Consider the following 72,089-nt stretch of genomic DNA (forward strand, 5'->3'; position numbering starts at 1 on the left):
AAATTAATCGATTGTACAAAAATTTTTAAGCCTCGGTTTTTGAAACAAAATAAATATTTTAAAAAATAAAAAAAAAATTCGGGCAAAACCCGGGCAGCGATTGGATCGCTGCCCGGGGGGGGGCAGCGCACGGCGCTGCCCAGCGCTGCGCTAGCGCTGCCCAGGGCAGCGATCGTCGCTGCCCTAGGGGCAGCCGGGCTGCCCGGCCCGAGCCCTTTGGGGCGCGGGCAGCCCGGGAACGTCCCGGGCGGCCCGCGAAAAATTAATTTTTAATTTTAAAATTAAATTTTAATATGTTAAAATTCTATTTTTGGTCCGATCGAAAATCGTTTTTGATTGGTCCACGAGGCATCGGATCGAATTGTTCGAGTCCAAAAATTTTAAAATTGATTTTTGGATAAATTTGAATTTTTGGAAAATTTAAATATTTTATCCATTAAATTGAATTTTGAAATTAATTATTTTTTGTACAATTGATGATAAGATATGATCTTATGGATATATTGAGTAAAATATGATTTTATGTATAAAATTGGATTTTATAGATAAAATATGATTTTATTTGATAGAAAGATAAAATATGATTTTGTATGTAAAATAAGATTTTATATATGGAATATGATTTTATCCTTTTAAATTTAAATTGCCAATGCATGTTATCCAATAAATTAATTTTGAATTAAATGTTATTGGATAAGGATGATCGATTGCCATGACCAATTTTGTAGGTGTATGTTAGGAATTTACATTTGTTTTTATTGTTGTTGGATTTATTAATGGGCCTGGTTTATGGCCCAATATGAATTGTCATATGTAATAAAAGTGGGCTTGGTTTATGGCCCATTCCCACCCCTTAAAATGTATCCCCTACTTGTCATTGTTATTTATTGTAAATACATTAGATTTAGTGGGAGATCAAGATTTGAAGATGGAGGTGGGCCCAGCAGATAATAAAGACAGAAGAAATGTAAATTGGAAGCACAATGTAATAGGATTGCATTGCATACTGCATATTACCTAGGATTGGACTAAGACTCGTGATTGGCAACCACGGGTCGATTAGAAATGGAATCGATCATCCTATATAATATGTGATATTATTGTTGTATGCATGTTTTAGACAAAATTGTGTGAATCCGACAAGCATACAAAATTTTAAAAAATGATGAGACAAATTTTTGTAATTAAAAATCCCTCATTTTAAATATGATTTAAAATTGATATCAAGATAAATAAAGGAAATTTAAATTTGTTTAAATGTTCCTACCTTCCATCAACGATCAATGTATGAGATGCTACCCGCGGATACGGTCCGGCTCATATTATTGGGGGGCCCGTTCGTCGGAAAGCTGTACATTGGATCGACACATGTTGTAAGTTGGGTGGAACTCCCATGGGATCGGCTCATATTATTGGGGGATCCACATGGCGACCGTCCATCACAACTTAATATTGATGGGTCATCTTGACATGTCACAATAAACGGCGTCATATTATTGGGCCCTTATTGGACATGAGGTAAAAACGTGGAGGTTGCTTTGGAAGCGATTGGGCTCTACCTTTTGAAAATTATGGTTGGCTGATCTTATTCGGGACCATAGTTTGTCAATTGGACTCCATGTTCTCACTAAGAAAAACAGTTTTCCGTTTTCACTAGAGGGTAGTGAAATCGTTAAAATAGTGGGAGTGAGATTCATAAAATAAATTTCGCCTATTTTATGTCTTAGTAAATTAATTAAACAATCACTGATATTTGTATGTTTCTTTTCAGTATTTCATAAAGATGAATTCACGTAATCCACTTTTCTCGATCCCCGAACAAAATAAATTGACTGGCGCAAACTATACGGAATGGTTCCGTAAGTTGAAGATTGTCTTGACTTCGGAGAAGATGCTCTACGTGTTAGAAAAATCTCCTCCGAAGGAAGCACCAGCTGACATAAGTCCGGAAGAGTTAGCCAAACTTGATACATGGTGGGACCATGATATCAAGGCCAAATGCTATATGCAAGCCTCGATGTCTGATGAACTCCAGAGGCGATTTGAGGACACCGTGAATGCTGCTGACATTCACGTACAACTCAAGGAACTTTTTGGGGCTCAATCGAGGGCTGAAAGGTTCGCTACTGTAAAGGAGCTAATGACGTGTCGCATGCGTGAAGGGACTTCGGTCCGTGATCATGGGGTACGAGTGATTTGGCTCATACAGAAGTTGGTAACCCTTGATTTGGTGTTGGAGCATGAACTCAACGTGGACTTACTACTTCTATCTCTTCCTTCTTCGTTTGACGGATTTGTGGTGAATTTCAATATGAACAAGATAGAGTCCTCCCTTGAAGAGATGGTCAATATGCTTGTGACATATGAATCCACTTTAAAGAAGGATAAACCGGCTTTCTTGGTGGGCTCCTCTTCTTCTGCTAAGAAGGGGCCAAGTACAAAGGGTAAGAAACGTTCTGCCCCACCCAAGAAAATCAAACCCGAGAAGAAGTACAAGACAAAGGCTTCAAACATGGAAAAATCCAAGGATGTTTGCCATTACTGCAAGAAGCCCGGTCATTGGAAGCGTAACTGCAAGGAATATCTAGAGCAGTTGCGAACTGCGAAGGGTATGTTCTATATTGAAATAAATGTTTCACTTAATACTACTTCTTGGGTATTGGATACCGGATGTGGATCTCACATTTGCAATGATTTGCAGGTGATGACAAGAAGTCGCAGGCTTAGAATGGGTGAGACCCAGCTGAGGCTCGGAAATGGTTCCAAAGTTGAAGCTAAAGTTGTGGGAGATATTTATTTAATTTTGCAGAATGGTTTTAAGTTACTTTTGAGAGATGTTTTATTTGTTCCGAATTTGATTAAAAACATTATTTCTGTTTCTATGCTTGATAGAGATGGTTATTCTTGCAATTTTGTGAATGAGATTTGCAATATTTACAAGAATGAATGTTTGATTGGAAATGGACAACTTGAAAATGATCTATATAACTTAAAACTAAAAGACGTTCCAATAAATTATGTTGATAAACCGGCAACAACAAACAAAAGGAAAATCGATAGCCAAAACCCGACAAACCTTTGGCATGCTAGGCTAGGTCATATTTCCTCAAGGAGGATGAACAAGCTAGTGGGAGAGGGCATGTTTGATATGTCTGATATTAACTCTCTACCTACTTGTGAATCCTGCCTGAAAGGAAAAATGACTAAATCTCCTTTTAAGGGGAAACATGAGCGTAGTCAAAATCTGTTGGATTTGATCCATACAGATGTTTGTGGTCCATTTAGAGTTGGTACTCAATATGGCCACACCTACTTCATTACCTTTACTGATGATTATTCTAGGTATGAGTATTTATATTTAATGAAATATAAGTCTGAAGCATTTGAAAAGTTCAAAGAATTCAAGGCTGAAGTAGAAAACAAGCTAGGTAAAAGTATTAAAGCACTTCGATCGGATCGAGGTGGAGAATACTTAAGTACCGAGTTTTTGGACTATCTGAAAGAGAATGAGATTCTCTCTCAGTGGACTCCTCCTATGACACCACAGCTGAATGGTGTATCGGAGCGTCGTAATCGAACTTTGTTGGACATGGTTCGATCCATGATGAGCTTCACTGAGCTTCCACCTTCGTTTTGGGGCTATGCGCTTGAAACGGCGGTATTGTTGTTGAACAACGTCCACACTAAAGCAGTGGACAAAACACCATACGAGTTATAGAATGGCAAAGCTCCTAAGTATTCGTACTTGAGGATTTGGGGATGTCCTGCTTACGTGAAGCAGACAGTGGGAGATAAGTTGGATAGTCGATCCACCTTATGTTATTTTGTAAGGTATCCGAAGAATTCAATCGGATATTATTTCTATTATCCTGCTGAAACAAAGGTGTTTATTTCAAGGAATGCCACCTTCTTGGAGAAGGAGTTCTTATTGGATAAGAAAGGCGAGATGATGGAACTCGAAGAAATTTGAGAAGAACCCGAAATACAAAATAACGATCCTACACCTCAGGAACCATTGATAGACACGCCTGTACCTAGAAGATCCGAGAGGACTTCTAGACCTCCTATTCGATATGGTCTTCTTCTTGAAGGGGATCAAGATGAACCCGATGTTGGATGTGATCCAAGAAACTTCAAGGAAGCAATTTCTGATGCGGATTCAAATTTATGGCTTGAAGCTATGCAGTCGGAAATAGATTCGATGCATACAAACCAAGTTTGGTCTTTAGTAGATCCTCCCGATGGAATTGTTCCAATAGGGTGTAAATGGATCTACAAGAGAAAGCTTGGGCCTGATGGTAAGGTATTGACCTACAAGGCGCGATTGGTGGCGAAAGGTTATACTCAAAGACAAGGAGTTGACTATGATGAAACCTTTTCACCAGTTGCAATGTCCAAGTCCATAAGAATCCTTATTGCCATAGCTGCTTGGTATGACTATGAGATATGACAAATGGATGTGAAGACTGCTTTTCTTAATGGAGACATTAAGGAAGAAATCTATATGACGCAGCCTGAGGGATACACATCTATGGGAAGCGAGCATAAGGTATGCAAGCTTCAGAGATCAATCTATGGTCTAACACAAGCATCAAGAAGTTGGAACCAGAAATTTGATGAAACAATAAAGGATTTTGGTTTCATCAAGAACCCGGAGGAACCATGCGTGTACAAGAAAGTAGTTAAGGATGTTGTGACATTCTTAGTACTTTATGTTGATGACATCCTACTCATTGGGAATGACGTAGGGATGTTGCAGTCAACAAAGATATGGTTATCAGGTAGATTCTCGATGAAGGATTTGGGAGAGACATCCTATATTCTAGGGATACAGATCTATAGAGATAGATCTAAGAGAATGATAAGACTCACTCAATCAACCTACATCGACACCATATTGAAACGGTTTTCAATGGATGGGTCCAAGAGAGGACATCTACCCATGTGTCATGGAGTTTCTCTATCCAAGTCTATGTGTCCCAAAACTGATGAAGAGATAGAGAAAATGACACATGTACCATATGCGTCAGCCATAGGTAGTATCATGTATGGGATGATATCTACCAGACCGGATGTAGCATTTGCTCTGAGTGTCACGAGCAGATATCAAGCTAATCCCGGTCAAATGCATTGGAAAGCCGTGAAGGACATTCTTAAGTACTTACGAAGGACTAAGAATATGTTCATGGTATATGGAGGAAGAGAACTAAAATTGGAAGGCTATACCGACTCTAGCTTCCAAAGTGACGTGGATGACTCGAAGTCAACCTCTGGATTTGTGTTCATGCTCAATGGCGGTGTTGTCTCTTGGAAGAGTTCCAAGCAGGACACCACAGCGGATTCCACCACTGAGGCAGAATACATTGCAGCATCAGCTGCTGCTAAAGAGGCCGTTTGGATGAGGAATTTCGTCCAAGAGTTGGGCGTTATTCCGGAAGTTGTTGGTCCAGTCCCGGTGTACTGTGACAACATGGGTGTCGTTGCTCAGGCAAAGGAACCAAGGTCTCATCAAAGATCCAAACACGTACTGAGGAAATACCACATCATCCGGGAGATTGTGGAAAGAGGAGACATCACTGTCGAAAGAGTGACATCTGCAGACAATATCGCTGATCCACTTACTAAGCCCTTGCCAGGACCATTATTTGACAAACATCGCGAAGCAATGGGTCTATGTAGTATGACTAGTTGGCTTTAGGGCAAGTGGGAGATTGAAAGAGTAGGTGCCCGGTGAGCCAACTTGTGGCTAAGGGCTTTGATGACTCTTTGTATAAACAATCTTTTGTTTAATGTAATTTACACTTTTATTAATGGCAATGACTTTATCTTTCTTCATATTGTTATATTGTGATATACTATTGTTGTTTTGATAAAGACCTTGAATATACTATAGTGTATGTAAGATGTGGTAGAACATGGAGATGTCTATCATGAAACACATCTTATAGTCACTGTATATTCTAAACTGTTCCTAGTCGATTGAGCCGTCCGATAATAAAAATAAGGATCGCTCGAGTTTGAGACTAGCATTTGCGATGCAGAGTACCACGTTTCATTGGTAAGGAACATAGAGATGTTCGAAGCATGCAAATGGATATTCATACGATGAATGATCGAACTACCCTATCCGGACATTCCAAGTGGTTATCACTTGTCGAGTGGATAAAGTCCGCGGTTTTGGTTATACACCATTAGTCCTTACTACTTGAAACATCATTGAGGCTCTATATGCTAGTACTGTGCTTTGACTCATTTACCGACTCTATTGGGGTCATCAGGTGTCGGGATTGGGTACAGTTACAACACATATAGGAGTCGATGCTTTGTTGTCAAGGATTCACCACATACTTGCGAGTGTGGATATCCTATGCGATCTGAGAAGATATTTGTAACGCCCAGAAATTCGTCACGTAAATCCGCATGCATAACTAGGGGATTTAATAACTTTAAAATAATGTGAAAATGTGTTAAATTCTTTTATGAGTTATTATGTGAATTATGTGATTTATTTGCATGTTTTAAATATTGTTTCGGCATTTAAATCGGTATGATGTGATTTATGAATTTATTTGAGAAAGCTTATTTTATGATCGCGTAGGCGGGACCGTGGACGGACGAGATGTTTGTTTTCACCCAAAATATTTTATGAGATTTTTAGGAGCCTTAAAATATTATTTTAAGGTATAATTTGAAGAAAATTATGGTATTTATATATATGTATATTTGTGTGTCCATTTTTATCCAAAATAAGTAATTTTAATGACTTTTAATAACTTTTAAAAATCCCCTATTTTTATATTTCGGGATTTAAGTTAAATATCAGATTTAATTATTTTGTATTTAAGAGTTTTAAGTTTATTTTATTTTATTATATAATTAGTTAATATCTTAAGCTTGTTATATTAAAGATTTAACCGATTTAACCTAAATTATTCTCCCTAAAACTCTATCCCTATCTCACGCCAAAACTCTCTTAGCCGCCTCCATAAATCTTCAGAAAATTTTCCATCGTCAAGAACGCATCAACACAATTTTCTTGAAGTTTTTCGGCAAGGATTTTCAAGCCGTTCGTTCCGGCGAGCCCGATACGCGTTGATTTCTTTGTTTTGGTCCAAATCTTCAACAAGGCACGTTTGATTCCCTTCTTGAACACCATTTAAATTATATTACACTGATTTTATGCATACAAGATCTGATATTTCATATGTTTGTGATTTAGAAATTGAAACATTTAAGTTCATGCATGAAACTCACGTTTTTGCACTTATTGGTTCGGTTTATGCAAGTTTCTGGACGTGGGCTGGTTCGAACTGCTGCCTTATGGTTCTTGGGTCTAGGAGGGTCTCTTAGGGTCAAAATGGCTGGGTGGTTCGACCATATAAGTGGCTAGATAAAGCTGGAAGTATGCTGGTGCAGAAGGTGGTTGAGAAGAAAAATCTGGACAGATTTGGGTTCTGTAGAAGATGGGTTCGATTGGGCAATGCATTGGCTTGGCTTGGACCAGGGCTGGGTCAGGTACTTGCCCCTGGATCTTGGGAATATTTTGGTGCCGGTGCTCCGGCCATTGGTGGCCGGAGTTTGTCGTAATATGCCAAATACTAGAACTGCTACAGGATAGAGAGCAGTTTGAGCGGTTTTAGGAAAATAATTCGTACGGACTGTAGGACTCGAGTTATGGGCTGGTTTCAGCTTGGTTAGAACCCCAAGACCTTGGGAAAGGTTGGGTCAGTTGGGCTCTGGCCAGTGATGGCCGGAGCTGGGCGGCCAAAGCCCGAAAATGGCCGAGGTGTGCTGCTGCCACGTGAAGAGAGTTGAAGGAAGTGGGGTGTTACAAATATGTGACGCCCGGGGCTGAAGAGGCAGGGAGTGATCGCCGGTGCCAAGAGGTTGCACGGACAATGAGCGGCTCTTGGTAGGCTTCTAGGCGGAGGGAGACATGAATGAACCGATCCCGTGCCGGAATGAGAGGGATTCTGAGACTGTGTAGGTATGGGACTACATGGTTGAGGAGAGTTTAAAAGATTTCATATGTGCTACTCATATCAAGAAGGTGCATCTTCTTTTCGGAAGCTCATCACATAAGAACTTCAAAGTTAAGCGTGCTTGACTTGGGGAAATTATAGGATGGGTGACCCCCTGGGAAGTTTCTCAGGGTGCGTGTGAGTGAGGACAAAAGCACGCTGAAAAGACCCGTCTTGATATAGTGAGGCGTTACAAATGGTATCAGAGCCGACCTCTCTTAGTACGGTATGGTTCGGGGACGAACCAAGCGGAAGCTGGTGGGCATGTGACGCCCGGGGCTGAAGAGGCAGGGAGTGATCGCCGGTGCCAAGAGGTTGCACGGACAATGAGCGGCTCTTGGTTGGCTTCTAGGCGGAGGGAGACATGAATGAACCGATCCCGTGCCGGAATGAGAGGGATTCTGAGACTGTGTAGGTATGGGACTACATGGTTGAGGAGAGTTTAAAAGATTTCATATGTGCTACTCATATCAAGAAGGTGCATCTTCTTTTCGGAAGCTCATCACATAAGAACTTCAAAGTTAAGCGTGCTTGACTTGGGGAAATTATAGGATGGGTGACCCCTGGGAAGTTTCTCAGGGTGCGTGTGAGTGAGGACAAAAGCACGCTGAAAAGACCCGTCTTGATACAGTGGGTCGTTACAATATTAGTGTGACGAATCTCTGGCCAGAGTACATGATGTGTTTTAAGAAATGGTTTCTTAGTAACACATGCGATGTCACTATTTGATATTCAAGATGTATTGCATAGTTATCGAATCTCGAACGACTCTCGATTTACCAATGGTTGTTGATTCGATCGGGATATTTGGATGAAGGGACCGTACTGTACGCTAACCAAAATCTATTGGTTCTTGCAGGCACTATCAGTGATACCTAGGGAATCATGGGGCGATGTTGCTAGGCGCTCTTACCATGATTCGATGGGCAAGTCGGAAATTGTTGTTCCGAGTCACAAGGAGTTGTGAGCCCACGGCTAGTTGTATCCCTTAACCATTGAGGGTCACACAGAGTAATGGATTTTTAATCCCCGTTGAGATAGTTAAATTTAAAGAGTTAAATTTAATGAACAAAGAAGTTGGACTTCTTATTTAAGAGTAGAGGAGTAAGATTTCCTAAAATGACATAAGGATGGGCATTTTTGAAAATCACTGAATTCGGAAAAATTTATCTTGAATTTAAAAGGTGCAGAAATGGTTTCTGTACACATTGGTGAAATCGGTTTATCAATCGAAGTCATGATGAATTTTATATTAATTTCTGAACATGCGGGCTTTGCTTGTCGGACTTGAACTTATGACTAATGGGCCCTAAGCTGTTAGCGGCCTACATTATAAATAAGTTATTGCAGTACAGAAATTAGACACAACAGGTCACAAATTTTCGAAAAACCTAGTATTTTTCTCTGACAGTGGCCGCCCCCCTCCCCTCTGCTCGGAAAAATCCAGTCTGTGAATTTTGAATTACAGTCTGGTTTAACGGATCAAATTCGTTAATTCTCTTCGTAGAAACTTCTGATAGATTTTCTAGTGCAATCTATCAGAGGGATTAATTATCCGTTCGTGGACCTGATTGAAGAACAGTTCGTCCATCAGTTCCAGGGATATACAACAAGAGCAGAGCAATCTGTTGGTGTCCATAATCTCGCTTCGAGATTGGAGGTAAAAATTTATAATTGTTATTTAATTTTTACACACACAATTTAATCGTTAAGTTTTGATACCCATTATGGAATCGTTCCATATAAAATTTTTAAACTTCCGCTGCACCGGGTATCAATTCTGATTGATCTGATCGCCGCGTTCTCCAACACTTTCCATCTGTATTCATTTTATACCCAAGTTTGGATTCATCAAACTTCACATCCCTGGTGTTGAAGCAATTTGGACCTCTTCATTCCAGGTTCCAAACCTTATAACCCTTCACACCATCCGGATACCCAATGAATATAAATCTGACTACCCTTGCTTCTAACTTGTCCTGTTTCAGATGAGCATATGCAAGACATCCGAATACCCTCAAGTTTGAGTAGTCTGCAGGTGTTCCACTCCACTTTTCCATTGGTGTCTTGAAACCAATCGCACTGGATGGACACCTATTGACCAAATAGCACGCAGTAGATAATGCTTCTCCCCAGAAGGACTTAGGTAGAGAAGCATTGATCAATATTCATCTGACCCTTTCCAGAAGAGTTCTGTTCATTCTCTCTGCCAGGCCATTTTGCCGTGGCGTTCCTGCCACTGTTCTGTGTCTGGTAATGCCTTTCTCCTTGCATACCTTGACAAACTTATCTGATAAGTATTCCAGCCCGTTATCTGTTCTCAGGTGTTTAACTCTTCGATCATTCTTGTTCTCAACTGCCAGCAGCCATTCTCTAAACTTGCCATATGCTTTATCCTTAGTCTTTAAGATGAATATTCATACTCTCCTTGAGTAATCATCTATCAAAGACATGAAGTATCTGCCTCCACCATGAGTTTCTGTCCGAGAAGGACCCCATAGATTTGAATGAATGTAGGCCAATGGTTGCTCAGTTGTGTGACTTCCTTGACCAAACAATACTCTTTTTGATTTCCCAAGAGCACAACAATCACACAGCTCAAGTGATTCGATCTTATCTCCACCTAACAGACCCTGTTTAGACAGCTCATGTAATCCCTTCTCACTTACATGTCCAAGCCTCAGATGACATAGTTTGGTTCTGTCTTGCTGTTCCTGAATACTTGTTGTACTTCTAATAATCGTTTCACCTTGTAGTACATACATGAGGTTCCTCTTGACAGCCTTCATAACTACCAGAGATCCTTTAGACACTGAGATACTGTCTGCTCCTGATTTGAATGAATATCCCTGAGCATCAAGTGTTCCCAATGATATCAAGTTTCTCTTCAACTCGGGCACATACCTCACCTTGGTGAGTACTCTGTCGATCCCATCATGCATCCTTATTCTGATATTTCCAGAGCCCTTTATTCTGCATGATTGATTATTCCCCAACAGTACCATGCCCTGATCCGATTCCTCCAATTTTTCAAACCAAGATCTTATAGGACACATGTGAAAGGAGCATCATGAATCCAATATCCATTCGTGGTTCTGATCACCTTTAGAAACCACCAATACTTCTGCTGAGTCATATCCATCTGTAGTTACGGCCAGAGTACCATCATCCTTGGGTTTTTCATGTTACTTCCCTTTCCTTTACGGACAATCTCTTCGCAGATGTCCAACCTTATGACAAGCATAACACTTCATATTACCCAAATTTCTGTTCTGGTATCTTCCTTGACTCTTTGATCTGGACTTTGGCCTGTATTTTCCATTGGATGTCCTCTTATCACTTCTGCCCCTCGCCGTAAGACCTTCTCCATGTGATTCAGTGTTTGTGTTCGATTTTTTCTGAAGTTCCTTGGATTGAATAGCAGACATAACTTCTTCCAATGTTATCGTCTGTTCTCTTCCATATAGCAAAGCATCCCTAAAATTTTCATATGCTTTAGGAAGAGCATTCAGAAGTATCAAAGCCCGATCTTCATCCTCAAGCTTTACTTCAATATTCTCCAAGTCATCCAATATCTTGGTGAATTCTTCGATCTGGTCTTCAAGGTTCTTCTTATCCTTGATCACAAAGGAATACAATCTCTGTTTCATATACAGACGGTTAGCCAGGGATTTCGTCATGTATAAATTTTCGAGTTTAAGCCACACTGCCGCTGCAGATTCTTCTCTGGCCACCTCCCGAAGAGGTCTATCACCGAGACAGAGAATAATTGCACTGTGTGCTTTCTCGAGTAATTCATCCTTGTTCTTTATCTCATCAGACATCTCCTCCTTCTTTTTAAGAGCTTCCACCAATCCTTGTTGTATCAGGATTGCCCGCATCTTAATTCTCCAGAGCGAGAAATCGTTCTTGCCCGTAAACTTCTCAATATCATACTTCATTGATCCCACCATCTTTGCTTAGTTTCCCACAGACGACGCCACTTGTTGGGAATCAATCCGAAATTTGGTTATCGAGAATTCACCAAGCAAACGAAGCACACAGATAAGAACAATAATCCCAGAAAGTAGATAAAACCAACGCACACAGATCAATCAACCAACTCACGTGAAAGCGATTAAACGACGCAAGTATTTACGTGGTTCGGCAATGAATTTGCCTACGTCCACGGGAGAGCAACACAACACTTTTATTAATCACCAACAGAAACAACCAAGCTCAAGAACAGAGCTTATTACAGAGATGGACTCAGAAAAACTATCAAGCTAGATACAGACACGATTCAAGCTATTGATACTTGAATCTTCCCGTCACAATCTACGCTTAGTTTTCTCCTCCGAAATCTCTCCTTGTTCTATCTCAATATATTCTGAAGAATTTTGATTTTCTATTATTCTCGTTGCGGCCATCTTCTATCTGCTTATATAGAGAATTACACCGACTTTCATCTTGGGTTTTAGGTCAACAGTAACTTACGACCCAATTATAAAGTCAACATGGTCCAGCCCGATAAGCCTTCATTAATCAGTCTGATCTGCCCTCGTATTTCGATCTGCCTGCAAGCGTATAGCTTTCTCGGACACTTCATCTGACTTCTAACCAACTCACAATACTCGAGCAATCTATCTGCATGAACTCATCCGAAGACTCATCTGACCATCACTTCGATCTGATCCCAGTATTTGATCTGGCCATGAACTCATCAGATCACCGAGCTCATCTGATCTGTACTATTCGATCTGATCTCTTCTCTATACCCATTCAATTTGATAGAAGCATACTTCAACATAGGATGATGCTACAAATACACGGGAGGTTATACGTTGGGTTACACATTGCACTTGAAATTACATAACTATCTTTGATGTATTAAAGAAAGAGATTTTTCAAATAAAGTGGATGGATAATTTTGTAATTTCATGTGTATTGTGTAACCCAACGTGTAACTCAATGTGTACATGTAGCATTTCCCTTTTATATATTACATTATGTAACATGAGCAATAAAAATATAATATTAGATATAAGATAATTATTTTAGTCTACGGTCTTACTTGTTAAAGAAAAAAAACATATATAGCTAACAACACATTTGCATGCTATGGTACTAATACTATAATGGGATGCAAGCTGGTCTTAGTTTCATCAACATATATTAGAGCGGGAGCCACAGAAAATTCCAGTTTGGAAGTTGTAGATTGCATTAATATATGAACATAACAACGAAGCATCCTTTTTGTACAGTGCAACGTGATTCACGTTGTCAAATACTAATTAAACGGCGAAAGCGACACTACATACCGCGCTTTCTAATTTTGCAACTCATATTATTAGTAACAGCTCATTCACCTTATATAAATATAAATCTTTACTGAACTCATCACTCAAGAATTCCACAAAAACCAAAAACACCACAAGAATATGTACAATTTCTAAAAATCTATATGATGGCCATTTATGCTCACTAAAATCCCAGGAAAAATATGTTCACCTTCGACGCATCATCAAAGCAGAAGGAGAGAAGATTCAATGATGAACAAATACGAACTTTAGAAGCGGTGTTCGAGTCAGAGACCAAGTTGGAGCCCGGAAAGAAGATGAAACTGGCTAGACAATTGGGATTGCATCCCCGACAGATCGCGATATGGTTTCAAAACAAGAGAGCGCGATGGAAATCGAAGACCATCGAGAAAGATTATACACTCTTATTAGCTGATTACGAAAATTTATCTTCCCAGTTCGAGGCTTTAAAGAAAGAGCAGCAGTCCCTGCTTTTCCAGGTACTATATATATACATTCTATTTTTGAAATCCAATGAGACGTAACGGTAGTATATATATTTCTTGAACAGCTGCAGAAGCTGAAGAATGAGACGGTGGGAAAGTCTGGAGAGAATTCATATCAGACTCAAATTCAAGAAACGGCAACAAAGAACACCAGCGTCGAATTTCTGGGGAAAAATATTAATCCAAGTAAATATATGGAGGGTATTGTATCAGATGATAATCATAGCAGCAGCGTGGAAAAGGTTGGTTCACTGGGTTTTTTGGAAGAAAAGGAAGCTTATGATCACGAGTTTCTGAATTCTGCAATGTCTGAGGTACTGGATGTTTCCTCTGAATCACCTCTGGAAGATTTTTGCGGTCTCGAGTCTGATGATATGATGAATCAAGTAACTGATCCATGGTGGTTCTTGTGACAAAATCAAGTTGCATATGTGGAAGATGATTAATTGTGAATTGGAATAAGCAGATTCTGCTACTTGGTGTATATATACAGTGGCGTGATGGCCACGAATTTTCTTGATCAGTGCACAGAAAAATTATGATTTATTTTCTCTTTGTTTGTTTTTTTTCTTTAAAAGAGTATTCTGTGATTTTAGTTTCTGGATTCTATTATAACAGCATTGTCGCAATAGAGGATAAAAATGGGGTAATGATGGGGAAAATGATTCGGCCTAAAAAGCTCCCTTCTTTTGGTTTTTGAGGTGAAGCATATATATATATACAAATGGAGAAGGGAGACGAAGGGATGATGAAACCACTCGCTACCTCTCTCCTTAATTATTGCATTTTCAACGAAAACTTCAAAATCCCAACATTACATTGCACATTCAATTATAGAGAAAAAACACATTTTAAGATAAAATCTTTCGATCTATGCATATTTTCGACATCTTGGAAGTATTAATTTGGTCGATTACTTCGTCAGGAGATTCCTGATCATTGTGCCTAGATGGTAGATATCAAGGGTTATCCTTGTCATGTTAAAGTTATTATACCCTCTTATATTTATTTATTTATTTATTTTTATGAGATGAGAACCCCGGCCGTTGTTTTTCGATGTCCATTAAGTAAATTTACGAAGTAATGCAATAACTTATAAATCACGCTAACCAAATAAACCGACTAGAAAAACTCTATGCGACATTTCACCTACTTCACAAATTTAAACACTACTTAACTCCTTGATACCCTCTTATTGCCTTGATGCTATCAACCAACCTAGCGTTGCTAAATGGATATCCGCCTGCATAAATGACGAATCACGGATCCAACAAAATTAGGTGTCGTACTATATAAGTCTAATAGTATTTCCAAAATTAAAGGTTTTGATTGGAATGAAAGTACAGTTTCATACATTTATCATTATTTTATTAGAAAGTTAATTTTTGAAAAGGAGGAAAAGTTTTTAATATATAAGAACTAATCATGAATTAAATTTGTGGGACATATTTTTTATACAACTCGACCTATTAAAAGTATTAATTTTGTGTTATTATATTTTATTATATGTATAGATCGGATCGATCAATGTTATAAATAATAAATCCGATGAATAGTCTTACAAAAGAACCTACTAAAAAAACACGCACAAAAAAAACAAAAACAAAAACACGTACATAGTTAATTTACGTCCATCCATCTATGTATGTAATCAGGTTATGTACAAGTTATATTTGGTATCGTTTGGTTTGAAGGATGAGATAAATAATATATGAATAAGTAATATAATGCATTAAAAAATAAATAAGAAATGATACTCAATACAGTAATGGATTTGATTGATAGATTATAATATATATGATTTGATTGATTAAATTTTATATTAAAATGATAAATTACTATCTTGTCCTTTTAACAATAAATAAAATATAAAATAATATTATTTATAAGGAGAAATATAGTAATTTAAATTCAATGATTTGATTGATGTAAGATAAATTATTAATGATTTGATTGATATAAAATTAATAATTAATAGATGTATAAATAATATGACGAGAAAAATGCGAGATTGAAGGTGATAATTTATACATTGATTAATAATATGTATATACATGATGATTATACACTGTATATGAAAATTGTGGCCAAATACAGGTGGTCTCCTGCGGTCCCGTTTGCTTAGAATCATCATATGAAAAGGTTACCCAATGCGTCTACACATCTGCCATTTTGTACGAGGGTTCCCATGTAGCAGGATTGGTATTCCGATGGCGACTGACTTATTCAGAGGTATTTTTCTTCACCAGCTCCTAAGATTTGCTTCGGTACTCAAATCCCAAAAATGCACTTAATGTTTTCATATTTGCCCATTTCTGGCAGAGGCTCTCAACTGATTTCTACATCACCGACCTAAAGTCTGGCATCAGAGCTCTTGTGAAAGCTGGCCCCTGATTCTAACATTATTCCTTTAATCTGTGAGAGTACACTAGTTCAAACAACAAGAAAACGCAGAGATCTGTCCTCCGGCTGGATGTATCAGGATTAATGTAGATGCAAGTTTCCAGGAAAGATCCAATTGTTGTGGTGTTGGGGGCATGCTTCGTAATCACGAGGGCCTGGCATTGGTTGCTTTTGGAAGTATATTCCCGATGCCAAATTCCATTGTTATTGGTGAGCTGTTGGCAATAAGAGAAGGTGTTAAAATTGCTCTTGATAGAGGTTTTCGCCGGATTTGTGTTTTCTCTAATTCATTGCTAGCCGTAGAAGCAGTTACAGATCCTAGCAGTGACTTGGCTTACGCTGGACTTCTTGCTCTGGAAATCATTTCGTTCTGTCCAGCTTTTGATAGTGTTTCTTTTTCCAATGCTAAGACATCTTTTCTTTGGGTGCCTGGGAATTTCCCTTTTTTGCTGCAAAGTCTTGTAACGAATGATCTCTCATTAATAATATTACAAGTCTTCCCGTCAAAAAAAAAAAAGCCTCCCATTTTTTTCTAGCTTTTTTCTTCCTGTGAAATACGAGCAGTGTGCGGTACTAGTGCGACTTAAATCTAGGAACTAGTTCTTTAAAAGTTTTTCGTCAATGGGATGGATTGGCTGTCTGACTACGATTTACTTACATTTGATAGATATGTGAAAGAAGGCAACACAGTGAGTGCGACTGGAATACTGGGCAGAAACAATCATCTTCCCATGATCGAACAACACCCACAGGAAATATTCTCCACAGGATGTCTATGGCCGAAACTGCTTCTTCCCATGGATGTTAAAGGGCTCATAATCGGAATCCCGAAAACACGGCATGTTCTCAAGGAAGGAGTAACTGACAGGCAGACAGGATATCAAGTTTTCCAATGACCATTTTTTAAGTTCTTTCCTATGTAACTGTATAGAAACCTGTTTTATTTTCTTGAAGAACTAGCTAACACCCAACCTCCTATTTATCAAATATCATTTTTTGTGTTGCAATTTGAAGTTTGATGCCTTCAGTTTCTCCCAAGAAAAATGGAAAAAGAAAATTTAAGCAGAGACTAATTAAAGATAAGACTCTTTTATGTTTAGCAATTTTTTGGCAAACAACCAATGACTAGAGTTTAAGAAAATAACATAATTAATCAGTGATTGTATGATGGATACATGGTGTCTAAAATTTTCCCGAGAAGAAAGAAAAAATGGTCCATGCAGGTTCAACACAAAACAGCTCGAAATAATTATAATTCCTTGTAGTAAGACAGCAGTAACATAAATTCAAATGCCATCTCCTCGCGAAACCAAATGCATAGCATGTCTACTTGATTTTCTTCTTTGGCCTCAACTGCATGGTAAAATGAAACCTTTATCAAGCAGAATATTCTACCAATTCAATTGATATCTATCTAATCTAATTAAGAAAAAAGTAAAAAAATTATTATGGAATATAAATGAATCCGAACTTGCCTGGTTGCTGTGTCCACATTTCTTTTTTCTGCAATTAACAGCACGAGGGTGCAAACGAGCATAACATCTGAAACAAATAATAGCATGAATCTCCAGTTAAAAGTTCAAGACATGCCGAAAACTGAAATGCTCGCCCGCCACTTTTTCACATCAAGGCACCAAATACTCAATAGCACACAATGACTTATCCTAATTTCAAGCTCAAATACCAATTTTATAATTTTTAAATTCTATTCTATTATATACAATAAATGATGACATTTAAATAATATTTCTAAACAGAGAACTGACTGCAACAATTGTATCACTGCCTATAACTCGTCAATTATTTGAGTTTTTTTAGTATTCAACTTAAATGGGGGTAGGTAGAGGTAAAGTGAAATTCAAGGCACTATTCCATTTTGGATAACAAATTATATATTTGTTTACCATAAAATTTTATGGCTCTTGTTGAGTGATATGTCATAAAATATTCTCCAGGTATGTACTCTAGAGTATTATCAATCATTAATTTCAGAATGAGTTTGGAACAGTAGCGACCAATTTTTATGATTTTTCAGATATGAGTTTGCTTTCACAATGCTAAATGATGGTTAGGAACTTCATTGTTGTGTCTTGCGTGACTTAATGTACCGAATCACATTTCATTATCTACCCAAGAAACAAAATATTATCAAATTAACGCATCATACAAATTAAACAATTAATTCAACATCATCAATGATGTGGGTACCTTACATTACAAAATTTCCATTGCATTTGCTACGAATTTATCCATATTTAAGCACAGATTATCTAAAAAATGTTAACTTTAAACCAGAACACATGAAGAAAATGAAGAACACATTCATAATCTTACTTGCGGCAAATCATCTTGTCCTGGTTGTATTTCCTAGCCAAAGCCATCAACGACGGTTCGATAATACCCCCACGGAGCCTCAAAACCAGATGCAATGTCGATTCTGACAAAAACGAAAATTTTCAATCCAGCAACGAATCGTATAGCAAGTAAAAATTCCAATAAAAGCAATTGACAGACAAAGATAACCACCTTTCTGAATATTGTAATCAGCAAGTGTGCGGCCATCTTCCAGCTGCTTTCCGGCAAAAATTAACCTCTGCTGATCCGGAGGAATCCCTAAATACGATCGGCAACCAATAAAAAATCACGAAAAGCGAAAATCCTTGGGTTTACATAGGTGATTGAAAGAAAGAGCGATCAGTACCTTCCTTGTCCTGAATTTTAGCCTTCACATTATCGATGGTGTCACTCGATTCAACCTCGAGCGTGATGGTCTTCCCGGTTAGGGTCTTCACGAAGATCTGCATTCTTTCAGCTGAGCCACCGCCGCTGAAAGGATTTTTATCGATGAATGCATAGGAATTACGAGATTTATCATTTATATACGCGGGCTCAGATTTAGGGTTTTTAGTATTGGGCTTCCATAACTTGAATTTGTTAGTGGGCTTTGTAACAAGAGGCTTCCTTCAACTTGTTTGTTTTGGGCTTTATTATTATGATTGTATCTGTCACATCTCAAATGGTATATATATATATATTTTCCCATTTAATTTAATAACCTTGGTATTTTGTGATTTCCAAATTAGCTGATTATAAATTAAATATTCATTATTTTAAAATGAATATAGGATTGAAAATAATATATATTTAATTAATTAAGATTCATGCCTGTTTTCTTGATGTGGTATATTATATATAAATTACTTTAACAAAAAATTATGAGAAATAATTAATAAAAAATCAAAATAATATGAAGAGAAAAAAAAAAAAAAAAAGAGGAGAGAAACGATTCGGTGATCAGTGGTCAAAGTTGGGAGCATATATTTACACGATCAATTCAAAAAAATCATATAAATATTACTAATCTTTATTCAGATCAAGTGGATGAAGGTTCTTTTTATTCCCATGTCCATTTTCGAGTTTTAACCAACCGCAAATTTTCATTCTTCAACTTTTAAGTGGGAAAAAGTGCGTAGCCCAAGGCTTTTAAAGCTATGTTAAATCTTGTCAACAAAGTTTAGTCTACTAAACTAGATCTCAATTATTTTGTTTTTACTCTTAATGGGTTAAGCCTTTCTTTAATTTTTACTCTCTAATTGAGAATACATAAATGCAATCAAATACTATGTTTTTGACCATTTTACCCTAGTTCCTACAATAATTAGACTAACGTGCTATATTGCGTTAGTCTGAGTTTATTCAATACACATCGAAGCAAAACGACTCTGGATTCTCAATATCATAGAAAAATAATTAGACCAACCAAACACCGGCAATGACCGTCTCATTCAGTGGAACAGGGTATGCACAAATTGAATGTTCACGGATTCGATCGATTACTTACTAATGTTTAAGTATGATTTTCTCAGGTCTCAACTATTGCATTTTTACTCAGTGCACACTTAAGAGTAAAGAGTAGTGGCTACAAGCTTCGATCAACCAAAAAAAGTAATGATAATTAGACCAACCAACCTAACACTCTCCAATAATGATGGATTAACTGGGTACTAAATCAAAGTTGACCTACGTTGTTTTATTTGATGACTTCCTAGTCAGCAGTACGTAAATATATCCGCCTAATATTTTATTGCCTATGCATCTACCGTTAAACATATTAGTGAATTAAGACATTTTATTTGAAGATGAATTAAGTCTATAGTACATTATGAGATACATCTCACATGTGATAATTAAATTATGTTTTTTTTTCATTGATGTTAGTGCATACATATCTTTATCATTTAATAATGCTAAAACCTCTTATAATAACTATTGTGGTCAATTTAATATCTAGACTAATTTTTGTTATTAGGGTGTATTCCGAATTCTGAATAACTTGTACAACAACAGCAACAATGGCAGCAACTAGTCGAGGCGAGAGAATCTCTCTATCCGCAAAACGAAATTGTCCGTTAACAGTGCTCAACGTTGGCGACAATCGTCTCTAAAATACAACGACTAACGATTGTGATATAGCAGCACTACAAATATCACGAACTTCAGCGAACGAAAATACGTTTCAACTTTTATTTTGAGAAAGTGAGGGAGAGATTTTTCAGAAATCTAATGTATACGTTATCAGATGTTTTTGTATCTTTTTTCTGTGATATAACCACCGTATATATAGTTTTATACACGAAACAACACGTTTGAAGGCGTAAGGATGCAACCCATGACAGAAAAAGCCCAGAAAGAGTCGTAACTTTTCAGTCTGCAGAAGGCACGCTCGGTCGGTTATTTTTGACCGATCGAGCGCCCCACTTTTGACAGACTTTCTGTCTCGCTCAAATAAGGCGCTCGATCGGTCAAATTTGGCAGACCGAGCGCCCAACTTTTCTGAAGCCCACTGTCTCGCAAGGCAAGGGCTGCGCTCGGTCGGTCATTTTTGACCGCTCGGGCGCTCTAAATTTTTTTTTTCTTTTATCAATTAAATTTTATCCAAAAAGAATAATTGATCATAAGATCTCGCCACGCCACGCCTCGCCGAGCCAAGCCAAGCCACGCCGGCCGCGCGCACGCGTGTGTGCTTGTTGCATCGATTAGAGTCTTGCCCCTTTACAAAATATCCGGTGCCCTAAGGGCCCAATTCCATAATCTAAAGTTGGATTATATAAGGTGAACAAAACATTGAACATGTTCCAATGTGGGACAACCCAAAACAAGTTTTCCCTCCAATTTATTTCACCAAATTCAAACTATTCCAACACAATTCAAATAAGCCTTTCAAGCCCATTTCAATTATAATTCATTCAATAATTATTCCAACAATCCCCCACATGAATGAATTTCACGTATAGTAGCATTCTCACTAGAAAATTATTTTGAGTTATTGTTACATCAGGATAGGTAGCTTGTGGCTTTGAACCTACCATAGTAAAATACTATCGGATTTACTAGTTGCATAGTGACGCGATGTCTTGAACTAGTCAACCGTTTATGTAAACCAAGTCAATAGTACTTACATAACAATACTCTAACATATTTTGTTCTCACGTTGTGTCCATTTCGGCCCTGGACCATATCTTAGATTCATAAGTGTTGCAATCAAAGAGGTCAATACTTTGAACTTATATAAGTGATCTCCTATCAAGAGTATCCTGCGTTACCCACCTCATAGGTATAAGAATCATTAAAAGAAAACTTAACCTCACCACATTTTGCAGGTCATTTATACTTGGATATTTTAGGAATGAGCAAGTAACAATTCCAAGCACTCAAACTAATATTTATAAATTAGTTGTCCCATTGAACCAAGTTTTGGGACCAATTCTCAAGGTTGGGTTACCGCTATAAATATTTTAATTTGTGGATTGTAAACCCATTTCTCCAAGTAGTTTGTACATTTGATCTCTATTTATACTTTTTGTAAGCGGATCCGCAAGGTTTTCTTTTGACTTCACACAGTCAACCGAAATAACCCCATTTGAGATCAATTGTCTTATGGTATTGTGTCTCCGATAAATATGTCGAGATTTACCATTGTACATACTACTTTGTGCTCTTTCTATTGCTGACTGACTGTCACAATGAATCGTAATGGAAGACACCGGTTTATTCCAACATGGAATATCTTCTAGAAAGTTTCGAAGCCACTCGGCTTCTTCTCCAGCTTTATCTAGAGCAATGAACTCGGACTCCATAGTCGACCAAGCTATGCACGTTTGTTTAGAGGATCTCCATGACACCGCTCCTCTACCGATTGTGAACACATATCCACTCGTAGACTTGGAGTCTTTCGTGTCAGAAATCCAATTTGCATCACAATATCCTTCTAGGACCGCAGGATATTTTGTATACACTATTCCATAACTCGTAGTGTATTTCAAATATCCAAGCACTCTCATTAGTGCTTTCCAATGATCTTCGCTTGGATTACTTGTGAACCGACTCAGTTTGTTTACAGTATATGCAAGATCAGGACGGGTACAGTTAGTTAAGTACATTAAACTTCCTATCACCCTTGCATATTCAACTTGTGAAACAGGTTCTCCTCTATTTTTGGATAAATGTGTACCCAACTCAATAGGTGTTCTAGCCGAAGGACGATCTCTGACATTAAATCTTTCAAGAACCTTTTCTACATAATGAGTTTGGGATAACATAATTCCAGGAGAAAGTCTAGAAACTTTAATCCCTATAATTATATCACACAATCCCAAATCCTTCATATCAAAATGTTGTCTCAACATCTTCTTGGTTTTCACAATCAATTTATGGTTGTTTCTCATGATTAACATGTCATCAACATAAAGGCAAACAATTACATATGCATTTGTAGTACCTTTAATATAGACACATTTGTCATATTCATTTATTGTGAAACCATTTGACAACATTGCAGTGTCAAACTTATGATGCCACTGTTTATGTGCTTGTTTGAGTCCATACAACGACTTGACAAGTAGTTTACACATCTTTCCTTTTTTTTTCCGGGTACAATAAACCCTTCTGGTTGTTTTATATATATTTCTTCGTCCAACTCTCCATTCAAAAACGTTGTTTTAACATTCATTTGATGTATCTCAAGATCATGCAATGCTGCAATAGCTATGAGAACACGAATGGATGTTATTCTAGAAACCGGAGAGTAGGTATCGAAGAAATCATATCCCTCCTTTTGTCTAAAATCTTGAACCACTAGTCGAGCTTTATATTTATCTATAGATCCATCTTCTTTATATTTCCTTTCAAGAATCCACTTGGATCCCAAAGATTTACATCCCGAAGGGAGATCAACCAACTTCCACGTATGATTGTGCATGATGAAATCTATTTCATTTTGTATGGATTCCTTGCAAAAAGGAGCCTCAGGATTTGATAAAGCCTCTTGAAGAGTTCTTGGTTCATTATCTAACATGTATGTTAGAAAATCAGGACCAAACGACTTTTCAACTCGTGCACGCTTGCTGCGTCTTGGTTCTTCTTTGGTTTGTGGAGTTTCAATTGTATTTTCATAAGGTCGCTTGTTCGAACTTATTTCTTTCTTTTCTTTACAAGAAAAGATATTTTCAAAGAATACAGCATTCCTTGACTCCATTATTGTGCCTTCTTTTACATCAGAAATCGTTGACTTATGCACTAAAAATCGATATGCACTACTATTAATAGTATGCATAACCAATAAATATGCAGTCAACCATTTTAGGACCAATTTTTATTTGTTTTGGCTTTGGTACTTCGAATTTAGCCAAACACCCCCACACTTTGAGGTATTGGTAAGAAGGTTTTCGACCTTTCCACTGTTCATATGGTGTTTCATCTTTTCCTTTGATTGGAATCTTGTTTAGAATGTGAGTTGCTGAGAGAATCGCTTCACCCCACATATTTTGAGGTAAGCCAGAATTTATTAACAACGCGTTCATCATTTCTTTCAATGTTCGATTCTTGCGTTCTACAACGCCATTAGATTGGGGTGATTAAGGGGCTGTCGTTTGATGAATGATGCCCGAAGTTGAGCAAAATTCTTCAAAAGGAGCCACATACTCTCCACCTCGATCACTTCGAATCATTTTAATCTTTGAACTTTGTTGATTTTCAATCTCAGTCTTATATTTCTTGAAAGCTTCGATTGCCTCATATTTGCTTTTCAATAAATATACATAAAAAAATCTAGTGCAATCATCAATGAATGTTATAAAGTACTTATTTTCACCTCGTGTTTGTACCATTTTTAAATCACATACATCAGTATGTATTAATTCAAGTGGCGTAGTACTTCTCGTGACAATATGAAATGGAGCTTTAACCATTTTTGCTTCAATACAAATCTCACACTTATGTTGTGGATTATTTTTAAACATAGGTATTATATTTAAATTTTCAAGTCTTTGCAACGTGTTGAAGTTAACATGTCCTAATCGTTCATGTCATATATCATAACTTTCAGTCAAATAAGCAGAACTAATAACTTTATTCTTCGCCTCAGGGCGGATAACATTCATTACATTCAATTTAAAGAGACCACTATCTTGGTACCCTTTACCAACAAATACACCGGATTTTGTTAATACAAATTTATCAGACTCAAACACCATTCTAAAGCCTTCCTTGCTCAAGAGAGAACCCGAAACTAAGTTCTTCTGAATGTCAAGCACATGCAGTACATTCTTGAGCGTCACCTCGTTGTCCGAGGTCATTTTCAACACCACATTTTCTACTCCAACAACTTCAGACGTTGCGGAGTTTCCCATGAACAACTTTCGATCCCCAACGGTGACATATATGGAATACATATCTTTATCGGCACAAATGTGGCTCGTAGAGCCGGTATCAATCCACCATCCTCTCGGATCATCCACCATGTTGGTCTCACAAATAACGACACTTAAATCAATATCAGAAATTGCTAAAGGTACATACCTTTGTTCAACCAAGTTTGATTGATTTCGTTTCTGATTTGTGTTGTTTTTCTTTGGAATTCGGCAATCCCTTGCCATATGATTCGGTTTGCCACAGTTGTAGCAACTTCCTTGGAATTTCTTCGCTTTCCCCTTTTGCTTTCTATCATGGGGGCGCTTTCTCTTTTGACTCGTATTAGACTCCGCCAGATTTTCTTTGGCCTCGGTTTCCATCTTTTTATGTGACTTGGCCTCGGTATTTCTGTTGTCCTCCTCGATGCGAAGTCTCACGATCAGATCTTCAAGTTTCAACTCCTTACGTTTGTGCTTAAGGTAGTTTTTGAAGTCCTTCCATATCGGAGGCAACTTCTCAATGATAGACGTGACTTGAAATGGTTCATTTATTTCCATCCCTTCGGCCAATAAGTCATGCAAGATTATCTGTATCTCTTGCACTTAACTCATCACAGTTTTTGAGTCTACCATTTTGAAGTCCAGAAATTTGTCAACCACAAACTTCTTTATGCCCGCGTCTTCAGTTTTGTATTTCTTCTCCAAGGAATCCCAAAGTTCCTTGGCCGTCTTGACTGAGGAGTAGACACTATAGAGAGTGTCATCAAGGCCATTCAGAATATAGTTTCTGCACAGAAAATTGTTGTGGTTCCATGCATCAACTGCGGTCCTCCTTTGGGTGTCAGAATCGCCATCAACGACGACAGGGGGATCCTCTTTCAGAAATCTTGACAGATTGAGTGTTGTCAGATATAACAACATCTTCTGCTGCCAACGTTTGAAGTCGGCACCAGAAAACTTTGGCGGCTTTTCTCCATGTGTAGGGGCGGAAGTGAGAGGAGTGAATGAAACGGTAAACATCTTCAGAATCCGAGAAATACAAAATTTCGTCTTGCGATTGTTATTAGGGTGTATTCCGATTCTGAAGAACTTGTACAACAACAGCAACAATGACAACAACTAGTCGAGGCGAGAGAATCTATCTATCCGCAAGACAAAATTGCCCGTTAACAGTGCTCAACGTTGGTAGCAATCGTCCTTAAGATACAACGAATAACGATCGTGATATAGCAGCACTACAAATATCACGAACTTCAGCGAACGAAAATACGTTTGAACTTTTCTTTTGAGAAAGTGAGGGAGAGATTTTTCAGAAATCTGATGTATACGTTATCAGATGTTTCTGTATCTCTTTTCTGTGTTATAACCACCGTATATATAGTCTTATACACGAAACAACATGTTTGAAGGCGTAATGATGCAACTCATGACAGAAAAAGCCCAAAAAGAGTCGTGACTTTTCAGTTTGCAGAAGGCGCGCTCGGTCGGTTATTTTTGACCGATCGAGCGCCCCACTTTTGACAAATTTTCTGTCTCGCTCAAATAATGGTGCGCTCGGTCGGTAAAATTTGGCGGACCGAGCGCCCAACTTTTCTGAAGCCTACTGTCTCGCAAGGCGAGGGATGCGCTCGGTCGGTCATATTTGACCGCTCGGGCGCACTAATTTTTTTTTCTTTTATCAATTAAATTTTATCCAAAAAGAATAATTGATCATAAGACCTCGCCGAGCCGAGCTGGCCGCGCGCGCTTGTTTGTTGCATCGATTAGCGTCTTGCCCCTTTACAAAACATCCGGTGCCCTAAGAACCCAATCTCATAATCCAAAGTTGGATTATATAAAGTGAACAAAAACCCAAAACAAGTTTACCCTCCAATTTATTTCACCAAATTCAAACTATTCCAACACAATTCAAATCAGCCTTTCAAGCTTATTTCAATTATAATTCATTCAATAATTATTCCAACAATTTTTCCTTCCCTAAATATCATAATTACATGCAGTTATCATTTTTTATTTGAAACAAACCCCCCCTAATTTCAATCCAAAACCACGGCTCACTTTACTAACTGAATCTCACATTTTTATCTTCCTCTCATTCTCAATTTTCAGATTCAGTTCTTCCCGTATCTTCTTTTCAAATTATTACCGGGTAATCCTCTCAATGTCATTGGGCTTTTTTTGGCTATTTGATATTGTTATGTACATGGATTATTTGACTTCATTGAACAACGCAAAAACAAAATAAGTATTTATATTTATGTATAAAGTACATTACACACGCAACTTTTGCTTGTGTTGTTGTTTGATTAAACTTAAAAACAAATCTCTGAAAATTAACGTGCACGGTTTCTAATCATTGGGTATTTGTATTTATTGTGACACCTGAACTGGTAGTAACCGTCCCATGCAAACAATGCATGTGAATATATTTAAAGAAATTTGACGTCATCGATTTTTTTAAAAATAAATATATTTGGAATGATTAGTATTGAATATGCTCAAACATCTAATATAATTGGAAGTAGCATTTCTTGGATATTAATAATTTATTTACTATACGTGTCCCTTGATGATGCTAGTATATGGAGGAATTTAAATTAAATACATAACACTAATTGTTTCAAAAATAATAGTTTGTTGAACATGATTTTTTTAAAAAAAAATTGAAATGACACAAAATCAGATTTGCATTTGGATACTTTTAATGAAAACGCGAATCCAATCCAAAATAATAAAACATATATAAATCATAGTTTATGTTTCTTTTTTGCTTTAATATTATCTCAGCCAATTAAATACATTTTTTCCAATAAAATAATGGTGTGCACATATGTGGTTCGTATAAAAAATTAATTAAGAAACAACAGTGACATTGAACTTCAAAGTCATTCTCAAGGAACCCTCAGCTTTAAATATATATATATATATATATATATATATAGTATATTAATATATAATTTTGATACCCTGCACCTAGGGGTGCAGGGTAACATGGATACCGCTTACGTGGCGGTTCATGATTGGTCAGCCGTTTTTTGTAAAAAAAAAAATAAAAAATTTGTGTGGTTGTGGGCGCGCCACGTTGGCAGGCGCCCACAGGTGTGTAGGGTAAGGGTGTGCAGGGTATCATTTCTGTAAATCTTACACTCTTTTTTCTTTTTCTTTTTTTTGTTATAATGGGAATGATATTTTTTGTTTTAATCGAAACACATTTCTCCTTTGTGTCACATGTCACAAGGTGTTTGACAAATATTCTTATTGTCGACCGTATTTCATCTACAAAATTAATACTGGTACAAGGGTAGAATTAGAAACAATCGTCAATCTCTGTAATTCGAAATAAACAATCGAACTTCAATTTTTTATGTGACCTTATTGCATGCGGCTTACATCATGTTATAGCCATCGGCACCAAGAGATTCCCACGAAGTAGATGTCGACAAGCAGATCACTCAATTAGTGTAAAAAAAGATTTGGTAATTTCAAATTAAAGAGCATTTTTAATTAAGTAACTCGTCCATTAATGATCATGTAGATTTGAAATTTATGAACGATTTCAAGCGGATTCTCATCCATGCAAGTATTATACTAAATTATCATAGATGAAAATAAAAAGTGACGACTATAACCGGGAAAAAAATCATGGTATCTTCCTAAAATATCGAAGTGCCAATATTGTAAAAATTCAAAAAAAAATATGAAATTATAATAGATGAGTAAATGATGAGAACTCATGTTATAATGGTATTTACAAATGAGTTTATGCAAGATATATAACTTGTTTTATAAATAAATCCTCACACCCTTAGCAATGGATATAATCTTCTTAATTTACAACTATTTAAGTCAAAGAAAAATATAAAGTATAAAAACGATCGAAGCTATTTTAGTCAAAGAATAATATGCCAATAATGGATCTTGCATATCTAGCATTAACATATATAACGTCCCAAAATATTATTAATAACTAGGAACTATATATCTTATGTGGTTTATACGCTCGCGCTCACATAATTGAATTATTTGAAGAAAAAGTTAATTTAAAAAAAACTATAAAAATGAATAAAATATATGTGAGTTTTGAGATAAACTTTGGTGTCACATTGACACACTAAAGTGATTACTCTGATATTGTTCATGTATTATATATATAATAGCAAAAATGTTTTTAAAACAGAGAAAAGAAAAGGTGTTCATAAATTCAAAGGACCACGGAAGAGAACTCGAATCTATTCTTCAGCATAATGTTCAATTAAAAGATTCAAAATTTGAGAAGGAAAACTTTGAGTCAAGAATCTTTGAGACCCTCCCCACCCACCCAAGAAATCAGCCATAAAGAGAACTTTTTTAGATTATGGCATCAAATCCAATCATCCTTCGATTTGATATATCTTCCTTCTTTCCTTTTTTTTTTTTTAAAAAATGCTAAAACAAATAAAAATGAAAAAAAAGATATAAAAACGAGTAGGTTAGGCGACAGCTGGCCTACGATATATACATATAAAAATGAAAAATGGTGCTTAGCCTGAACAAATGGACACTACTGTTTACGTAATCCAATTATAATCCGTAATAATAAATTGCTCTATCCAGATGTTTGGTGAAATTTGAATTGTTTGTTCAACTTGCGATAAATATATGTTATAGGTGCATGGAACTTATGCCCAAAATATACCAAAATACATGACATCCTCATCATTATTTTCTTTATATGTAAGTAGCTAGACGTCCACATGCACGCGTACAAAGTTGGAGCTTCATGCCTTTATCCATTTCTTTTATTAAAGAATTATATATAAGAGTTTGATTAAAACTATAACAATTGACGAATAAAATCTATCAAATTTCAAAATTCTTGTAATTTTAATTTAAATGGATGAAAAATCTTGAATATATATGTATCCACCCATTGATTGATCACTGATCGATCATGACAATGGTATAAGATATATACAAGAGTCGTAATATATATACTGAAGATGATTTGATTATAATAGGACATGGTGACAACTGACACGTATGTTCTTTTTGCTACTAATAATTCGTTCGGTATAGATCAAATTCACTTACCCAAAAAACCAAAGTTCTAATTGGATACATTGCGATCGAGTGCATGAGCAACAATGATGCATGATTCATATCACAATCTGTCTATGAGAGAAGTCGGCATTGCTTTTATCAAATCGACAAGCTAAAAAGCTATGTACCCATCACATGGATTTAATATATTTGTCACCATATTTAAGTTAATTAGACTCCACCATTTCAATCAAGCTTCCATATTTAAGTTAATTAGACTCCACCGTTTCAATCAAGAGGACGTTTATTGTAAAACGGTCTCATGGATGTTTTTTCGTGAGATGGATCAATGTTACACATATTTATAATAAAATTAATATTTTTGAAATAAAAAAGGACAATTTTCTCATGATTGAGTGACCTAAATAATATATCAATCTAACAAAATTGACTGGTCAGACTGTCTTACATGAGTTTTTATGTTCAATTAATTGAATATTTATTTTACACATATGTAGTGTGTGTCAATAAATTTTAAAAAAATGTGCTCGAGTATCTGAATACATCATGTACTTACCTTTTTTTTAATTGGACCATATATTCCTTTGAAGCAAAAGATGAGAATATATGAAAGATTTCTTGTAGATTAATTATTTCTCCATCAAAGACCAATTAAGGCATAAAGGATTGATATATAGAGCTGTAGTTCGATACCAATAATGAATGATTCTAAACGACAAATACAATTAATTAGTTCAAAACAACTGTTTTTGATTTTTTAATACAAAGAATTAATCGATCCATTGGCTAATAAGATGATATTTCTTTGTATTAATTATGTTCAAATCCGAAGTTTTAGCCCGAGGAGGATTAAAATTTAAAACAGTAACATTTATTATTGAATTAATAATCGTTATAAGCAAATTAAAATATTTTTATTATTAACTGATGAAAGACCTACCTAAACATGTGGGGTCAAATTGCTGTGAACATATCCTATCATTTGGTGTGTGCATATGATGGCTCAAATGGATTGGATGCTCGATACTTTACAATTTTATTTAAGCAGAAAGAGACCTCAAAAGAAATTTCTATATCCCCGCGCACTACTACTTTGAAAATCAATCTTTGGTAATTAATTGGATCATCATTCTAGCTATAATAGCATACGAATTTTAAAGATACTCTTGGGCATTGTCTTTAGTTGAGAACTTATTCCGGTCATACATCTTGGGTTTCAAATTCCTCAACCAAGAAATATTGTCAAACACGAGTTTTTATAGCCGAGACTCAATTGTAACAAATCAATCTCTCATCCAACTAAAAAAAACAAAAGATTATAATTTTTTTATTGCACTTTATATATTAATTCTAGGATGCTGAAATTGCTAGGTAGCTTCCTCAACCTCGCTTGCTTACAAACTTTTGGTCACTAAAATTGAATAATATGGATTCCAAGTTTAATTAGAAAGAAGAAAGTCTAGTCAAGCTAGCTAGTGGATTAATTAAATCTTGTTGTTCCTCTCAACATTATGGAGAAGAATATGGTGTAAATTAATTTATATCTTTTTTTAAAAAATTAAATTAAATTTCGAGGAACTAAACTTGGTAAAATTCAATTTGGTCTAACATGGCATGGATACAATTTCAGTCCCAAAGACTAGTGCCTAGTGACAAATCCAAGTGACCTCAGGGATTTAATTAATTTGACCCCCAAAATCATGGTTAATTCCGACCCCACACAATGTAATAAACATCATTACCATTATTTTAAGCACTCGAACACATACCCAGCACGCAATTTATTGTCATTGGGTGGTGCTTTAATTATATATAATCACCCCTTTTATATACCCCGTACTACACTAATTAACTAACTTATTAACCTATAGCAAAACAACAGTACGTACTAATATATTATTGCATTTGCCCCTGTGGCAAAGTATGTAGGGGGCAAATTAATTCTCTAATTACCTCGTGTCAACATGTGTAATTATCTGTTATTTTTTTCCAAGATTTTAGAATATAGAAAAATGGAAATTAATTATGCGTGTCCCAAAAAATAATCGTTTTTCAAATTTTAATTCTGAATACAATCACGCACAGTAAATTTTAAAAAGAAATATTTTTTTCCCATTAATTTGTTTATTTTTATTTTATTAATTTTTCAAATTTTGGTTTTAGTATACACTAACTTTTAGTTTTCGATTATTTTGGTTCAACTATTGATGTGACATAGAAAAATTTGAACGTCATCAATCGCATCAAAATATTCGAAAATTAAAAGTTAATGAAGAAAAAATCATTTTCTCAATTCTAAAATCTAACCATTTTCACCCGTCGCTCCCTATATAAACCAGGATATCCACAGCCATTTTCAAGCCCTCAAAACCAATTTGCTGAGCTTTCTCAAAACACTCATATATATAATATAATCAACAATATCAAACTGTATTCAAATCACAATGATGAAAACAGATGTTCAAAGCCTCTGGTTCTTCGTTTTCGCGGCCACAAAATGCGAATCCCTCACCTTCTCCACCGTCATCATCTTCGCATTTCTCTTCCTTGTTTCATGCCTCATCCTGAACCTGGTTTTCTGGGCTCACGCCGGAGGCCCCGCATGGGGGAAATACAAATGGAGGAACCCCACGTCATCAAAGTCTCGGTCCATTAATATTCCAGGCCCAAAAGGGGTTCCTGTTATAGGCAGCATGAGCCTGATGACGGGTCTAGCCCACCACAAATTAGCCGCCGCAGCTGAAGCCTGCGGAGGCAAACGCCTCATGGCTTTCAGCCTCGGCGACACCCGGGCGATAGTCACCTGCAATCACGAGGTCGCCAAAGATATCTTGAACAGCGCCACGTTCTCCGATCGTCCGGCGAACGAAACTGCGTATCACTTGATGTTCAACCGCTCCATAGGCTTCGCGCCTCACGGAGTTTACTGGCAGACCCTTCGGAAAATGGCTTCCACGCATCTTTTCTCCCCGAAACAAATCAAAGCGTCGGAGTGTCAACGTCGGGAAATAGCGAGCCAGATGGTGTCTGTGCTGGCTTCACGCAAAGAAGGTGCTTTCCGCGTGAGGAATGTGCTGAAACCCGCTTCGCTAAACAACATGATGTGGTCTGTGTTTGGACGGAGGTACGAACTCGGTGGGGTCAACTCGGAGACGGAGGAGTTGGGTTTTCTGGTGGATGCGGGATACGATTTGCTAGGAGAAGTGAACTGGGGCGATCACCTCTCCTTCTTGACGGATTTCGACGTACAAAAAATCCGGTCGAGGTGCTCCCGGCTCGTGCCACGTGTGAACAAGTTCGTCGGCCGGATTGTGGCGGATCATAAGGCGGAAACCGGCAAGCTTAACCGCGGTTTCGTCGATGTTCTGCTTTCTCTCGAGGGGACTGATAGATTGTCGGAGGCGGACATGATCGCTGTTCTTTGGGTAAGATATAATATATATGAGCTTATACTATTTTTTTTTTTTGAATTTTATCTGTTTGATTGGTTTTAAAATATGGGCGATGCTACATTTACATAGAGGGTTACATGTTGGGTTACACGTTGCACTTGAAATTACATAAATATCCTTAATGTATTTTGGAAAATTTTTTCCAAATCAATTGGAAGGATAATTTTGTAATTTCATATGTAATGTGTAACCCAATATGTAACTCAACGTGTACATGTAGCATTTCCCTTAAAATATAAACAGTAAATAAAGTAGATCGCTACTACTCTATAATTATATTACGGTACTATATACATGAGTCATTTTCGTATTTACTAATTTAATTAATTTTTCACGGGCGATAAAAAAAATAAAGCCCTTTTTGGGGTTAGTTACCATGATAAGAATAAATCTAAATTATTAGCCGCAAATGAAACATCTTCATTGAAAGCAACCGTTGTTTTGTTTCATGTGGCTCCAAAAGTAACCTATATATGAGCAGTTAAACTAATTTAGTACGTACATAGCCATAAAAATAAAAATAAAAATAAAAAAGCACGTACGAATAAATAATTTACTTGACCAAGCCACACTATTTTCAAAAAGGCACTTGCTTAATTAGTAACTTTGTCAAGGTAAAAGGTACATCGATTGGAGAAAATTTTTCTACTTATGGCTAGTGTTTAGTTGAATATATCTTTATCCGCCGAAGCAAATCAATGACAAGATTCTTTTACAAACTTAATAAAAAGTTGGTTCTTATTGCTATTAAAAAAAATAGAGTCACGTTACATGTACATATATGTTGTTACGTAAATTTTATAATTTCAAAAGTAACTTGTATCTATCGTCTGATTTTCTGCTTAATGCAGGAAATGATATTTAGGGGGACGGATACTGTTGCAGTGTTGATAGAATGGATATTAGCAAGATTGGTGTTGCACCCTGATGTTCAATCAAAGGTGCATGAGGAGCTGGACAAAGTCGTGGGCAGGTCGCGGGCGGTGACGGAGTCGGACTTGACGGAGCTTGTGTACTTAACGGCGGTGATCAAGGAAGTGTTGAGGTTTCACCCACCTGGCCCACTTCTTTCTTGGTCCCGTCTGTCCATAAGAGATACCGCGGTGGATGGCCACCACGTGCCTGCGGGAACCACCGCGATGGTGAATATGTGGGCCATCGCAAGGGATCCACAAGTGTGGGATGAGCCCTCGAGCTTTAAGCCCGAGAGATTTATGCACCGCGGGGAATCCAATTACAATATGGAGTTCTCGGTGATGGGTTCGGATTTGAGGTTAGCGCCTTTCGGGTCGGGTCGGAGGTCGTGCCCCGGTAAAACCCTCGGCATGACTACGGTGTCTTTCTGGGCGGCCACGCTCTTGCATGAGTTCCAGCTCGTGCCTTGCGGTCCAAGGGTGGATTTGTCGGAGGTGTTGAGGTTGTCTTGTGAGATGGCTAGCCCACTGGAGATCAGAGCCAAGCTCAGACGTTGAATATTATTGATTAGCAAGGATTCTCATGATTTGTATAATCACTAGTTATAGTAGAATTGTACGTGTTCGAAATATATATTAGGTTATGAATCTATATACATATAATATAATTATAAATATAAAACCAAAAAAGGGGGATCGAGCAAAGAATACAAGATCAAGAATATTAGGTGCTGGCCTAGTTGTATGTATTAATTTCTACAAGCTTAATTTTCTTATATGTGAATATGTTTGTAGGTTTTGTTTGTTTTTCAAGAAAGGATTCATTCCTAGCTCGTTTTAGTGGATTTTAGTTTATGCATTGTAATTAATCCCCGTCAATTAAATGATTTGTAGATTTGAATTAAATTGTATTAAAAATAATAGAAATGGTGAATGTGGACATATGTGGTACGTGTGTTTCATTTTATTAAATTAAATAGTGAAAAAAACAGGTATTGTCGTTTGTAATTTAATAATAAATCGTAGGGATCTTTGAAGAATTCAGCAAAAGCATATATTGGTATAGTGGGACCCGTGACTTAGATTAGTTGGGAAACGTACGCCCACAACAAATATGGCACTCCAAACAGGAGGATGGACAAGGACATTAACGCTAATATTAATCCAATCAAGTGAAATTATATGAGGATCGATGCTATCAATTCCGACTGGATTTTTTTATTTAATGTTATATATATATATATATATATATATATATATATATATATATTAATGGTTTCCCCTGTTTATGTATAGTTGTATATGTGCCCATAATTCAGTGGTTTTGTTTTAAATAATGCGAAACAAAACGTAATGCTGATTGCATCAATGTCTCCTTTCAAATGGAAATTTTTTTTTAAAAAAACATCGTATTTTTGTAAGAAAACGGAAAATTGTGTTTGAATATTGTTAAAAAAAACGAAAGATGTATTAGTTTATTAATATGTTTTCGGTGATGCAATTAGCCCACGAAACGTATCAAGAGTTCGAAAATTTGGTTTTGGGAAAATTGTCACGTAAAAAAACTATACATTTTTATGGAAGTATTTAAACAAATCACCATTATTATTGTGTGATAGTGTGTAGAAATAAAAAGTCGCAATCTCCGTGCAACAGAATTTACAAATATTATATAACAATTTGGAGATACGTGGTTTTACCCCAGGTGGAGAGTTGGGGGGTGGGGCTCCCCAAGTGGATCCTCGTTTTGAACAAGTGAATAGTGGAAAATTGACCCTAAAATTAAGGTTTTTTTTTAAATATATAGTTTAATAATTGCAGATGTGAATTACTGTGGCGACTGAATTCATATAGAAACAAATCCCAGGATTATTAAAAGTATAAATACAAGGTTAATTAAATGAGCAGGTAGTGTAGGTGGTGCGTCATTGCTGATTGAAAAGTCGTCTTAAATGCATTCATCTGATTATGCCCTTTCCTTGTCTCTTCATTCCAAGGATTTTTCTTTTAATTATATATATCCCCTTTTATTAATAAACAATATCTAGCTATTAAATAGATTCTATATTTTCTTTAAAAAAACAAAGGGTTGATGACTTTGAAAAGCAAGCACGTTTTATTACGAATTTCAAATGGAAGTAATTTATTTTTGTATAAGATGAAGATGGACGACAAAACTGAAAAAGAATATGTGGAATTTGGAAATTCAACTATATCACTTGGAGCCAAGGAATATGAAATTGGATTCCAAAAACGTTTTTTTTTTTTAAAATAAAGAATGGGTCTTTGTGAATGCTTTATCCGTGAAACGCGTCAAGCATGCCCATATTTTTAATAGAATTTTATATTTTTGATATAAAAAATTATATTTTTCAAAAATGACCTAATTAAAAAATTCGTCACACAAAATTTATGTGTGCGATCCATTCACCGAAGTTTTTTTGTTTTTAAAAAAAATGAAGAAGAAAGAAACCATCCTTATATGTAGTAATAGATAATAATTCTTATCGTAAAAAAGGATAATAATATTTAATTTGATTCCGAAATGAAAGGAATGGGTTTTACAAATAATGCACTAAATCATTATTGGATAAAAAATATAAAAATCACGGCCGTCCAATTTTTTTATTATTATTTCCAAAAAAAAAAGAATCTTGAAACAGAAGAAAAAACACTTAATTAATGAATTCAGAAGAAATTCTAAATAAAATTCAAATATCCTCCTAGCTCCAACGACGATGAGATTATTTTCGCAATAATAAAATTTTGTTTCAAGGAAGATCTGTGTTGACATGCACATTTTAATTGCTACTTTCCACTATTTTTTCTTGACAATGCCCATAGATAATTAAAGGAAAAGAAATTAATCTTCGAGCTAGCAATGTTTTGTTTTGGTTTTAACGTTAATTGTAAACTCTTTTATGGAAAAACATCGAGAAATATTTTTTGGAAATAATAATATAATGAGTTTGATATTATTTTTTAATTCAGAAAATGATTTTTATCGTGTTTAACGGTTTGTAAAATCATGTAAACTTTTATTTGGATTTTGTACATCCAATAGGTGGATATTATCTCAATCAGTACTTATATAATTAAGTATTCACAATTATTGTTCATCGTATCAAAACTAATTAGAAGAAGCCTGGAAAGGGCTAGCTAGAGAGCTATTAAAAACAATATAATCGAAATGGCAAGGAAAAGACATAGAAAGAGACTTCCCACCTCTCCCCGGGGCTTGGTCTTTTAACCCTGGACTCCGATGGAGACATCGAATCGTAAACATATACACATTGTTGACTAAATTTTCGTGTTTTATTATATGTATTTGGATAAGTCCTTGATCTCTATACTATTATCTTATACAACTATATATTTTATGTCGATTTCAGTCCCCTTCATGGATTTGGAGGCTAAATTTAAAACCATTTGTTTCATTCGCAACAAGTGTGCTCGATGCTCGTTACACTAATTCATTGATAATGACGAGTTGAAATAGTTTTATTATAGACTAATTGCTTGGGAGTCAAGGGTACTACTTAATTACCAAATCATAGCCAATTATTAATTGATTAAGAAAGATCACTTGTTGTTTAGTTGCTTCCAAATCAAATTTTTTTGTAATTATTTTTTTTTTCTTAACTAGACACTAATATGACACCAATGTCTAACGCGGACTTTCAGGTACATTAATTATCACTGATTGCATATAGTTTGAAGATAAAACAGTGTACGTTGATCATATAAGATGGTGCAATAAATAATTCACTGCCAAGTAGTACAATTATGTTTATGGATGGGATTTTTATGGTTGTTTGGAGTCGGGCATATCCCAAGAATCTAGCTAGCTGGGCTTCAAAGAAATGTACTAATTGCAGAAGCGAAAAGGACCAGTGCTCTCTGAATTCAATTATTTAATTCATGCTTTCATTTTCAAGTATGGATCCATGTATATGGACGATATTGACCAGTACTTATTTCACCCCCTAATTAAGAAAATCGCAAATCTTCTATATATAAATATATATGGAACATCTATCTATCTAGTCTAGCTTGTTATATATTATATCGATATCCTAATTAATTAATTATAAGCGTGGAATATAGAATTAAGAAAGTTAATTTAATATGGCAAGTTCTTACTTACCAGTCGGAGACTCGTCCATTAATATATGGACGAATTCAATGCTACTTAATTTAATAAAAACAGTTGGGATGCACGATGATTGATAAACTAACATCAAAATACACTATTATGCATATATATATATATTGGGAATGATTTGTTCTATTATTCCATTTAAAAGATTAGATTTATTGTCATGATAATTGCATCTCATCATCCTTTCTTTAATTTCATATTATTCGTTTGCATTAGAAAGTCGAAACTTCAAGGCATTTTACTGGCTTCCAGAAGTAGTAACAGCCAAATATCTTAAAACTAGAGCTGGATGGAGTTAGATTTAATTAATAAAGTTATCTCGACTGAATTGGCATGTGATCTTCACCAGGATTTTGTACAAGAAAACGAAGGCGTCACATTACATATATATATATATATATATATATATATATATTATACACACGTATATATCATATATACAAGCTAGCTAAGAATTTTGCCAATAACTAGCTAGATTCTCTCGTGGAAAAAATATTTTTCCTACATTGAGGCAAATTGTGATTTTAAAATATCGATTTTTTTACAAGATAAGACAATTTTTTCCTACATCGAGGCGATTGTAATTTCAAAAAAAAAACATCGATTATTCTATGAAGTATTTCTCCTTTTATAATGTGGTCAAATGTTAGTCTTAAATCATCAATACATATTTTAACTTCTATCTACATTTACAATATAAGAAAATTTTGGGAGATCAGTAGGTTATCGTTGATAATTATTACTAGCTAGTAATCGTGGCATACGTGACACATATCAACAAAATATAAAAATAAACTCAATAACGTTTTACAAAACTATAAAAATCGATTTTATTTTGGTGGAATTTTTCTGTTTTAATTATTTTGTGGATCGTGAAAATGAAAAATGGGAAAATAATTTGCACTAAGAAATAAGATTAAGTGTTAAAAGAAAAATGAAAATTTGAGGAACTAGAGCACGTCTTGCTTTGTTGGTTTCCAATAAAGCCGGACACATTGGCAAACTCAATGATAATCGAAATTTGTGAGAGAAGAATTTCTTGAAATAATTAAATTGACGGAACAAATATCTACTAGATCGCTAATTCATTGAGCATGTTTTTCGTTATGCAAAAATATTCTACTCTCGCCCCGAGGCCAACACAAATAATATGAATATTTAATATTTAATATTTAATATTTAATATAAAATACCTCGAAAATAACACTCTACTGTAGCATTAACATCCAACTCCACTATATATTCCCTTTCCATTAACTGGATTTTAGCTTTGCTAAGCTAACGGTTTTAAGGGTTTAGTCCATGCCGCCCGCATGGCACTATCCTGCGGGTGACGTGTAACCCTATGATTAGTCAAAAATAATGGGTCTCACGTGGGGCCCACTAATTTTAACCAATCATGAGCCGCCACGTCACCCGCAGGGCACTACCCTGCGAGTAGCGTCGACTCAACCGGTTTGAAGATCCAATAATTAATTAGTTTGTCTCAATTAATTATGTGATTTCTTGTAAAACCTATATTAATTATCTAAAAATTATAAAACTTTACTTTTGTTTCTTCTACAATTAATCTCCAACATGATCTATCATGTTAATTTTTTGAACTATAGATTATTGGAGAAGATGACTCTATCCATTTATCCATTTAAATTATAAGAATTGAAGAAAAAACCAAATATCTGAGGTTTTATATCGAAAATCAATCTATACCATTACATATATATACTAAAAAACTTATGTGTGAATATGGTCTCATGAGTTTATTTGTGAGACGGATCTTTTATTTGAGTTATCGAGAAAAATATATCACATTTTTATTTACTTTTATTGTAAGTATGAACAGTGTTGACCCATCTCATGAATAAATATTCGTGATACAATTTCACAAGATATATATTTACAAAGATAAGGCCTTTCTTTTCAAAAAAATGACATATACTTATTTATAGATATATTGACAATTTTTTCTGTCTATAATGTCTAACAAAAGGAAATTTGAACGCGTAGATGCATATTATAAATTTATGTGATCTAATAATTAATAAATGCTTACACTGTCAAAAATAACCAGAATAGAATTGTTCAAATAATAATATTAGGAAAACCAATTTATGTATCTTAAATTAATTATGTTTTAATTTAACAAAAAAAATTGATAAGTACTGACATAAATTTAATTATCTTATATAATTATATTGATTCACATACAAACAGTTTTATAAATATTTCATTATTATCAGTACCGTTATTCCAAAACGTACCATCAAATCAACATTTTTTTTATAAAAAAAATTAATTTTTTTAATCATGCTGATCAGGTGCCATTTTATTTTATTTTATTTTATTTTATTTTTGGTATACTACAATATTTTTGGGCATATTAGGTATCTTGGCTTAAGAAGTATATACAATTATAGGGGTGCAAACGAACCGAGACGGTTCGTGAGTTTTACGAGCTCGCTCGATAAATATTTGATTTGTATTTGAGTTTATCGAACTCGAGCCGAATTCGAACATGTTCGAACTTTTTTTCGAGCCGAGTTCGATCCAAAATTATTCTGTTCGATAGTTCGCGAACCTTAATATTTAATTAATATAATATAATTATATAATAAATATATATACATTTCGAACATTTCGAGCTTTTCGAACCATAATATCCGAGCAATAGTTCACGAATAGGTTCGAATGTTTCGAGCCGAGCTCGAGCCAAAATATTTGAAATTATCGAGCTTTGAATCGAGCTTGAACTCGAATATACTCTTCTCGAGTCGAATTCGAGCCTTAAAATTTTACCATTAAATTCGGCTCGATTCGGTTCGTTTGCACCCCTATATACAAACGATTTATTATTATTATTATTATTATTATTATTATTATTATTATTATTATTATTATTATTATTTTATTTTATTTTATTTTATTTTATTTTTTGGGTAGAAGAATAGAAAATGATTTTTGGATCGACTTTTGAAAGTGAAAATTTGTTTAAAAGGTTATCCTAGCTTATATTAACAAATTATATTTTACAACATTTCATTATTCATGCACCATATCCATAAAATAATTATAGCAAAAATACAGTCTGGTCTAAAATGTCAACACTACAAAACTCAGATGAAAGAGTAGGAAGGACGGATTTATATTCATGAGAAGATCGATATGATTTATATTTGGAGTGTAAAATAATAGTTTTTACATAAAATTATTCATAAAATTGACCCAACGTTTTTGTGTAAATTAAAACGAAGTGATGTTGATACCGAATTCAGGGGATATATCATATATGCCACTCTAACTTGAATATTAGTCATCACTTAGCTAGTACTGTATATTAATTATTGAGGATCTCAATTTTATAGAGTAACTTATACTAGCTCAGTCATGTGGCCATCATCTGGGGTGTGTATCACTTAATTACCTTGGATTTTAATTTTTTTATTAATTTTTTAATGTAAACGTTTAATTGCGTTTGAATTCAATATATCTTTAATAAGGAAAAATATATGCATATTAGAAAAAGGAAAGTAAATATGTGATTTTAATAGTTCAGAACTGAAAAAATAAATCAATTAAATTATCTAATTTAATTGTGAGATTATTATTTTTTTAAAAAAAATATTGATTTAAAAATAAAAAAAAATCAAATAAATACTTCAACTGCACAAATAAACATTGGTATATATAGATAATCTCAAATCATATTCAGATTAATTAATAAAATAAAACTCTTGGCGTGGCTATTTTAATCGAGTCCTAAGTGATGCATAAACTCAGTATATTTTGTTGATCCATATACCATGACAAGGCAAATGGTGCATAAGAATTTTATTTTACATTTTTACTCGATAACAAATAACATATATGTAGGGGTGGTTTTTCGGTATACCGTATCAAAAATATTGATATGAAAATAATTCATACCGAAATTCCAAAATTTTGGTATGAAAAAAATCCATATTGATACCGTATAGATATCGAAAAAATATCGGTATATCGAAAAAAATTTGGTACGATATGCCGATAATTCGGTATTTTGGTACGATATGTCAGCCCTAAAATATATGTAGTGTTTGATAATGCTTCTAAAAAGTTTTTATCTGCTTTTCTTTGTATAATTTTCAAAATTTGTAAAGGAAAAACTCATAAGCATGTTTTGGAAATAATCTCAAACACGATCACAATCACGTTCAATATCATGATTTATAAGCACGCTTGGACGAGGAAAAAAACTAATCAACATTTATCACAAATAGAACATCGGGGATAAAAATCAAATCCATTACAGTACGTACGTTCACGCCAAAGAAATATTTAAGCTGCAGAGTTTAACGAGTACGACACACTAATCATTTAACAACAATATTACAATCCCTTTGATCACATGAATATCACACACAAATACGTACATGTCACTCATCAAACACCATTGCCATCTGCAAAAATAAACGAATTTCATCTCATAAATATATACTCATATATATGACGTTATCTCAATCGATGTTCACATAAATAAATAAATAAATATATATATATATATATATATAACAAAAGAAAAGTCGGGGAAAAGTAAATGAATATCTGATCCATTCCATAATAGGGACATATAAAAGAAAACGTGAAGCACATGACCCGTGCCCCGCCACTGTCCATCTTCTTTATATTCATTATGGAACATTGAGCTTCGTGATATATAACACCTCAAAATTTTTTTTCCCCTTGCTTTTTTTCACAAACTTTTCGGGATGTGGCCGATTCATTATCACAGAAGTAGAATATAAAAATATTTAAATACTTGAATGATCCATTCTTGCATTAATATATTATTTAATTCTATATATATGGAAGCGGACATTTCTATATATTTCTTCGAATATAAGCCACATGTTTGTTTATAAATTGGCCTCAACTTTTCTTGATCATTGTTTCTAACGTGACTAAGAATTATTTTACCAGTGGCCTTATTAGTTTCTATTTGGAGTCATGTCCTTTATGTTTGTTCCGGGGGACCCAATTCTAGCCCCAATCTTTTCGGGATTTATTTAATTATTAAATTTCATTTTGGTTCAATTTATTATTAGATCTTAATTAATCTCTAAGGGAGGATTTGAGGATGGAGGCAAGCCTAATTTGGATTGGAAAGGAATGAAAGAGCTAATATATTATCACAATAGAATAACGTCTACCCTTAGTGAGATATTACAGTGGTATAAACATCTCTCAATAGATAATAGATATAATCAATATATATATATATATATATATATATATATATATATATATAAATCTAATAGTAAATAAGCTACCATATACAAAACATAAAAAAGTTGATGATAAAACCAAACTGCATAAAGAATTAATATAAAAATTAGGGAAAATTGCAAATTTAGTCCTGTATGTTTGTCACTTTGCGATTTTGGTCCTTTATGTTTTCACATTTCAGTTTTAGTCCTGTATGTTTCGATTTTTGGCAATTTCGATCCTTTTTCTTCGAAAATGCTGACGTGGCACTGTACACGTCAGCTCCACATCAGCATTGAATTGGTGCCACGTCAGCGCCACATCGGAAAAAGGACTAAAATTGCCAAAAAAATAAAGATAGCGGACTAAAACTGCAATCTGAAAATATAAAGGACCAAAATCACAAAGTGACAAACATACAGGACCAAAAAAGCAATTTTCCCTAAAAATTATATAGAAAGTCGCATGCACCTTGAGTAACTGGAAGTAGTGGGACTGATTCGTTAGCCTTGGGGATGTTGCTCTCGTTAACTTCCAGCTTGTTGACGAGTCCAAGCTCCGGATGGATCTTTCTCTTCAACATTCTCCTCACCAACTAATCACACATGCAAGCAATTAATTAAACACCATCAATTAAAACCACCAAATCCAATATAACAAACGCAACTACCATAAAACATAAGAATTGCACGGCAAATGTTACGGGTAAAAACATGTTACGTACGTTTGAAATTATAAAACTATACGTGTTACCTTCAGCAGCGTACTTATACATATGTATATAACCATGCATGTAAAGAATGAAGCAAGTGATGAGAATATTTTAATTTTTGTTAATTACTCGATGGAGTTTGTGGATAGGGCGAGCATCCTTGGAGTCTCCAGCGAGAAGCAGCTTCTTGGCGAAGGCGAGGCGGCCGTGTTTCTTGGAGCTGGCTTTCTCTTCCATTAATTCATGCAATTTCTTCTTGCTCTGCTTCTTCTGATCGTCATAATCAGCATCCCAATTATCAGCCGAGAACAGGTCCGCAAGTGTGATCCTGTCCTTTTTCATGTCCACGTCCCTATCATTCTCCTCCATCATCATCATCACGTGCTCGAAATCTTTGTTCCCGTTCATCTTAATGTAATCCGCCGCCGGATCATACTGCTGGAGCAACGCTTTGTAGTCATGCGCATAAACTGCGTACACCAACGGATTCGACTCCTCTTCTTCATCTTCGTCGTCTTCTAGTACTTCTTCCTCCTCGGAGTCTGTCATAGTTTCTTCGTTTTCAGCCGCCGATTCGACTTCTTCGAATTCTTGATCTTGATCATGAACGTGATCATGATGGTAATCTTGTTCATCATCAACTTCAGCAAAATCTTTCGTTAAGGGATCGTATCCAAATGTTCCTATGGTTAAAATCCCTCCTTTCCAGCAACCAAACACGGAATCACCGAACGTATTGTTATCAACCAGAAACTGATTAGCATCACCACCTTCATCAGAGATTACACCATTTTTCTTTGCGTTTTGAGCTGCCGACCCATCTGTCGGTTTTTCCAAATCAAATTAAATAAAACCAATTGATCCCAGAATGAAAGGAAGAAAAAGAAATCAAACTGAGTCTCGCAATATTATATATTAATTACCTTTGAGCTTGCGGTGAACCCAGTTGAAGATCTACATTTACATAAATTTTTTTTTAAAAAAATTAACTTTAAGTAAACTCAAATTGATCAAGTACACAAATGTGCAACATATGAAGTAGGATAAAGAAGTAAGAAAAAAAAAATACTTGCCTTCATTTTTCGGAGGTTTTGGGGAATAGAATGAAATTGAAGCTATGATGAAGGTGGAATGAAGCATATTAAGTAGTAATTAATGGAGTCGCAGTGGAGCTAGGGGGCCCGAACAGGAAGAAAGGTGCAGATGGCTGCCACGTGTCACTATTAGATGGCCCGTTAGGATAGCTTTTGTTTAAGATAACCGCGTACTCAAGATTTTTAGTATATCCGACTAAAATTCTAAGCTCCCGTATTTTTTAATATTTTGAATTGTACTACTCGGACTACCACCAAATTAAACCAAAATATACAAAATTTTAAAAAAATTTCGGCATTCAAAATTTTATATACAAAAATTTAAAAAAAATTCGGGAGCCAGGGTGGGCTTCCTCTTGGTTCCGACTTTAAGAAACTCTCGTTGGCTGTTCTACGTGTGGCCTTCGAAGGATCCAAAATTTTGAAAATTCACAAACATGGCCTCATGTTATGTATCCATCTAACTGTTTACCTTTCCTTTTTCTTTTCTATTAACATAATTCAAAAAAATGATCTTAAAAATTAAAAACTAGTATTGTGTGGGATTTGTTTCTGAATCAAATCGATGTAGGATCATTACATTAATTAACTAATTTTGATGTGGCGGATGACGGTCATTGTGCGGCAACGGCTGCGTACTGAAACACATGCATGCATAAGGCAGTCAAGTGATGATCAGCAATGTCAGTCAGAGGTTTTGTATGCATAAATAGATTGATTGAGTGAGAGTGGCATGTTTGGTAACTGAATATGCTCATGAAAGCTAATGCTAGATTGTGAGAGTAACAGAATGCGTGTTTTGATGGGGGGCCAGCTTGTACAAATTACATGCTAAAAGTAGCTATCTATCCTTGGATTCTTCCTTCTTCATTTTCCATTATCTGGCCTCAGGAATTTGTACTCAAATATGTTGTACAATAGTCTCCTTTACGTCATGCATGGATGCATCACACTTTATTATTATTATTATTATTTAGATATACATGTTAGAGATTTTCTCAATATCATGTTTATACAATTATAAGAACATGATAAACAATATGCGGAAGCAAGATCGAGCATTACCTCCAGCCATTGAATATTCCGTAAGTGTGCTGCTTTTCCTCCTCCGGTTGAAGTCTTCTAAACACTTCAACTCTCTCGTAGATGGTGTATTTGTGTTGTTATGAGTTGTGTGTTTAGGGACCTCAAGAGCCTCGGTATTTATAGGCAAACTCATACCATCAATGAGTGGTAATGGGAGCACAGCATGTTTCATGACATTGTATGTTTCACGCCACAACGTGTTTCATGCTATTGCATGTTTCACGCCAATGCACAGTTCTTCAAGGATGACGACATCGATCGTCACCTCTTCCGTCATCATAATAATGTGCCATAATTTTCTTACAGTCTCCCACTTGGCACAAATACAAGCCAGTATAAGAAAACAAAATACATGAATCATGACGACAGTTCCTCTGATAAACGAGTATTATCTTCCATGTATCACAATGCATTATGTCTCTTAAGCCTGTAAATTTAATGAATAAATCTTATATTTATTCTAGGTCCAACTTTATTGATATTTCTTGATTTAATAGATGTGTACACAACAAATATGAGAAATTATCACAACAGAGTTTCAATAATTTGTTTTTACAACAAATTTACATATAGGAACCAAGTCCCATGTTTTTAGTATGATCCTTAAATTTCAATGGTGGCATGCCTTTAGTCAAAGGATCTGCAAGCATCAAATCAGTGCTAATGTGCTCGATAACCACTGTTTTATCTTTAACACGATCTCTTATGACTAAATACTTAATGTCGATGTGCTTGCTTCGACTACCACTTTTGTTATTTTTAGCCATAAAGACAGCAGCTGAATTGTCACAATATATCCTTAATGGCCTAGATATAGAATCAAAAATTCTAAGCCTTGATATAAAACTCTTCAACCAAACACCTTGTGAGGTGGCCTCAAAACAAGATACGAACTCAGCCTCCATAGTGGAAGTAGCAGTTAATGTCTGCTTTGCACTTCTCCAAGATACAGCTCCACTAGCTAGCATGAAAATATATCCTGAAGTGGATTTTCGAGAATCAATGCAGCCAGCGTAGTCTGAATCAGAGTAAACAATTACTTCCAAATTCTCAGTTCGTCTGAACATAAGCATATAGTCTTTGGTCCCTTGAAGGTACCGTATCACTTTCTTTGCAGCTTTCCAGTGGTCTAAACCTGGATTACTCTGATATCTTCCCAACATCCCAACAACAAATGCAATTTCAGGTCTAGTACAAACCTGAGCATACATCAAGCTTCCTACAACAGAAGCATAAGGAATGTTTTTCATTTGTTTCCGTTCAAGATCATTCTTTGGGCATTGGTTAAAATTGAACCTGTCACCTTTCACAATGGGAGCTACACTTGGTGAACAATATTTCATGTGATATCTCTCTAAAACTTTGTTGATATAGGCTTCTTGGGACAGACCTAGAATTCCTCGAATTCTGTCTCTATGAATCTTAATGCCAACGAGATAAGATGCATCACCAATATCCTTCATATTTGTTTTCTTCTCTCTTTATAGTCAGCTTTACATGTATTTTAAACTAGCGATGATATTGAACATATGATCAGCTTGCATTCAAGAAAAAGTAACGGTTGGCTTATCAGTATCCAGATACTATTGTTTCACAGTTTTGGTTCTTTTGTGTACTTGATAAGGGGATGATTCTACTTCTAAATTTGAGAGAAGCCATAATAGGAGTGACTGAGATACGCTACTTCAAGAAATTTTTGTTATGATGCTAGACTAGCAAGTTGGCTGAGAACTTTATTTAATTAATTATTATTATGTTTCATAAATTAATTTTTGATTATAAATAATTAGAGTTAGTTTTATTAATTACACTATTAATATAAATTAACAACCGTCGTACGTGATTTTCACATGTTCGATAATTTAATTATATTTAAAAAATCTAAAAAATTATCATAGTGAAAGAATATGAGAGTTTTGATATAAAGTATATAGAATAGGTAAAAAAAATATGTAGATAATTTATTAAGGATTGATAAATGATTAAATTTGAAAAAAAAGATATAGATAAACAGAGGTAAGGATGTTATTAGAAAAAAATTATGGATAATTTATTCATTTAAGATCTAATAATTAATTTAATTTACAAATATTTTCTCAAAAAATAGAGAAATTACTACACAAAAGCTATAATGGAAAGTAAATTACGGTTTTTAAATAAAATTATGAATATTACAAATAAAATTGTACAAACATTAAATATAGTAGTGTTAAGAAATATACAATTAATAAAATAATTAATTATGACATATTACATTTTAACCATTGAAAAATAAATTGAACAAATATGATTATAATCTAAACTTATTTAAACATTATTATGATAAAAAATATATAAAAAAGCATAAAATTATTTAAAAGATTAATATTAACATTAATCTTATATATTAACAGTGTTTATCATTTACAACAGTATACATTTAAAAATAACAAACTATTACGGTATATTAAATAAAATAACTATTAATATTAACATTTAAATATTATTTTTATTAATACACAAAATATTTATTTTATTTTATTATAATACCTTTATATGCATATTATTTTATTTAGTAAATTAACTCGATTAAGGAACAAGTTTTTTTTTCCCGTTTTCTTATTCTATCCGAAAACTGACAAAAAAAATTTAAAATTTTCATTAGTTCTTCACTTCTTTGTGTAATAATTTCTCTATTTTTTTGGAGAAAATATCCGGAAATTAAATTAATTATTATATTTTATGAAAAATTAAATTTAAATTTTTTAATATTTTTAATTCAAAAATATTATCAAATAAAAACTATAATAATATTAATAAGACTAACAGTAATTTTTTTTTTGTACTTTATATACTCATATAGCAATGATAATACGTTACTTGATATTTATATTAATTGTGTAATTAATAAAACTAAATCTAATTATTTATAAATTTAGTTCTTAAATTAATTTATGAAACATTAGAACAATTAATTAAATGGTATGAATTTCATTTTATGGTAATTATTTTATCAGACTTCAAAATCATTGATTTGTTAATTTATTATGTTGACTAAATTTTATCTATTTATTTAATAATTTCAAATTAAAAAAAAAAAGAAAAAGAAATGAGCACTGCCATGGTTCTGCCATGATGTCAGAAGCCTGCCAAATCCGGGATAGAGTGTTCCGGATTATCATATTGTGATGAAGTTTTATAAAATGGCATGTTTTTATAATTTTTATAATTTTTATATTAATTATTTAAAAAAGCCAGAGTTTACGTGGCTGCACTCTTTTTTCCTTACTATGATTTTTATCCCACTGAGTTTTTTCTAGTAAGGTTTTTAACGAGGCAGTATAAAACACGCAATAAAGACAATCATCATATCACGATCATCGTTACAAGGGAAGTGTTGAAAATATGATATTATTATTATTATTTAAAGTTGAATGTTGAATGTTGAATATTGAGTTATAAAATGTAGAAAATTAGTGTCTGATGATGTAGATGATAACGTTTTAATTTTTGGACTAATCTCCAAATGAGATCTATAAATAGGTCTCTCCATTTATGCAAAAAAGTCACAATTTTGAGAGAAGAAAATTTAAAGTGTAGAATTTAATAATATTTTGAGTTTTTAAGTTTTTATCTTTTTACTATAAATATTATTTTTTTCACAACAGTTTAAATGATTATTTAAGTTATTAAAATAACAATTTTTAAATCAAATTTAGAACTTTTCAAAATAAAAAATTATAAGATATACAATCTTTTTTTTTTAAATTGTTTATGAAATCCAAAACTAACTTAGTAACCTAGGCTTGAGAAATGAGAAGAGAGCCGCCGTAGGCCCGTGAGAAGAGAGTCGCCGCCGCCCTTATTAGTGTTCACTCATCGATAATACGCACGCCATCGATTCAATCGAGTTCCTTTATCCTCAGTTTCGAGAGTTCAATCAAAGTTAAAGCAATCGAGTTCGTGTTCCTTTATCCACAGCTTCGATCGGCTTGAAGAGTTTTCTGGAGTTCGAGTTCCTTTATCGTCAGCTTCGAGAGTTCAATCAAAGTTCAAAGCAGTCGAGTTCGATTTCCTTTATCCTCAGCTTCGATCGGCTTGAAGAGTTTTCTGGAGTTCGAGTTCCTTTATCCTCAGCTTCGAGAGTTCAATTAAGTGCTCGGTATTCCACTGTCTGCCTTGCCCATTTTCATTTAATTTAATTTCTAGAAGTTGTTTATACACAAAAGCTTTGATAACGTGAATGTGTGAAATGATTGCGTTATTATTTATGTTAAAACATGTTAATATACGAGAGATAAAATTACCTTATATTAAATATTGAACTTGTTTTTTTTTTTTTTTGAACTTGTTGGGATAAAGAAACTCCATTGAATATTTTATTATTATTTATGTTACAACATGTTAATATACGAGAGATAAAATTACCTTATATTAAATATTGAACTTGTTTTTTTTTTTTTTGAACTTGTTGGGATAAAGAAACTCCATTGAATATAAAAATATTCGTTCTATTTGTTCTATATCTATAACCGCAACATGAAAGTCTTTAACTACCCTACATAAAAGAAAGAAACTAACGGCCTGAAAGTGCAATTCAGAAACTAACAATAGAGTGTTTCTTTGTGTGTAATAATATCCACAACCAACACTCCCCCTTCAAGCTTGATGTGGATTTGAACAACGAGCTTGAACAAATTAAGTCAAGCACCAATCTTGAATCAGTAACTCCCCCTTCGAGATTGGTGCATGTCAAAAACTCCCAGTAGCCCAAGTAAATAGGCGTGTTGAGCTCGAATTAGACTCTTAGTAAATATATCCCCTAGTTGCTGGTGAGTAGAAATATATTGAGTTCGAATCAGCGCCTCGTTTATCTTTTCTTGTACAAGATGACAATCAACCTCGATATGCTTCGTACGCTCATGATACATAAGATTGGCAGCAATTTGAAGGGCGGCAGTATTATCATTCACAATATAAGGTAGCAGAACCAGCAAGCTGAACTCCCATGTCATGCAAAAGTCCCAACAATCCAAACAATCTCACAATTGGTGGTAGCCATAGCCCGGTATTCTGCCTCCGCAGAAAAACGAGAGATGGTGTTTTGCTTCTTAGATTTCCAAGAGAGGAGGGAACTTCCTAGTTTGATGCAGTACCCCGTAATGGATCGACGAGACATTGGGCAAGTAGCCCAATCTGAATCACAATAAGCAGGAAGAGACAGAGAGCTAGAAGAATGTAACAAAATGACTTGGCCAGGATTCCCTTTAATATACTTAACTACTCGAACAGCAGCATCAAAAATAGATTTCTTTGGAGCATGCATAAATTGACTCAAAGATTGAACGGCATAACAAATATCCGGGCGAGCCGCGAGTGATAGTCAAATAAATTAACCGCCCCACCAAACGTTGATATTCACTTGGATCATCAAGCAAATGGTCGAAAGAAATATGGTCAGTGTCTGGTGCCATAATGGAATAAAGCTCATGACTAGTGAACCGCTTGTTCTGTTCCATGGGTGTATCCGAAGGCTTAGCACCAGCTATTCCAGAATCAGCAATAAGTTCCAAAGCGTACTTGCGTTGATTAAGGTAAATACCCTCTTTAGGACGCGCCATTTCTATCCCTAAGAAGTATTTGATAGATCCAAGATCTTTGAGCTCAAGCTTAGAGTGAAGAAATGATTTCAAGTGGTTAATATCTTTCTCACAACTTCATGTGATAACAATATCATCAACATAGACAACAAGTAAAGTGATGCCATCATGTGTATGTTTAAAAAACAAGGAATGATCATGTTGTGATTGTCGATATCCACCTTCATTCATTACACTCGCATACTTCGTATTCCATTGACGAGATGCTTGTTGTAGGCGATATAAAGAAATTTTTAATTTACAAACCTCATTCTCCCAGGGGGAAATGTACATCCCTGTGGATGACACATCAAAATATCTTCATCAAGATCTCCTTGAAGAAACGCATTTGTAACATCCATTTGAAAAAGGAGCCAATTATAAAGTGCAGCCACTTTCAATAAACATCGAATTGTCACAATCTTTGTTGTGGGAGAAAAAGTATCATGGAAGTCTATGCTCGGTTGCTGTGTGTACCCCTTCGCTACAAGGCGTGCCTTGAATCTTTCTACAGCCCATCAGGTTTGAGTTTGACTTTATAGACCCATTTACAACTTATGGGCCTCACGTGAGGTGGTAAATCCACAACATCCCATGTATGATTCTTCTCCAAAGCCACAAGTTCTAAATTCATAGCATCACAACATCTAACATCATTGATAGCCTCATGATAGTGTTTGGGTTCTTTAACTAAGGACATGACTGCTAAATATTTTTGGTGTGAAGCGGAAAAACGATCATAAGTAACTGAGTTAGAAATGGGATAAACACAAGGAATATGATTCTTATGGTGAGTCATTGAGCAAGAATAATCATGTGTCCAAATAGGTGGAACAATGGTTCGAGAAGATTGCCGAAGAGGGACGCTTGGAATATTTTGATGTGCAGAATGTGTAGGATTGGAAAATAATGGAGTAATCGGAGAAGAAACATCAGCTGTTACATTATCAACTGCAGAGGATGAATCAATAGATGCATGTGGTGGAGGGAAAACAGGTAAAGAATGATCATTATTAGCAAAAGGAATATAGACTCATACTTGAGTATCCAAGAAACAGACAAGGTATAGCTCGTGGAGAAAATTTATGGCTGATTGGTAGAATAGAGGCATAAGATAAACATCCAAAAACTCTAAGATTAACTAAAGAAGGGGGTTTTTTAAACAACTCAAAAGGAGTCTTGTTATGTAAGAGTGGAGTAGGTGCTCTGTTGATCAAATGCACGGTTGTTAAGACACAATCCCCCCAATATCGAAGTGGAATGAATGATTGAAATCGAAGAGCATGAGCCACATTAAGAATGTGTCTGTGTTTTCTTTCTACCACCCCACTTTGTTGTGTTGTGTAAGGACAAGAGCTTTGATAAGCCATTCCTAAAGATGAAAAAAATAGCTGACGTTCATGTTTGAAAAAATCAGTAGCATTATCTGTCCTTACAGCTTGTATTTTCGTTGAAAATTGAGTGTTCACCATGGCAAAAAATATTCTAATCAATCGAAGTACATCTCACTTGGATTGCATGAGGTAAACCCAAGTTCCCCGGAAGTAATCATCAACAATGGTGAGAAAGTATCTTTCTCCATTGTAAGTTGGGGTGTGAAAAGGTCCCCAAATGTCCATATGAACCAATTGAAAAGGATGCAAAGATTTAGTTTGGCTAGCTTGAGGAAACTGTAATCTACTTTGCTTGGAAATTGAACATACTGAGCAATGAGATAATGAAACATTCTTTGAAATAAAAGGTATCAATTGCATTCTTGATACAGACATATGTCCTAGTCTTTTGTGCCAAGTATCAATATCCACAGATTTACAAGGAATACTAGTAGAATTAGATTGAAAATTACTACATTGTAATAAATGGGATGATAGGGTAACTATATCTTTTTTGTTTGGTTCTTGAACTACCGATGAATTGATGTGATAAAGCCCATGCTTCTCCTTACCAATCCCCATTACTCTCCCAGTCCTGAGGTCCTGAAATATGCACTAGTGTGGGTAAAAAGTGACAAAACAACTATGAGCTTTTGTGAATTTTGACACTAATAGAAGATTAAATTGAAAATGGGGAATATATAGGACATTTTTAAGCTCAATGAATTCGGATAAGGATAGCGAGGCTGATCCTACTTTATTAATACTAGCTTTACTACCATTGGGCAACCGTACGGTGCTATTGGGATCTGCTAATGATTTAGAACCTTGCAACAAAGAGAAATCCCCAATCATGTGCTCATTAGCCCCTGTATCAACAATCCAGTTTGATCTAATATTTTTAGAATCTATACCTGCCATATTCGCCATTGGTGTCCTATCAGATTGCACTGTATTATTACCCATAAGTTTTAAAATCTCAGCATATTGAGCCAGGGTAAAGAGTGGGGCACCAGTAACAGCCTCCGAACGATTTCCCTCAGCACTATTTCCTTCAACCAGCACCTGCAACTGCTTTCTTATTTCTCCAATTATCTATGTAAATTTTCTTGTGTGGTCCTTTGTTTGGTCCTTTATACAATCTATGCCCTATGCCCTGGTGGATATCCAACAAGTCGAAAACAGGTTTCCTTTGTATGGCCATTCCAGTTGCAATACTCACATCTTACCGTGTCCTTTATTGAATCCTCAATTTTGTTTTGATTAGTGTAAAATGCTGCCACTGGAACCTCAATAGAGGACAAGGTTTCGTGAGATTCCTCCTGAGATAGTAGCGAGAAAGCATGTCCAACCGTCGGCAATGGATTCATCATCAATATTTGGCTCCTCATATTCATGTAGCTATCATTCAATCCCATAAGGAATTGAAGTAGTATCTGCTGCTGCTCATGTTCCAAATATCGCTTGGCAATATCGCATTCACACGAAGGTAACGTAACAAGAGCAGAATACTCATCCCATAATTGTTTAAGCTTACAATAATAGGTCGAGATGGTGTTGTTACCTTGAGTTAATCGACCTATGTCTCTATGCAAAGAGAAGATCCTTGAACCATTGATTTTGTCAAATTGCTCCTTCAAATCTGCCCATACCGTCGAGGCATCAGACGCGTAAACTATTCCACCAAAAATTTCTCTCGACACCGTGTTCATAATCCATGACAATACAAGTGCATTGCATCTCTCCCATTGTTGTAAAGTTACGCTACCAGTTTTTGGTCTTTTACAACTTCCATCTATAAACGCCAACTTGTTCTTCGCACGCAATGCAACAAGCATTGCTACTCCAAATACCATAATTTTTTACTCCGATTAGTTGATCATTCACCAAATTCATCCCTGGAGTGTCTGAGGGATGAATGTACAGAGGATCATTGAAGTTGTTGCCCATCTTCGTTTCTTCTTCTTACGCAATAACTGTGATCCTACTGCTCTAGAACAACTAGCGGTCGTAATTAAATCTGACTTCGAAACCTAGGGACAAAACCTAGGCTCTGATACCATATTAAATATTGAACTTGTTGGGAGAAAAAACTCCATTGAAAAAAAAATATTTATTCTATTCGTTCTATATCTATAACCGCAATTCAGAAACTAACAAAAGTGTGTTTCTTTGTGTGTAATAATATGCACAACCAACACCTTATGCGATGTAAATATTTGAAATGATTGCGTTCTTGTAATTTTTTTTTATTAGATTATGACTTGTCGATTCTATGAAGTGTGAACATGAATTTGTGAAGAATTATTTGATAAACACACACGTTGAGCCTCCGTTGTTTGTCTTATTGGTTGATGAGCTGAGTGGACACATGTGACTTGTGGTCGGGCATGTTTAGCGTGCACTGCGTCGAGCTGCCAAAAGGACAACATGGTCTGGATGGTTTTTGTAGGGCTCTATGCCACATAACTACCCCGAAAGTAGGAGTCAGTACCAGATATGATATGAGACATTCATTTTATTGATTAACGACGTTATCATGTGTAGAATTTACTTTTGATAATCTCATTTTATAATTTACTTGCCGTTTTTATTTAGGTCGTTTCATATTGGGCTTGTACTCACCATTCAGGGTTATCATATATTTTGTGTGGGCATACATGGTGGACTTACTTAGGCTTGAATGATAGTAATATGCGTAGTTTTATTTTTCAGGACATGGTCTAAGCAAGAGACTCAAGCAAATCATTCTCCTCCTCCCACTACACTTCGCTAGTCCGATATGGATAGGTATTGTAAATGTCATGAACCATTTATACACAATTGTTTGTTTGTTTCATTTTGCAATTTGGAAAAAAAATTACATTGACTAAATGCGGTATTAACAAAGTTGTTTGTACTTGTTTTTTCTCCGTGCAGTTCTGAATTTAAAGCAGCAATTATAGATCATCTCAAGCGGGAAAAACCTGAATTTCAGTTAAAGAACTTTGTTTTTCATGAACATTTACTCTCTCCTGTGAGAAACCAAGCAGAAATTGGTGCATGTACTTTTGTGGCATCGTTAGCTTGTATTGAAATGCATTGTAGGAAGGCAAATGTTGGAATCCCTAATTGGATTGATGACGGTTATTTGGATATAGACGATGCTTATAATAATATTTTTATTAAATATGACCACAAAATTAGATTTCACGATGTAGAATCCAAGAAGAGAGGCACTAAAACATCGGAGGTCTTACAATATATAAAAGAGTTTGGTGTTCCTGTGACAAATGTTCCATGGAATCCGCGGATACGAAACTCTTATTCTGTTTTTTGCAATGAGGTATAATTCACAGATTCATTCATATAATAGTTTATACTTTTTTTTAGTAAATAGTTTATTGTTCTTTCTAGGTTCCTAGATTGAAACTTTTGTCATATATGAGGGTTCATCCTGGCGAGGCATTTGCATTGGCGTCGGAGTTTCCGATCATTGGATCCTTGAAACTTCCGGATTCATTTAGATCTAAACCTGATAAGGTTTGTTCTAAATCCAGATTTATAAATGGGATAATTGCATATATTACCCTTGTGAAATACCGATATTGCTAAAAGCCCCCTATGAAAAATAATGATTTACTAGTTCTTTGTGTTTTTTAATCTTGAGCACATACCTCCCTGTATTATCAAAATTTGAGCACATAACCTCTTGTTCGTACGTATTTTCAGGGGTATTTGTGCACAAAATTTAAAAACATATGGGGTTTATAGTCATGAGGAGTTTTTAGCAATCTCATGATTTCACAGATGTAGTATATGCAATTATCCCCTTTATAAATTTATTATTGTTGCATTCTCTAAATTAAAAGCTCTTATGTAACAGTTTATATTCCACGATGACGATGCCGAAGTAGTGGAAAATTCTAGCTCTGGTCATGCTATGGTAGTGGTTGGACGTGCCACATTCACGAATGGGAAAGAGCATGACTATTTTATAATGCAAAATTCTTGGGATGAGACTTCTGGATACCGTGGATTTGTCTTGATATCAGTCAAAATTCCATTCAATTGCTTTTTTTTACCCGCGATGACGTCAGACACGGAAAAGCTCTTTCTTGATATTGAACGGTATGTGTTATTACGAAGAATTGGATTTTTAAATTTATGTTCTGCTTAATTTTCTTGCATTTTCTCTTAGTGTCAGAGTGACACGTGATAAAAAAAGAAAACTCGATCAAGCAGAAAGTAGTTCACAATTTCAATCAGATGGACAAGCTGGTAAGTCGAAAAAACCAATTGTGGAGACAAAATTATTATTCTTCATGTTGAAAACTTATGGCAATTGTGTTTTTATGAACAACCTAGATTGATAGCATTCTCCCATATTGTCAACATCCATTTGACATTTCCACGTGATCACTCATACAGCTTCATATTCAAGAAGGTGGTCTTCATGCTGATATTTGTGGAGATGGTGTCCTGGATCATGTCCAGGTGAACTTGCCTCAGATTTAATTGTTTTGGAGTGTATATATGTAAAGTCATTCAGATCTTAATTCAACTCATTTCATTTAAAGCTATATGTACGATTTTGATATCCTTACGTGCCAACTCTGATATATTTGAGGTAAATTCCCCTTAGGTCTTGTAAAAGTATGAATTATCATGTTTGGAGTAAATTTCCTTTTTGAACTTGGAAACTGAAGAATCACTTGATAAATATGTTTTTACGTGAGAGTTGACTTAATTTGCACTCTTTTTTTTAGAATTTTTCCCATGTCGTTTACATATTTATAATCGTGGGATGTGTTGCTTATGGATACGGGAACCATTTTTTGCTCGGAAGTGGTTGTTTGCTACAACTCCTTGGTTGTCTGTACCGATTTTTGGTTTGGGAGAATGGAAATATCTTTTTGGCAAAAATGCAGGTGATCATGAGGTATGTAAGTAGGTTTACTAAAGAAATCAGAGTGGTATTTAAAAAGGGATACTGGGATCATTTTCCAGATTTCTGTGTCATTGTGGATAAGAGTGTGGAATTCATATTTAATGTCTAGCTGACATTTTCTTCTGCTGAAACCTTCAAATCTGTGAACTTGCGCAACAAAATTCACGAGAAATTATGTGTTCTACGGTTCGTTGGTGCAGTTTGTAACCAATACCTATATCCCGCAGATTGCCTATCTGATCAAATTTTCTGATTGCTTCTCACCAAAAGTCAGTGGCTTAGGGATTGAACAGATGTAAATATATTTTGGGTTTTTTTCAATTGAATGTGTTGAGCTTGTTCGATAAGGGATTAATGGGCTTAGTTTATCTGGTTTGCTTTTAGTTCAGATATGATATTTTGAATGGATACGAGTTTATTTTGGAAGTGGTTAGATTTAGTTTCTTTTAGCTGAATTACAATACTAAAATGATTCTAGCACTCCGAAAGATACAGGACAAACCTTTTTGTTTTCGGGTTCCAAGAAAAGAATTGGTGATAAAGGTGTGAATTTTTTATATAGTACGAAATTTAGTGATACCAAGTCCTTTCCAGATATGTAGTATTAAACATGGTTCTTGACTTTCTTTTGTCGCAAAGTTTCTATTAAAATTTAAAATTCATGTTTCTCCTCCGTAGTGTTTGATAACTAATGTTTCAGGTGATATCAGACTCTCCTTGATTGAAAGGACGATGGTGACTGGAATTGGCAGATGATGGACTGACAGATGTTATTGACTTCAAGCCGTATGTTTTTTACAAACAAGCAACTGGGTGCACCTGCTAATCGTCATCATGCTTGTGGGTTGTTTTATTTGTTTTGACGGGGTGCCATTTTTGTCATAATACTTGAATTCAAGCAAGTGGAAACCCCAGACATTATCATCATCTGTTCTGTAATCACTTTTTTTTCGTTGATCTCTTCTTCAGAATATTTTCTACAAAGTTATGTTAGCATTTTGGGGAATAATAATTCATTTAGTTCTCTTATTATTTAGGTTGGTTCTTGGTTCAGTCCTACTTCATTTGCTCGAGTCGAAACCAATGTTATAAAAAACGTAAAGTGTGTTGAAGCGTGAATGTCAAGTTTCAAGCATCTCAAACTTAAGCATCTTTAAACTCAATAAAAAAAAAAACGTTTTTTATTTTACTATAATTTTAATTATTTTATGACAAATATTAAATAAAATAATAGATTAACCTTAAGTACAAGATTAATAGATATTTCAAGTTCTAAATTATATATATATATATATATATATATATATATATATATATATAATTTTCAGTTGCCCAACTAATGATGTTCAACTCATCCCAACAACTAAAATTCAGTAGTGGGCTTTATTGATACGATTTTTTTTTTAAAAAAAAAAACGAAAATCGGGGACGAGTTGGACAGGAATGGTTGGGCATCTGAAAATTACTATATATATATATATATATATATATATATATATATATATATATAATGAACTCATAAAAATAATGGAGTTCGTCCAAGTTGACCCGAAAATTTTTATTATTGTTATTTTTATATAAAATTGAGAATATTTGTTATTTTTTTATATATTGTATGTTTGAAAAAAATATATATTGTATTTTTATTTAATATATTTTTGTTATTTAATATTTATTTTCTACAACTTTGATTTTTTAAAATAATTTTTTTTAATTTTTTAAAAATATACTTTAAATTTTATAAAACTAAACTTTAAAATTTAAATTATATATGAGTTTAGATTTGGTTATTATGTGAATATTACTATTGTTATTATTATTATGTGTTTTGAAATTTTATTTAATTAATTTGTTAAAAAAATCGGGTTAGAACGGGCTAACCGGGTTTGGATTTGGGTTGGCAATTTTCGAGTTGGTACGGATTTGGGTTGAGAATTTGTTAATTAATATTCTCTCTAACCCGACCCGAACCCACCCGAATTGACATTTCTTGGAGAAGTGAGTGACAAATATATGAAGTGTAGGGAGGTTGATATGGGTACTTATTCGAGTGGATTGGGTGAGTTCAGGTCGAGTTGACACAAGAATATAATAAAAGATGTATCGGCCCAAACCTGAATCAACTCGTACCCAGATAACCCGACTAACTCAATTTTATTTTCATTTTATTTTTTAAAAAATAAACAAATAAAAATTCAAAAGCTCAAAATATTAATAGTAATATTCGAGGTTCTAAAAAGTCTGAAGCGTTTCGGAGCGTGAAGGTCTAGCTTCAAGCTTTTTAAACTCAAGCGAGCTTCGTACGATCTCAAGTGTGAAAAGGTGTTTTTTATTTTTACTATAATTTTAATTATTTATTACAAACATTAGATAAATTGACAGATTACCTATAAAGTTAAGATTTAGAGCTCGTTTGGTATTAGTAGTAATTTTTTTTAATAAAAAAGTTCTTTTTTTAAGCTCTAATTTTGGGGTTTTGAAAAAGCTCTAAATTTGGCTTGAAAAGTACTTTTTAAACACTTAAATGACCATCCAAACACTTTATAAACTAAAAAACACTTTTTTTTTTAAAAAAAATGATTTTTTAGTTTGACTTTTGATACCAAACAGGACCATAATAGATATTTCAAGTTATATACTATAAATTAGGGCTGTAAATTTCAGAAAAATCCCGACCCGTCCCGATTCTCAACCCGAATTTTTCCCGTACCGAACTTTTTTCGACTCGAGTGGTCGGGATTTTTCCCGATCCGATCAATTTTGGGATCGGAATAGGAAAATCTACCCGACGGGATTCCCGACCCGACCCGAATATATAAATAATATTTTTTAATAATATTTTTTAATTAAAAAATATTTTTTTTATAATTTTCTATTTTAATATTAATGTTTTATAATTATCTACCATATAATTATTTTTTTATATTTATATTTATCTTTTTAAAAATTTAACATTGAGTTATAAATTTTTATTTTGTTTTTTTTATTATGAGTAATTATATGTTTTTATTGTATTAATCAAGTAATTGTTTTAGTTTATTTGTAGTGTACTAAGAAGATGTTTTAGTTTTTTAATGGTTATATGCAAAGAAATTTTAATTTATTTGTAATGTACTAAGAAATTGTTTGAGTTTTTAATAATTTTTTTTTAAAAACAATATTTTCATAGAAATGTTTTTTTAAAAAAATAATGTTCGGGATTACCCTCTCCCGACCCGACAGGATCCCGAATCGAATATTCGGGTCCCGACACTTCTCGGTGCAGGATCGGAAGGAAAAAAATCTCAATTTCTATCGGGACGGGAATCGGGCAAGGGAGTTCCGGGACGGATCCCGACCCGATCCCACCCCTACTATAAATATACGTGTATATAAAACTGTTTTCATTTAAAAAAAACAAATGAAGTCTTTTTTTTTTTTTTTCTAAAAAGTAGTTGCATAATCGAGCATTTTAGAATATTGATAATATTTAATTTAAACACATAATAATCAAATATCACTTATATATAATTTAAATAAATTTTAAAGTCTAGTTGTAGAAAATTTAAAGTATATTTACTATAAAGATTGAAAAGTTTTTTTTTTTTTTTTAAAAAAAAATCAAAATTTACAAAATAAAATTTAAATTGTGAAAATCTATAATATAAATATATAATAATTTTTTTTCCCTAAACACAACATATAAAAATGAAATCAATATTCTTAATTTTATATGTTAAAAGATAATTTAAAAAATACTGGTCAATCATATTGATACGAACCTCATTAGAACTCGATTAATGGTTTAAGGATAGCTTTCGGGTGCAACCCCATTCATATGAACCCAATTCCAAACCTCCAACCTTAATCCGATATCTTTCGGATCGACTCGTTTTGAATTGAGTTCATTTTTTAACCCCTAAAAGTTCCACGATGGATATAAATATAAATTACCATAAGATAACTACACCAAAATTTGTTAATAAATATGGTCTCAATAATAATAATAATAATAATAATAATAATAATAATAATAATAATAATAATAATAATAATAATAATAATAATAATAATAATATGAAAAATTAAAAATTTATGATAAAAAGTAAAAATACCAAAACTCTCAAAATTCTCAAACTACACACTTTATAATATTTTTGTCTCAACTCAATTGTGATTTTCTTCACAAATGGTGAGGCTATTTAAAGAGTTTCTTTGGTAAATAATCCAAAAATAAATTACATCATTACCTACATCATAACACACAAATTTCTAATATTTGCAACTCTTATTTTCAACATTCAAATATTCAACTTTCAAATATTCAATATTAATATTTTCAACACTCCCCCTTGTGATGATGATCATGATATAATGATTGTCTTCATTACGTATTTTTATACTGCCTCGTTAAAAACCTTAATAGGAAAAACACATTGGGATAAAAACCATAGTAAGGGAAAAAAAAGTGCAGCCACGTAAACTCCCCCTCATGTTAACAGAAGTGATTCTTCACATATTCCATAGATTGCGCATCCCAATGTTATATATATTCTTTCTGAATATTGTCGTAGAAAGTGCCTTTGTGAAGAGATCTGATGAGTTCTCACTTGATTGAATGTAACATATATCAATATCTTTGTTCTTCTCAAGTTCTTGAGTGTAGGCAAAGAACTTTGGGGGGGATATGTTTGGTTTTGCACTTTTGATGCATCCTTATTTCATTTGAGCAATACATGCAACATTTTCTTCATGCAGCGTCACATGCTTCTTGTCTACTGATAATCCACAAGAAGTTTGGATATGTTGTGTCATTGATTTTAGCCAAACACATTCACGACTTGCTTCATGTAACGCAATAATCTCGGCGTGATTTGATGAAGTTGTTACGAGTGTTTGTTTCTGTGAACGCCAAGAAATTGCAGTGCCTCCACGAGTAAATACATATCCTGTTTGGGAACGTGCTTTATGTGGATTAGATAAATACCCAACATAAGCATAACCAATGATACTTTCATTGGTGTCTTTTGAGTACAAAAGTCCCAAATCTGTCGTTCCTCGTAGATAACTGAATATATGTTTAATTCCGTTTCAGTGCCTCTTTGTTGGATATGAGCTGAATCTTGCCAATAAATTAATAGCAAAAGATATATCAGGTCTAGTACAATTTTCAAGATACATAAGGGCACCAATGACACTTAGATATGGTACTTCTGGACCAAGAATAAATTTATCATCTTCACATGGACGAAATAGATCCTTTTCTATGTTTAATGATCTTAAAACCATTGGAGTACTTAATGGATTTGATTTATCCATATTAAAACGTTTAAAGACCTTTTATGTATAATTTTCCTGGTGAACAAAAATTCCACATTCTTTTTGTTCAATTTGCAAACCCAGACAATACTTGGTTTTTCCAAGGTCCTTCATTTCGAATTCTTCCTTCAAGTATATCATAACTTCTTGAATTTTCTTATTCGTTCCAATGATGTTTAAATCATCAACATATACAACAATAATTACACATCTGGATGTTGTTTTCTTGATGAAAACACAAGGGCATATTGGATCATTTACATATCTTTTTTTCATCAAGTGTTCACTTAGCCTATTATACCACATTCGATCGGATTGCTTCAACCCATATAATGATCTTTGCAATTTCACAGAATAAAATTTTCTGGGTTTTGAACTTTGTGCTTCAAGCATCTTAAACCCTTCAGGGATTTTCATGTATATATCACTATCAAGTGATCCGTATAAGTATGCTGTAACAACATCCATAAGACACATTTCCAAATTTTCAGACACTGTCAAACTAATCAAATATCGAAACGTAATTGCATCCATAACAGGAGAATACGTTTTTTCATAATCAATTCCAGGCCTTTGAGAAAAACCTTGTGCAACAAGTCGAGATTTATATCTTACTACTTCATTTTTATTTTTTCGCTTTCAAATGAAAACCCATTTGTATCCAACAGGTTTTACACCTTCAGGTGTAAGGAATATAGGTCCAAAAATATTACGTTTATTTAGTGAATCCAATTCAACCTGGATGACATCTTTCCACTTTGCCCAATCTTTCCGATTTTTACATTCACCAAAAGATTTTGGTTCATGGTCTTCATTCTCATTTATGATGTCACATGCCACATTAAGAAAATATCTCATCAATTTCTTCTAAATCTTTTCAGTTCCATATTTTTCCAGTATTAATATAATTGATAGAGATTTCACGATTCTCGTCAGTTTGTGGTTCTGACGTAACATCTTATCATCATGCCTTTCTTCTGGAACACCATTTTTGATTTTGTGATAATCGTGTTTCTCTATGATTTTTTTTTTCGAGGATTTTTATCCTTGAAACCAACTGGCCTTCCACGCTTCAAGCGTTTTATGACACCATGAGTATCTTCAATTTTTTTCTTTGGCATTTCAATTCGAGCAGGGGCATTTACAGCAAGTATATATGATTTTGTTACCCCTTTTGTGTCTGCAAATGCATCTGGCATTTGATTTGCTATTATTTGCAAGTGCACAATTTGTTGTACATCTTTCTCACATTGTTTAGTTCTTGGATCCAAATGTAACAATGATGGTACATACCATGTAATTTATTTTTTGATGTGTTTTTTTATCCCCCCTAACATTGGGAAGAATTCTTCATTAAAATGACAATCAGCAAAACGTGCTGTAAATACATCGCCTGTCTGAGGCTCAAGATATCGAATGACCGATGGACTATCATAACCGATATAAATACCGATTTTTCTTTGAGGACCCATTTTTGATCGTTGAGGTGGTGCAATAGGCACATACATCATACATCCAAAAATTCTCAAATGAGAAATGTCTGGTTCTTTACCAAATGCAAGCTGCAATGAGGAGCATTTATGATAAGCCCTTGGTATGATGCGAATTAATGCAGCAGCATGTAAAATTGCATGTCCCCATATAAAAATAAGGAGTTTTGTTCTCATAATCATTGGTCTAGCAATCTGTTGTAGACGTTTAATCAATGATTCAGCTAATCCATTTTGCGTATGAACATGAGCTACATGATGTTCAACAGTGATTCCCATGGACATACAACAGCCATTAAAAGTCTGGGAAGTAAATTCTCCAGCATTATCAAGTCTTATTTTCTTGATTGTATAATCGGAAATTTGATTTTGCAATTTTATTATTTGAGCCATTAATCTTGAAAATGCCACAATCCTAGTTGACAATAAGCATACATGTGATCATCTGCTAGAGGCATCGATCAATACCATAAAGTATCGAAATTTTCCACATGGTGGATGAATTGGCCCAAAAATATCACCCTGAATACGTTCAAGAAATATGGGTGATTCTGTTTGGATTTTAGTTGGTGATGGTCTTATAATAAGTTTTCCAAGAGAAAATGCTTTACATTGAAACTTATTATTCTGAAAGGACTTCTGGTCTTTTAGTGGATGACCATGTGTATTTTCAATAATTCTTCGCATCATTGTTGAACCAGGATGTCCCAATCGATCATGCCAATTGGTCAATATTGATGAATTATCAACCACCATATTTGATTCAATTGGAATTATATGTGTATAATGCAAACCAGTAGGGAGCATTGGTAGTTTCTCAACTACATATTTCTTTTCTGACTTATATGTGGTAAGACACATATATTTCTGATTTCCATCAGTCATTGTTTCAGTATCATACCCATGAGAATATATGTCATTAAAACTCAACAAATTGTTTTTCAATTGTGGTGAATATAAAGCATCATTTATCAAAATTTTTGTACCATTAGGTAACAAAAAATGTGCTTTTCCACAACCTTCAATCAAGTCTACAGGACCTGATATTGTATTCACCATTATTTTTGTTGGTTTTAATTCCAAGAAATATCTTTTATCTTAAAGAATAGTGTGCGTTGTACCACTATCGGGTCTGCAAACTTCCATGGGATTATTTCCTTGTTTAGCTTTGCTCATAACGTTTTCCATTTTCAACTTCAAAAAAAAAAATGCAATAAAGAAAATTAATGACATTATATGAAAAATATAACATGTTTCATAATACAAGAATACATGAAAAATACAGTATGTTACATTCTAGTTCCACCAATATATTAATCAATGTCCTCGAAACCATTTGAAAAATCAGCAGCATCAAAATGAGTTGAACCAATTAAATGGTTACTGTTTTCAACAAAATTGGTCTATTTTCCTTTCCCCTTTATCGATTCTTTATAGAGCTTACATAGGTGCTCAGGGGCTCGAAAAATATGTGAACAATTTCCTGGAGTGCCACATCTATAACAAACATTCTCAGATCTTTTTGAGTGCTTTTCATTTTCACTAGTGTTTTCATGCTGCCTTTTTGGTGGGTGGTTCGTGACGTTCTTTTGAGATGAGTTATTAAAGTAACTATCTCGATTATTTTCATATCCACGGCTGCGACCACGACCGCGGTCATTTCTACGTCCACCCCCACGACCTCGTCCACGACCAAAATCTTGTCTGTGCCTTTGATTTTGGTTTTCATTTTTAATTATGACATTTGCTTTTGGAAATGCCGTTGGTCCAGTGGGTTGGGATTGATGATTTTGCACTAACAATTTGTTGTTCTTTTCCGCCACAAAAAGACATGCGATGAGTTCAGAATATCTCGAAAATCCACGCACTCTATACTGTTGTTGTAGAGTTATATTCGATGCGTGGAAAGTGGAAAATATTTTTTCAAGCATTTCCATTTCAGTAACAACATGCCCACAAAATTTCAATTGCGAGATTATTCGATACATTGTAATCACTGACTTTTTTAAAGTCTTGGAATCTCAACGTATTCCATTCATCACGGGCGGTCGGAAGTATAACTTCTCTTATATGCTCAAATATTTCTTTCAACCCTTTCCATAAAATCATTGGGTTTTTTCTGTGAGATACTCACATATCAATCCTTCATCAAGATGTATACTTAAGAAAATCATAGACTTTTCTTTTTCTTGTGAGGATGATATATTGGTATCACTTAGACCCTGTGAGACCCCGTTTCTAATCGTCTAATCTCGAATAATTAACCACAAGCGAACAATAAAAGCCAAGGACTCGAATTATAAAATTTTATTTATTTATTTTATTTTAAAGACTCCGCACTCGTGCGAGATCTTCGTCTCGCGCGCGCGGGCTAGCTCGACAGAGCCCGACGGAAGACCTCGCGCTCGCACGAGACACACTCCTCGCGCGCGCGGGGTTACGAGACAGAGGCCGCAGGGGATTGCTCGCGCCTGCGCAAGGTACTCAGCTCGCGCGCGCGGGGGCAAAATAACCCGAGTCCCTCCAGGCCTCCCTTGCGCGCGCGCGAGGTAAAGCCTCGCTCGCGCGCAGGCCAGACAGGCAGAAATTGTAACACCCAGAAATTCGTCACGTAAATTCGCATGCATAACTAAGGGATTTTAATAATTTTAAAATAAAGTGAAAATGTGTTAAATTGTTTTATGAGTTATTATGTGAATTATGTGATTTATTGGCATGTTTTAACTATTGTTTCAACATTTAAATCAGTTTGATGTGATTTATGAATTTATTTGAGAAAGCTTATTTTATGATCGCGTAGGCGGGACCGTGGACGGACGAGATGTTTTTTTTTCACCCAAAATATTTTTTGAGATTTTTAGGAGCCTTAAAATATTATTTTAAGGTATAATTTGAAGAAAATTATGGTATTTATATATATGTATATTTAGATATCCATTTTTACTCAAAATAAGTCATCTTAATGACTTTGATTAAGTTTTAAAAATCCCCTATTTTACTATTTCGGGATTTATTAAGTTTTAGCAAATTAGCATGTATTTTTTTTTAAATTTCAAATTATAGTAATTATCTATCCAAAGTATTTATTTAAATATTTAACCTAGACTACCCAAAATATTATCCTACGTAAAATCAACTTTGAGCCGCCTCCATCATTCATCAGAAACCTCCTCTACTTCACAGCACACACAACACGATTACCTTGAATAAAAATCAAGAGTTTGACGTATCGTTCGTCCCGAAGATCAATCTAAGCGTCGGTAACGTATATTCGATCGAATAAGTCACAAAGGCACGTTTGAATTCCATTCTTGCGCACCGTTTAAATAATATTACAAGTTCTTAATGATTTAAAGTTTGATGTTGCATGTGCATGTGGTTTAGAATGGTAAAATTCACGGATTTAGCATGTACTCACGTTTTTTATAATTATGGCCATGTACTGTTCGAGCTTGCTGCACCATGGCTAGGGGACTGATCTAGGGTCCTTAGAGGTATCTTGGGGTGGTGTCTCGGCCATGGAAAGGGCTGCATCCAAGCTGGGCGTAGCTCTTCATCGGAAGCTGTAGATCGCACAGCGTGTAGGAGGATGAAGGGTTCGGGTTATTCATGTAGGGTCTGAACTCGGGTCAGGCCTGGACCTATGGATGCGCTTGGAACCCTGGGTTGGTCCAGGTGTCGGAGCTCCGGCCAGTGGCGGCCGGAGCTGGGCAGAAAGGGGCGGAGTTGTGGTCTGTGCAGATCGCACAACCTGCAAGGGTTAACGGGTAGTCGGGTTCAGCCGTAATGGGGTTTTGGCTGGGCCAGGGCTGGTCTGTTGGAACCGGCAGGACCCTGGGGTGGTCCTGCCGGCGGCGCTCCGGCTAGGGATAGCCGGAGCTGGGCTATAGCAAGGGGGAAAGGGGAGACTGCCGTGAGGAGTTAAGAGGTAAGAATGGGGAGAAGGTCACATACAGTTTGAACTTTAGGTATTAGTGGGCCGGGCCCGAGTTTTGGGTCGGGGTCGAGTCTAAATTTATGGGTCAATTTACGAGTTTTGGGTCGGGGTCGAGTCTAAATTTATGTGTCAATTTATTTTTAGTCCGAGTCCAGATTATATTATTTGGGCTCGGTTATTTTTATTTTAATTAATTAATAGTTTAAGTTATTAATTAATGTTCTTGGGTTTGATTAAATTAATTAATTGGACTAATTTAATGGGCTTTAATAATTATTGAGGTGAGCCCACTAATTTGTCATGGGCCGTGTGATCCATGATAATTATTGGGCCAAGTTGTGTCAGGTTTAGTAAATTTATCGGTCAAATTTATAAGTTAATGGTTAGTTAATAATTTTATTAATTTAACTTTAAGTTAATAAGTTGATGGGCCTAAATTATGTTTTAAGTGAGCCCATTAGTTTTTCATGGGCCTGGGGCCCATGAAACTTAATGGGCCAGGTCAGGTTGGGCTTTTGGGTTTTTGAGTCAGTCTAGGAATTTATGGGTTAAGTTAAGTGGTCAGCAGCTCGAACAAGTCCTTGAAAAAAATAAATGTCTGTAAATATGTATTTAATTAATGCATGCATTTTTATTAGATATATAAGTATGATTTTTAAGAAAATAAATTAAATATATATTTACGGACAAATTTTTTTAAACTAAAGAAATAATGAGAATTTTTATGTTCATGCATCATTAATAATTTTTATGATAAGTTTAAGTGCATGTTAAGAAAAATACATTTTTATGGAAGTTGAAGTGAAGGTGGAAGGTGATGTGGTTGGAGGCCGGAATATCTGGGCCCGGTGACCTTCCTGATAATGTTTATGTATGATGATCTTATGGATCCAGCTGAGAGGGCTGGTGAAGTGGCAGCACAGAGGTGGAAACCCCACCGCCACGTACCTTGGTTTATAGATTGATCAATCGCTTAGTATGATGCCATCGACATGGATACGACCTGTTGAGAACTAAGAATTTATGATATGATATTTTTTTTTATGAAAATTATAAGATATAATGAATTATGTCACAGTTTGATGATTTAGCAGGATGATTTTTTATTCATGTTTATATGCATATAATTTTAAGATCATGCACGTATATTTATATTCACGTATTTTATATGATGTGTTCTTGTGTGTGGTTTCATTTTGTTATGTAAGGATAGAACGCGCTGAGCCTCTAGGCTCACTAGATTTAAATGGTACAGGTGAGCAGAATGTTATTGAAGTTAATGTGTTCCCGACTGGCGGCGAGGGCGTATGAGTTTCCAGGCGGCTAGAACCCGTGACCATCGCTCAATTATGATATTTATGTTGATATTTAGAATACTCATTTTCGCATATGTTTTATTTCTTTAGATTTTTAATATTTGCATGAATTTTAGATTTAAATATTTATTTTCTAAGTTTGCATGGATTTTGTGAAACAATTATTATTTAGAAATTTTATTATGGAATATTTATAAATGATTATTTAGTAATTAATATTAAGTATTTAATTTCATGCGTGTACTTTATTTGTAAAGTTATTTTTAAGTTATATGTATTTTAAATTAAGTAAAGTTATTTTTAAGTATGATATATATATATATGTATGGGAATATATATATTTATATTCATTATTTTATTATTAAAGAGTTTAAATAAAAAAAATAATTTCAGTAGAAGTTTTAGGACGTTTCAGAAATTCCCAGGATTTCCACAAGCCAAAAAAAAATCATTTCCAATCAATCCAAAGCCCAAGCACAAATACAAATCAATATTAATCATACAATATTCTAGGTTCTGCCCAAATTAAAACATAACAAGTTCGACGATAAAATACGTTCGACTAATCAAAATAATACAAGTCCAAAAGACATAACCCCTACGACACACGGTGTCTCACTTCTATCATCTCAATCCCGGTCTAGTCATGCAGCTTCTGACTCGAATCTGCCCCACCTGCCTCCAAGTACATATACAAAACAAGACAACAACAGGATAATCCGGTGAGAATACAATTCCCAGTAAAAGAGACTAAAAATGCACATCAAATAATATATCGAACACGATATAGTAAACAACCAAAAAGGAAATCCCAATAACATGTCAATTACTCCAATTCGAAATGCATAAATGCAATGCATGTCTTTAAAACCAGGATTATCAAGTCTGGATAATCACAAAGTAAAGGTTCTCTTATTTAATTTGGGATCCCGAGGATAAAATATCACCAACTCACTGACTCTCCCGATCGAGGTGGACGGTGCATATTTTACTCCTCTAGACTCTTGGCACCTATGGAGAGTGTTTCTCGACAATTGGTAAAAATCTTCTAACCAATGTCACTCAACTATAGTCCACAGAACATCTAACTCTTCTGGGCCTCTCTTACCCGCAAAACAAAGGGAGTTAGCTCAATATAAATGCGATGCAATTCAAAACTCATTTAACTGATTCAATCAAAACAATTCACATATAATTCAAATAGCATGCAAGTATGTGATGAAAGAGTGGGTGCCCAGTGAGCCAACTTGTGGCTATGGGCTTTGATGACTCTTTGTATAAACGATCTTTTGTTTAATATAATCTACACTTTTATTAATGGCAATGACTTTATCTTTCTTCATATTGTTATATTATGATATACTATTGTTGTTTTGATAAAGACCTTGAATATACTATAGTGTATGTAAGATGTGGTAGAACATGGGGATGTCTATCATGAAATACATCTTATAGTCACTGTATATTCTAAACTGTTCCTAGTCGATTGAGCCGTCCGATAATAAGGATAAGGATCGCTCGAGTTTGAGA

General features: G+C 34.7%; 5 protein-coding genes across 10 annotated transcripts; 3 read left to right on the forward strand and 2 right to left on the reverse strand.

The window, feature by feature from the left end:
• The first annotated feature begins 13,411 nt into the window (after positions 1–13,411).
• LOC140884299 (homeobox-leucine zipper protein HOX13-like) lies at positions 13,412–14,352 on the forward strand. Its single transcript, XM_073291015.1, has 2 exons — positions 13,412–13,800; positions 13,872–14,352. Exons 1-2 carry the CDS (start codon positions 13,504–13,506, stop codon positions 14,217–14,219), a joined length of 645 nt encoding a protein of 214 aa, XP_073147116.1. The 5' UTR covers positions 13,412–13,503; the 3' UTR covers positions 14,220–14,352.
• Positions 14,353–17,279: 2,927 nt separating this feature from the next.
• Positions 17,280–19,053, reverse strand: LOC140884509 (ubiquitin-ribosomal protein eL40 fusion protein). Its single transcript, XM_073291283.1, has 5 exons — positions 18,911–19,053; positions 18,736–18,822; positions 18,544–18,646; positions 17,685–17,751; positions 17,280–17,562 (listed from the first exon to the last, which is right to left on the reverse strand). Exons 1-5 carry the CDS (start codon positions 19,011–19,013, stop codon positions 17,536–17,538), a joined length of 387 nt encoding a protein of 128 aa, XP_073147384.1. The 5' UTR covers positions 19,014–19,053; the 3' UTR covers positions 17,280–17,535.
• A 13,267-nt stretch (positions 19,054–32,320) lies between these two features.
• LOC140883768 (cytochrome P450 78A3-like) lies at positions 32,321–35,140 on the forward strand. The gene is made up of 2 exons (XM_073290353.1): positions 32,321–33,361; positions 34,240–35,140. The coding sequence occupies exons 1-2, from the start codon at positions 32,381–32,383 to the stop codon at positions 34,858–34,860; spliced, it is 1,602 nt and encodes a 533-aa protein (XP_073146454.1). The 5' UTR covers positions 32,321–32,380; the 3' UTR covers positions 34,861–35,140.
• Positions 35,141–42,736: 7,596 nt separating this feature from the next.
• Positions 42,737–45,516, reverse strand: LOC140885091 (protein TILLER ANGLE CONTROL 1). The gene is made up of 5 exons (XM_073292014.1): positions 45,491–45,516; positions 45,341–45,371; positions 44,547–45,238; positions 44,177–44,300; positions 42,737–42,900 (listed from the first exon to the last, which is right to left on the reverse strand). Exons 1-5 carry the CDS (start codon positions 45,494–45,496, stop codon positions 42,884–42,886), a joined length of 870 nt encoding a protein of 289 aa, XP_073148115.1. The 5' UTR covers positions 45,497–45,516; the 3' UTR covers positions 42,737–42,883.
• Positions 45,517–50,370: 4,854 nt separating this feature from the next.
• LOC140882114 (uncharacterized) lies at positions 50,371–59,554 on the forward strand. 6 transcript variants are annotated; one of them, XM_073287880.1, is made up of 8 exons: positions 50,371–50,738; positions 56,304–56,378; positions 56,508–56,913; positions 56,985–57,110; positions 57,454–57,698; positions 57,769–57,848; positions 57,999–58,064; positions 59,219–59,554. In XM_073287880.1, the coding sequence occupies exons 2-7, from the start codon at positions 56,371–56,373 to the stop codon at positions 58,028–58,030; spliced, it is 897 nt and encodes a 298-aa protein (XP_073143981.1). In that variant the 5' UTR covers positions 50,371–50,738; positions 56,304–56,370; the 3' UTR covers positions 58,031–58,064; positions 59,219–59,554. The 6 variants fall into 6 exon arrangements, 4 of the variants coding, with proteins under 4 accessions (XP_073143981.1, XP_073143982.1, XP_073143980.1 ...); XM_073287881.1 differs by lacking the exon at positions 50,371–50,738 and adding an exon at positions 54,933–55,077; XR_012150133.1 differs by lacking the exon at positions 50,371–50,738 and adding an exon at positions 58,337–58,509 and having other exon boundaries at positions 56,293–56,378.
• Positions 59,555–72,089: the final 12,535 nt, after the last annotated feature.

This window comes from Henckelia pumila, chromosome 2 (assembly GCF_033568475.1).
Source record: "Henckelia pumila isolate YLH828 chromosome 2, ASM3356847v2, whole genome shotgun sequence".
Lineage (NCBI taxonomy): Eukaryota > Viridiplantae > Streptophyta > Magnoliopsida > Lamiales > Gesneriaceae > Henckelia > Henckelia pumila.

Excerpts from the sequence above, each read along its gene's own strand:
- LOC140884299 (XM_073291015.1), top strand. The coding sequence starts at position 13,504 with ATGTTCACCTTCGACGCATCATCAAAGCAGAAGGAGAGAAGATTCAAT. Across the intron at positions 13,801-13,871 it reads AGCAGTCCCTGCTTTTCCAG|CTGCAGAAGCTGAAGAATGA; the intron begins GTACTATATATA and ends TTTCTTGAACAG.
- LOC140884509 (XM_073291283.1), bottom strand. The coding sequence starts at position 19,013 with ATGCAGATCTTCGTGAAGACCCTAACCGGGAAGACCATCACGCTCGAG. Across the intron at positions 18,647-18,735 it reads TGATTACAATATTCAGAAAG|AATCGACATTGCATCTGGTT; the intron begins GTGGTTATCTTT and ends CGTTTTTGTCAG. Across the intron at positions 17,563-17,684 it reads AATGTGGACACAGCAACCAG|TTGAGGCCAAAGAAGAAAAT; the intron begins GCAAGTTCGGAT and ends TTTACCATGCAG.
- LOC140883768 (XM_073290353.1), top strand. The coding sequence starts at position 32,381 with ATGATGAAAACAGATGTTCAAAGCCTCTGGTTCTTCGTTTTCGCGGCC. Across the intron at positions 33,362-34,239 it reads ACATGATCGCTGTTCTTTGG|GAAATGATATTTAGGGGGAC; the intron begins GTAAGATATAAT and ends TGCTTAATGCAG.
- LOC140885091 (XM_073292014.1), bottom strand. Across the intron at positions 45,239-45,340 it reads GGTTCACCGCAAGCTCAAAG|ATGGGTCGGCAGCTCAAAAC; the intron begins GTAATTAATATA and ends AAAAACCGACAG. Across the intron at positions 44,301-44,546 it reads CTATCCACAAACTCCATCGA|TTGGTGAGGAGAATGTTGAA; the intron begins GTAATTAACAAA and ends ATGTGTGATTAG.
- LOC140882114 (XM_073287880.1), top strand. Across the intron at positions 57,111-57,453 it reads TTAGATCTAAACCTGATAAG|TTTATATTCCACGATGACGA; the intron begins GTTTGTTCTAAA and ends CTTATGTAACAG. Across the intron at positions 57,699-57,768 it reads CTCTTTCTTGATATTGAACG|TGTCAGAGTGACACGTGATA; the intron begins GTATGTGTTATT and ends ATTTTCTCTTAG.